General features: G+C 37.6%; 3 protein-coding genes across 4 annotated transcripts; 2 read left to right on the top strand and 1 right to left on the bottom strand.

The window, feature by feature from the left end:
• The first annotated feature begins 19,242 nt into the window (after positions 1-19,242).
• On the top strand, positions 19,243-31,419 carry LOC121313931 (N-acetyllactosaminide beta-1,6-N-acetylglucosaminyl-transferase-like). The gene is given in 4 exon segments (XM_041246707.1): positions 19,243-20,007; positions 22,524-22,610; positions 31,230-31,259; positions 31,262-31,419. Coding segments are annotated over 4 exon segments (1,023 nt in total). The 5' UTR covers positions 19,243-19,259.
• A 12,684-nt stretch (positions 31,420-44,103) lies between these two features.
• On the bottom strand, positions 44,104-61,591 carry LOC121314534 (tRNA selenocysteine 1-associated protein 1-like). Of its 2 annotated transcripts, XM_041247919.1 has the most exons (9): positions 61,458-61,591; positions 60,734-60,831; positions 60,464-60,563; positions 59,735-59,787; positions 59,092-59,223; positions 47,897-48,016; positions 47,313-47,520; positions 46,089-46,140; positions 44,104-44,886 (listed from the first exon to the last, which is right to left on the bottom strand). In XM_041247919.1, exons 1-9 carry the CDS (start codon positions 61,491-61,493, stop codon positions 44,744-44,746), a joined length of 942 nt encoding a protein of 313 aa, XP_041103853.1. In that variant the 5' UTR covers positions 61,494-61,591; the 3' UTR covers positions 44,104-44,743. The 2 variants fall into 2 exon arrangements, with proteins under 2 accessions (XP_041103853.1, XP_041103854.1); XM_041247920.1 differs by lacking the exon at positions 47,897-48,016.
• A 251-nt stretch (positions 61,592-61,842) lies between these two features.
• pak1ip1 (PAK1 interacting protein 1) lies at positions 61,843-71,872 on the top strand. Its single transcript, XM_041247918.1, has 10 exons — positions 61,843-61,971; positions 65,555-65,717; positions 65,904-66,024; positions 66,209-66,283; positions 66,364-66,416; positions 66,613-66,758; positions 68,278-68,375; positions 69,030-69,129; positions 69,301-69,427; positions 71,638-71,872. The coding sequence occupies exons 1-10, from the start codon at positions 61,894-61,896 to the stop codon at positions 71,757-71,759; spliced, it is 1,083 nt and encodes a 360-aa protein (XP_041103852.1). The 5' UTR covers positions 61,843-61,893; the 3' UTR covers positions 71,760-71,872.
• The last annotated feature ends 217 nt before the right edge of the window (positions 71,873-72,089 follow it).

Below are 72,089 nucleotides of genomic sequence, written 5' to 3'. Positions count from 1 at the left end.
CGTTTAAGTAGATTCCTGGACCGGGATGTCCTTTTTGGTGAGCGCGCGCCTTGTATGGTAAACTTTTATTTTTAGCTTTGTTTTGTTTACTTCTCTTTATTAAATCCTGTGCTAAGATTACCATTTTTGGTACCCTAGTGTTGGGGCCTGTGTTAACTAAATCTGAGTGCCTGTTTGTCGTGTCAACACCCAGTTCTCTGTGTCTCCCTCAGTATTATTATTCAGTGACGACCCATGCACCTAACACATTTGACTATGTCAAAGGGTTTTTGAAAATCAGGATAGATTATATCAGAAGCATTGCTATCATTTACATTTGCTGTAACAACTTTAAAAAAGTCAAGTAGATTAGTTAGGTATGACCTCCCTGTTCTGAACCCATGCTGGCTATCCCCTATAATATTGTTGCTGAATAAATAGTCTTCAAGCTCACCTCTTAATATTACTTCCATCATTTTATGGAAGTTAAATAGGTCTGTAATTACCTGGGTCAGTCTTATCCCCCTTTTTTAAATAGACCAGTGTTTGTGCAATCAGGCGGTACTGGTGGCATATTATTTGTATCCTCATACCTCATTGTCACATTCATCTCTTAATAACATAACCTCCTGTTTCACAGTTATTTTGCTTTTATAATATTGGAATAATTATGTTTTGCATCACTGATAATATTTATTGCTAGATCTCTTTTGGCCTTCCTAACATCCAAGTTTATCTGTTTAAGTAGACTCCTATCAGACTCGTATATTCCAATTTTTTTCCCCTCCATCTTATTTGAAAGTCATATACAGCCGACTCTTTTCTAAGTTTATTTTTTACTGATCTATATACCCCAGGCTGCACCCCATCAATCCGTTCTCAGCCACTCTTTAATAAATTGGTTAATTGCTTAATCACAGACTTGGTAAGGAGAAAACCCAGAGCAAATGTGTAGCTGCCCTTAGAAAGATGGCCAACGCAACCCGACTTTAGATCTATTGTCAGCTCCATCTTGATATGGGTACAGACATTGGTCTTGTTAGCCTGCCTATCTGTCGGCAGGCCACACTTCACCCCTTTTACACACCTTCAGCCTGTCACACTGGTCTTCCCAAGAGCTCTTTCCATGCTCCATGCCAGAATATCTGCTCCCCTATTATTAAGGTGTAAGCCATCTTTCTCGTAAAGCTTGCTTTTTCCCCAAAGGGGGTTCCAGTTTTCTAGGAACCCACAACCCTCCCTTCTGCATTTATTCTCTAACCATATATTTAAACCAATTATTCTGCTCAGCCTCTTCTTCCCTACTCTCAGAACTGGAAGCACCCCAAAGAAGATTACTCCTCTTCTCCTTAAGCCTGGCAGCAAGTTCAGTGAACTTTTCTTTCAGTACCTCTGACCTCCTCTCATGTGTGTTATGTTTCCCTACAGGGACAATCACTGTAAACCCCAATCACTGTAAACACCAATGGTGTGTATCTTCAAGTCATGGCAATGCCTTGAATATAGCCCAACTTGAACAACAAATTTCACTCTGATTGGCCGCATACCAAAATGAAAAGAAAAAACAAAAAAAAAAATTTGTAGGCACTATATGGATAAATAGGAGGAAAGTTTATTAAGTAAACTTGACAAATAGCTTTTAGAATACTGTAGTGGAGGGGCAGCCACAGTGCTGGTTATTGGCACCAAAATGGACTGTGTTATGGACTCAGAGTCCATGGTGGGAGTATTCACTGTAAATAGTTGTTTTACACTGTGCGTTATTGATTGAACTGCGGTCCTGTGTTGTGTCTCTGTGTATGCGTGTGGTATAAGTGAGCGTGCTCGCCCGCAACCTCATGTTTCCTCTCTCTATTTCCTTACTGTGTGGCGACCTTGCCTTCTTCTCACTCTTGCTCTCCCCCTCCCTCTCATAGCGTGTGCGGTAGGTCAGTGTGTGTGTGCGTGATTAGGCGCCCAGTCTGAAAATGTCTGGGTGTCCAGGGTGCCCAATGGGAGCCTGAGGTGGGAATATAAAAGCAAGATATGTGTTTCGCTTCGGGCTATCTGTCCAGTGGTGTCCTGTCTAAGCTGTCCGTTTTCACCTAAGCTAATCAACAGTGTTTTTAAATGTGTTTGGACTGCATGCTGCCTCCTGTGTCCATTTATTACGCGGAACCCACCGTTTGCCATCATAATACATAAGATATGTGGATGACATATTTGGAATATGAATATATGGAGAAGGATCTCTTTTCCAGTTTATCAAGTAAAGTTTTCCAGTTTTTCCTTTATAAAGTAGCAAATAGTATCCACCCTAACATTTCTGTGGATCTATTATGGACAAAATCTGAAATTGAACTAGATACCTTAATTAAAATTGATCAACGATCTATTAAAACAGATCTTTACATCAGTACCTACATTTGTCTTCTGAACATCCTATCCATACTAAAAGAGCCACCCCTAAAGGACTAGGTATAAGGAAAATGATTATAATAAAACAAAGAAAGGAAGTGAAAATAAAGAACAGATTATTGAGAGAATTAAAAGTTGACAAATTCAATAGAAATGGGCTACTTGATTATAGTAAAAGAGAAAAGAAGAAAGTATACTGTAATATTTTTTTTCAGGGTAAAAAAGTACTTTTGTTTTAAAAATAAGAAAACATTTAGGTTTTTGACTATAACCTTACCAAGTCAATACATTGATATTTTGTAGTATAATTGTACTACTGTCATATATATATAGTCCTTATTTATTTCTAAAACCATAACTGAATATTATATATCATATATATATTGAATATTATATAGACACAAGTATTAGTGAACCCTTTATGTAGTGTTGGACCATAGTAGACCTATTACAGATAGTGCTGCAAAGGTTGAAAATTAAAAAAAAGAAAACATGAAAATATGAAGGAAAACACCAAAACATAGATCACTTCATTTATAATGGAGTTCATTCTTGAACGTGTATCGATACACGCGCAGTCTGGAAAGTTGCATGTTTGATCCCTGTTTCAGACTTCACGTTTGCCAACCAAGCCAAGGAGTCACAAGGAGAAATTGAAATTGGCAAGCCAACCATCTCACTTTAAATGCCAACTGACTTGAAAGAGCATTTTGCATTGCCTTCGGAATAAGACCTGGAGGGAACTGATCTCTCACTGGTGCCTTATAACTAGTGCTTAATTGCCCTATGACCTCTTACTTTATGAAAGTTTTAAATCTCATACTGTGTTTTGCTCTCAAATGCATGCTGTCTGGGAATTTAACATGTTCAGTCAGGCATAATATACTTTTTCATAAAATTCTCAATGCAGTGTTATCCATTCTGCAAGTTCTTGCGTGCGTAAAGATAGAGACAGTCCACTGCCAGGGATATTCACATTAGTTTTTGGTACTATCTTTTCTGTTTATAAAACTGTTTTACAAGTCGATCTCTAAGCCAGGTCAAATTGCCAGTTGCACCCCAACCATCTTTATAAACTTCAAGCTCTTCAGAAGTTTGGGGGAAACATTTTTGGGAACATGCTATTGTGAGTGGTCGGGCGTAGAAGGTGGTCAGGTGCAGAAATACAATAAATGAAGTCCAAGGTGTTTGAGTGAAAAATATGCTGTGAGGCGAGAGTGTATTAAATGGAATGTCCAGACAGTAATTTATGTGTACAGAAATAAAATAATTTATTTTTATTTTCTATACACAACAAAAGGATTAAATAACAAACGAAAAAACAAAATGGTGTGAGGGAAGGAGTGCAGGGGTGGAATCCAAAACAAACTGTGATGACTCGTCTTCAATTTGTCTTCGTGGTGACCATACATAAACAAAAAAAAGACAAAAGAAATGTTAGTGTTTCAAAAAATCCCGCTGCACAAAACCAGACTCTCCCTCCACCCGTTACTCCTCCTACTTTACTTTCGGACCAACCCCGAACACAGTAGTACGTTCCCTTTAGTATGTAATGTCCCGCCTCTGTAGTCAGTGGAACACCAATCCCCAACCGACACGTGTCCTTATCCTTCACTTGACTCCAGTGGCTGGAAGTTACATACTCGTACTTCCGCCCCTCACCAAGGTGCCGCCCCTCAAAAGATGACTTTTGCCATGGTCACGAGATCTTGGTAAGGGAAGTCCCGAGTTGGTTTGATGCCATCTACTGTCGGGAGGCTGAATCACAGACCGAAAACCCTTTGACTCATCACATATGCAATCACATATTTATTAAAGTGCAGTATTTACAAGTCATGGTGACAAGGACTGGCTGGGGAGGCGCAACAAGAACAAACTAAACAAAATGAAAAAGTCTAGGTGATTGCAGAGGTACTCTGTTTCTCTCCCTGGTTTGAGACAACACACTCCCTGTAATCAGTCCAACCCCCATTCCATAGGAAAAAGGTGTTCTCAAAGACGGCTGACTAGATAGAATAACAGAGCTCTGAGCACCAAGATAGTTGCCTGAAAATCGACACATTTCTTATATTCTTCAGCAAGCAACCCAGGGTAAGCATGAACAACCTGCCAATGAAACACAGTAACAATCTTTAAAAAATGAATAATGGGATAATATGATAATCATATTTAAAGCTGGAGAGCTATGTTTTTTATGAATATGGTACTCCATTATATTTTCATGCAACTTATCCTAAATGTAGCAGAAAGCATAGCATTTTGCCATCTGTATTTAACTTGAGTCTTCTTCAGTGCATGGCTTTGTGGCATCAGTGGTACTAACACACTTTGTAACCTCTACAGACTCTTCTGAAATTGGACTTTGTGTGGAAGTGGTTTCCTGTATCGAGAGTTCATCACTACCCCTTCTTGTTTTTTTTTTTTTTCTCACTAATTTAAGTGGTTTTCAACAACTTGCACTCCACCACCAGCTGTTACTAGTTCCACTGCAATTAGTTACACTCATTTGAATCAATCATTGGAGTTCAGACTTCTGCTATCAATGTGTAAAATGGGAGCGACATTTACTTTTTCTGTTTGGAGTTCATTGTTTCCTGTTTGAAAATCCACATATTTTAACCCTTAGCGTTCAATATATTCAGCGCTTGTCAGGCACGTCAGGTCCAATTTATTTTATAGACTAGCTACTGTTTAGTTTACAAGTGCTGTAAAACAGGTTTCAAAGGCATTGAATCACAAAAGGACACTCAGTACTGTATCTCCAGCCAAGCACCACCCCTTGTTCGCTGTATTTTTCACATACCTCTTTATAGACGTGCATAGTGATAAATCCTCTCCTCGTCACTTGTTTTATCACCAAACTCCTCAATAATGTGATCCAAGTCATTATTTTATTACTGTAACATCTCAAAAAGCTCTGCAAATGTCTGTGATATTCTTTGAGGGCTGGATGCAGAAGCAGCTATCTTCTTTGTTTATGTCCGTGTTATCTCTGTAGTGGATGGGGCTATCAGATACGCCCTTTTTTTCCGGCTTCATTCGGCTCCTATCGGTCTCACTTGGCCATTGAAAGGTTTTCTCTGCTTTTTCTGGAGAAAAAACTAATAGACACCTGTGCTTTATGTCTTTTTGATGATGCAGGACAGGGTCCGACATATGACTGCAAAGCCTTAACTATCTTGGATGTATCAGAGATGCATCACAAATGGGAGCACTTTGTGTTTCCTACAATAGAATATATGGGCACAAGGTAGACCATAACTGACGGCAAAACTGCAAATGCAAGTGCAAGTTTTCATCTGTTTCTCAGCAGACTATTTAGTACATCTTCCCTTACAATTATAGTAAATACACAAGTCATCCCCATCTTCAACAAGTCTCAAATCAGAAGCTGTGGGCTTGTCATGTTTTAGCAGTAACAGCTGACATGCTCTGTCAGAGCGGTTTTGATAGTTCCACTTGAAACGGTCTCGAAATTAAAAAAAAAAAAAAGTTTTTCAAATCTGGGTAATTTAGTGGGGTTTCTTAGTTAGCAAAGACAGCATTTACTGTACGTAGAGCATTAAACAATGTATTTGGAGTGTGCAGACTGGCTGCTGCATTGGTGACCATGAAACAGGAATGGGTAGTTCTTAAGTAACTTGGTTTTAGCTTTTAAAAGTAAAGTCATTTTCTTTTATGCAGTTTTTTCAACAGTTTTGAAAGGAACGTTTTTTAAAGAACTTTAGATTGTGCAAGATGGCGAGTAAGACCGCGATCAATTCAAGCTCAACGTTTAAATTACCCAGCCACAATAGGCAGCTATAGTTTGTTATCCAATCACTTCAAACAATAACTGAGAGCCAATGGTTTTTCAATAAACACGTGAATGATAAGTTCAAGCCCAATCCTGGGGGTATTTGAAAAGTCAAGTAATACAAACTCACATTACAGCATCTGACTCATTGGTCAGTTTGCAACCAATGGGTTTTACCCTGTTTTAAGGACCCTGGTCACGCCCCCTCTCCTCTAAATTAATTTTCCATTAAACATTTTCAAATAAAATGTTTTGAATTATAACTTTTTTTTCTGAGTTATTTATAGCTTAGTGAAAATTATATTTTCATTCTTAGGATGAAATTCCACACATTCACCTACCAAATATGCAAACACTTTTCAAGTTTGTCATTTTAATTACTGTTTTAAGATTTAAATTTTTTTTATCAAAGTCAAATTCCTTTAATTCTTGATGAATGTGAGAGTAAACTTCTCATATTTTATGTTCGGAAAGATTTTAAACACAGATTTTTTATCAAATTATTCCACCAGTTCTTGTCAATAGGATTAAGTCTTTGACTTAATGACGTTAGTTCAAAATATTCCACAGGGTGTCACTGTGACTCCTTGTCAGAATAGCTTGCAATCCTCCAGGTCTGCACAATGTTGATTTCAACTAACTCTTTGAAGTCCCGCTGCAGCAGAGACAGAATATCTGCACTATAACAAGTTATTCATAATAATCAATAATTACGGCCTTTGCACAGCTTACTTACACCTGTTGCCCCGCCTGGGACATAGGCCACCAACGAACGCTCTCCAGACATCCCGGTCCTGAGCCAAAGGAGAGCGAAAAGGGCGGGCCAGACTCCAACCAAGAGAGCCTTCCCTATGGAGTCGAGGCTAGCCCTATCGGCATCCGGGGCCCTGAAAATACAGAGTCCTCTGACTTCTCAGAGAGTCATTATAGGCTCGACCTCACAACCTGGTCCTAGTTAGTGACTGGGTTCGACCCTCAGAGGATGGAGTGGCTCATAAGAAGCCTTGGTGTGAGGAAGAGAATCTGAAAGAACACAAATAATTGTTAGTAATGGGACTCAAGCACTAAGAGTATGAGGGCCACGTCTCAGGAGGATAAAGGAGGAAGTAAGACAGAACTTTCATTCTTGAGGTAAGATGTAGCGCATGTAGCACAAAGTCGGGGTCCGAAGGTGGGGATATAAGGAGAAAGTTGTCTTCCCCATAGATCCCGAACAGGTGGTGAAGTGAGGGATGAATGGGTATGACTTAAAAGCCTCTATAATATCCGTTTTTGTGTGCCAGGCCATGGCCTTCTGCTTTTATGGATTTAATAGTGTCGGAAGCTGTAATGTAACAAAGGGAGAATTGATAGAGCGGAATTAGGGTATTTAGATTGGAGTAGAACTGCCTCTCAGGGCAGAAAGATCGATGATTAGGAGCTTTTTTGCAGATATTCTATGGGTCGCTAATCCTGAACACGGGGAACAGAGCTGGGAAATGGCCGACCATGAATTCTTTGTCTATCCCGACTTGAATTAGTCTCGCTGATTCTGGGTTCCGAGGAAGCAGAACGAAGATTTTTCTATGTGAATGGGTCAGAGAGAGATTACGAAGGGGGCCAACCAAGGCTTTTAAAGTGAGGCAAGTCTATGACCGCGGGGTGGTACAGAGCGTATATGTATTTGTGATCGCGGGGCGGTGCAGAGCATATGTGTGTTTGTGACTGAGGGGTGGTGCAGAGCATATGTGTGTGTCTGTGACTGCAGGACGTTGCATAGCATATGTGTGTCTATGACCACAGAGCGTGTGTGGAACTTGGCTATCTTCTATTACTTGCCTTCAAATCAACTGGGAGAGGGCATGACGTCAGATGACGGCTGCTGATTGGGAGCCCAAAGCAGATGGTGTAACCAGGTTGTACTCTGGATTGCTGATAGATGGGGGTGAGGCCGGAACTGCCTGGGCTGGAGCGAGCAATGGATCCATTGAAACAAAAGATGTAATGAAGGAGGGGGTAGAGATTGGCACAAGATGCTGAAGGAGGAACTCCAATGGTGTTGGAGTGATTGTCTAAGCCACCTAAACAAGTGTTTATTGATGACAAGACATTGCTGGTGCTGCTGAGCGAGCAGGAGTGGGGCGGCGAGTGAAATTCGGTTTTGCCGGGGTAAAATCAAAATTTAGTTCAGTAGCAGTGAAAACTGGAAGTTTACAGGAAAGTCCAGTAAAATAACAGGGTGAAGCCTGTTTCCAAAGATTAAACTTGTCAGAAACAACAACTCAGCCATTTCTTAGCAAATATATTGGGTCATCTTTGGTCAAAGAAACCAATGCTTTTCTTTTGTGAAAACAAATCTTCAGTTCATATTATCAATAAAGACCATTCCAGTTCACCTCATATCATGCAATTACTGTGGCAGTTAACCCTTTGCCACCAGACCGTTTTAATTTCATGCATTTTGACAGATGACGCGCCCTGTGTTCTGTGATGTCTCACAGCAATGATAAGCCGTGTGGTAATCAAACCAGTCTTTCTGAAGCTTGCTATTGAGTAAACCTAGGCTCAATAAACAAAAAAAAACATGTTTGCTTTCGTGTATTTTTAACGATACACTTCAAGAAAGTCGTGTACAGGAGATGTGATTGGCAGCACCGACTTTGAAGCCGAGTTACATAGGAAGTTCGAGATATGCCATGTAAACATAACATGAAGATATCTCATCTCCGGCTGTTTTTGAAGGTAATTATCTCATGAACTTGTAATTCAATACATGTTTCGAGTCAATATGTAATATTGAATTCCTTTGTGATATACACATAATACTGTGCAAAAGTTTTAGGCAGGTGTGAAAAAATGCTGTAAAGTAAGAATGCTTTCAAAAATAGACATGTTAATAGTTTATATTTATCAATTAACAAAATGCAAAGTGAGTGAACAGAAGAAAAATCTACATCAAATCCACATTTGGTGTGACTACCCTTTGCCTTCACAGTTTTTGAAGGAACTCGGCAGGTAGGTTGGCCCACATCTTGGAGAACTAACCACAGTTCTTCTGTGGATTAGGGCAGCCTCAGTTGCTTTTCTCTCTTCATGTAATCCCAGACAGACTCAATGATGTTGAGATTAGGGCTCTGTGGGGGCCATACCATCACTTCCAGGACTTGTTGTTCTTCTTTATGCTGAAAATAGTTCATAATGACTTTCGCTGTATGTTTGGGGTTGTTGTCATGCTGCAGAATAAATTTGGGGCCAATCAGATGCCTCCCTGATGGTATTGCATGATGGATAAATATCTGCTTATACTTCTCAGCATTGAGAAGACCATTAATTCTGACCAAATCCCCAACTCCATTTGTAGAAATGCAGCCCCAAACTTGCAAGGAACCTCCACCATGCTTCACTGTTGCCTGCAGACAGTCATATGTGTACTTCTCTCCAGCCTTTTGGCGAACAAACTGCCTTCTGCTACAGCCAAATATTTCAAATTTTGACTCATCAGTCCAGAGCAGTTTGGCTGTTCCTCACCCAGTTTTACTCCTCCTACACAGCTGTTTCTGTTTCAGTTAATGATTATGTTTCAACCTACATATTGAATTGATGATCATTAGCACCTGTTTGGTATAATTGTTTAATCATACACCTGACTATATGCCTACAAAATCCCTGACTTGTGCAAGTGTACCTAGAATAATTGATGCTGTTTTGAAGGCAAAGGTTGGTCACACCAAATATGGATTTGATTTAGATTTTTCTTCTGTCACTTACTTTGCATTTTGTTAATTGATAAATATAAACTATTAACATGTCTATTTTTGAAAGCATTCTTACTTAACAGCATTTTTTCACACCTGCCTAAAACTTTTGCACAGTACTATATATATATATATATATATATGTTTTATAGACTCTTGAAAACGGACAAGCTGTCTCTGTTTGACGGTGACGGTACATTATTTGCTTGCATTGACTGCAATAACTTTATTGCATTTTACATGCAAAATTGGTTTGTATTTATTTTGTATTACCTTTATTGCTTTATCATCATAGAGCTTTTTTTTCTATTGACTGTGTTTTTTTTTTCTTCTTCTGAATATATACTTTTTCTTTATTTTTTACTTGCAGTGGTCGCAACATGTATTCTGCTTTACATAAAATAACTTGTTTTCATACTTGTTTTTACTATTTGTGGTTGATTTGAACTTTTTTCTATAATGTTTGCATATAATAATATAGTAACATGATTAGTATTTACTGCATGCCTATTTATTTTACAGTGTATGCTGAAAATAAAAAATAATGTGCTTTTCATGCACTTTAGTAAATGTACAATAAATACTTTTAGTAATAAAAATAAAACAATAAAAAAACTGCATTTTCACTTGGATATATTTGTATATTTGCAGTGTAAAAGGTTTTGCATAAGACTTGACAAAGTACTTGTGATATTCTGCTTAGACCGGCCATATTCAAAAATATTTGAAAACTGTGCTTTTATTTGAAATCCTCATAAAATCTTGCAACTGCACTATCCAAATATTTATTTTCTATCTAACTTAGAAAGTGGTTGATATTAGCAGTTATTAAAAAAAAAAAAATATATTAATAATTTTTTCGTTTTTTTTTTTTTTTTTTTGGGGTCATGGCTTACATTATTTTTTTTTTTTATATTTCACTAGTTAACAAATTATATCATTGGAAACAGCTACTTAGGACCTTTCTATTAATATATTGGGTTTTAAATACCGATTTAAGGTTACCAAACAACAAGCAATAAAACAGAACACATTCATGTGCATGTCCAAATATGGTAATTCTGATTAGGTGGCAAAGGGTTAATATGGATTTCAGTTTCAAATAACTTTGTAATCCAAGCCCACCATCTACTTTTATAATTTATAATAGTACAGCTGATGCTCTTTCTAGTTTCCAGATTTCAGTCTGGTCCCTACAGCTCTGCCAGCTCCAGCAGTGACACCCCAGTTCAACCAGCTAATTTTCAACTGAACCCAACTATCAGCAGACTACTCAATACAGCACAAGCATACATGGCTACAGCACTCCTGCTTCCATCACCCCTCTTATTTCACCAGCTGGACCATTGTGACAGAGACAGAATGATTCTTGGAGATAAATCTCCCTCCTGACCTGTGAGGATGCGGTATAAAGGTAACAGAGTGCCCTGGACTGGATGGTCTGACAATTAATTCTCAGGGTTAGGTGGAAGTCGGCCATCTAGAAAGGGGGCACAGCTGTGGTACATTAAGTCATCGCTCCAGAGGGAAAGCGATGTGGCAACCATGGATTGGAGGAGAAACGGCTGCAATCACTATCCAAGGGGTGTGACTGGTGGTACAAAAAGGGACGTGACTAGGTGATCTGTTCCTTTGTAATGGTTAAGAGAGAACCACTGAAGGACGAGTGTAAAATTACCTATTAGTGTTTGTTTGTTTTGTCATGTCTAAAATCTACTTGTTTGTTATTATTAGACAGCTAACACGATCCGGAGCTGCCGCTTAAGGCCAGCACTAAACCCGGACAACACTGCACCATTGTACACAGATAAATTGTATTACACAACAAGCGCTATAGCACTCACTCTGGACTGAACGTGTGTGTCTTTGTGTGTGTTCTACTATGTTTATTATTTACAACCTGTGTCATTATTTCAGGACTACAACCTGTTGTTGCGCAACGGTTGTGTGACCACTTGGAGCACTGGCTAAGCCCCACCCAGAAGACGGTCACGGAGCAGTTTTGCCATGTGGTCGGTGCCGAAACTCAGGCATGGATAAGGCACCACAACCCTGACAACCTGAAAGATGCTGTGAAACTGGCCGAGGATTTCGAAGACTCCCTGGTCTCTGCCAAGCACCACCTCCTCTCAAGACAAGAGAACGAATATTGGCTCGCTTCTATTGGGTAGGACTTCATACTGATGTGTTGAAATATGTGGCCACATGCTCTGCCCTGGGAACTGGAACACACCCCGCCCCTTTGGTCCCACTGCTGATTATTTCCACCCCCTTCAAACGCATTGCAATGGACATAGTGGGCCCTTTGCTACCTTCTGATTCCACGTATACATATATATTAGTGGTGGTAGATTATGCAATGTGATACCCGGAAGAGGTCCACTAGTGCAGCTGCAATAGCCAAGGAACTAGTGCAGATTATGTCAAGAGTAGGGATCCCCAAGGAGATTTTGAATGATCATGGAACTAACTTCCTGTATAATACATTACAGCAAGTATATAAATTATAAAAAATACATCCCATGAGGACATCTGTTTATCACCCAACGATGGATGGTTTGGCCAAACGATTTAATCAGACCTTAAAGCAGATGTTGAGACGATTTGTGAGCCATGAGCAAAAACATTACTCTCCCCTACCTCCTTTTTGCAGAGAGAGGTGTTGCAGAGTTCAATAGTGTTCTCTCCCTACGAGCTCTTGTATGACTGTGACGGAAAGATGAGTTCTGGTGATGAATCTTCCTCCCGACCTGTGAGGGCGCTAAAGAACGGGAGGAGAAGTATCTGGAAGGGCTGGCCTGACAGTTCGTTTCCGGGTCAGGGAAGTGGGTCAGCCTGGAGGGAAGCGCGACTCTGTTGTAAGACCGTATTGATTTGAAAGGTAAACGAGAGGCAGCTGCAAGTAATAAGGCAGCTGCAACCGTTTATCTCGATATCATGCGGGATTACATATAGGGGCCAGGGTAATGCTGATCTTCTCCTTCGTTTGGGTTAAACGATTGGAGAGAGAGAAGGATTGAGAGAGGAGCTCTCAGAGTGGATTGTGTTCGTGTTTTGTATTGTTGTGTCTGTCCGTGTAACTGTCTGTTTTTGTATTCAGCACTAGACAGTTAACGCACATCTCCGGAGCTGTCGAAAGGAGAGCACTATCCGGAGCACCACTGCACTGAGCACCTGCACGTTTTCGATCACCCAGGACTGGTGACCGTACCGTTGTTTTTGTTCAGGACTGTGCCCTTGTTTTCATTATCCCCGTGCTTTACACATTGTTGTGTATTGCCGGGGATTTATTATTTTTGACGGTCGCCAGACCTGGAAAAGAGCAATAAAGCACTTATTCACTAAATCACTGTTGTCTGTTCATCACTCCTGCACCGCATCACTGCGACATCTGTTCCTCTTACCAACCACTTTGCCACAATGACCGACAGCCTCGCGGCATCCTCTACCTGTCGAGAGAGGGGTGGGAGGAGCACAAAGGCTTTTTCAAAAATGTAGTGCAGCATGTACTCCTACTTAGAGATCGCCTGGATTTGGTCAGTTGTTTGGCCCAGGACAATCTAAATTGGCTCAGCACCGGCAACATCAGCATTACAATAAAAATGTAAGAATTCAGACCTTTCAACCAGGAGACAAAGTAATGCTGCTTCTTCCCTCCTCAGAATCGAAACTGTGTGCTAAATGGCAGGGACCATATGAGGTGATTTGGGCTATTTCGCCGTAATGAACACAAAATTTATCATGTCAATTTGTTAAAGCCCTGGCAGGCAAGGAAGGCCTTATGTATAGACCTAGTCAAAGAAGATGATGATTTAGGCTCATGTCTAGAGTCTCCTAGCACCAGAGACATTTGAATGGGGGAACAGTTACTTCCAGATCATCCAAGAGAGCTGGTAGAACTAACCTTGTTGAAAATGCTATTATCACTACCACAGGTGTCACAGTGCAAGAGAGATCTTACTGGATCCTAGAAAGTCGACGAGGTGGCATTAGCAAATAGAAAACCAATAGACATAAAGCGAAATTGGTGTTGTTTTACTTACAGATAGGATTTGATTGTAACTGGTGCCTGATGTAGAAAATCCTTTGCATGTACTATGAAAGCCATGATCTAGTCCTGGTTGAATAGAATCAGATTAATCCTGCTACCCGGTGCAGAACAGGCAACCCCACGTGGTGTGAGACAGGGCAGGAGCTGTCCCTTCGAAGGTGACTGCAGCAGCAGAACCTTTAAGGCGATGGCAGGTGCGGACCCTTGGGAGGTGATGGCAGAAGGGGAGCCCCCGGCCAATAAGACGGCAGCGGGAGCTCCACTTCTCCCCCTGGTGAGGCGGGGTTGGCCATCTTAGTGACCACGGCGGCTGGGCTGTTTTCCCCCATGCTCTACTCAGCAGCCTATGCAATGGCTGCTGAGGAATGCTAGCATCACATCCTGGTCCTTCCTCTTGTGGTAACAGTGGTAGCTTTTGGAAAAGTGGCTACTGAGTGAGAACAGGTGCAGAGGTGATGGATGCAGTGCAAGAACAAACACAGACAGAAAACTAATCCATTTGGAAAAGGGGCCTTTTTATTTGTAACTCTCCGTCTGGCGACCAAACAATAAGCTCCGGCAATACACACCAATGTGTAATGCACGGAGGTTGAAAAGGCAAGGGATTGCAGCCCAGATAATAAATACACGTTATCAGCCCCACAATAATACTAAACACAGTCACCAGTCTGGGTGCGTGCAGTAGTGCTCGTGGTGGGTGATAACAGTTTATTTTGTGACTGTGTTGAAGTGTTGTTCCAGCTTTGTACTGGCCCAAGGCGACAGCTCTGGATATGTATTAGCTGTCTGGTGGTTCACAAAGACAATTACTAACAACAAACAAACAAAACACTCACGAATACTCTTTTTCAGCTTTTATTGGGTCTCTCACAGTCCTTCCAGTCTCTTTAACAAAAAGCAAGAGAAGGAGTAGATTGCGATTCTCCGTTCCCTTTTATGCTGTCTCACATGACCCCGGTAAACGAGTGCAGCTGTCTGTACAAACTGTAGCTGCTATGTCGTTTCCCTTCCGGGTCATTACGTTCTTGCAATGGAGTGTCGCCTTCTTCCAGACTGACCGACTTCACAACCCTGGGAAAAAACTGTTAGGCCAGCCCGTCCAAAGGACTCTACTTTTGCTGCTTAGCGCCCTCACAGGTCGGGAGGGAGATTTTCAACTAAGATTTATTATATTCCTGTCACAGAGCTGAAGGCAGTTTCCTTCTTGTGGTGGTGGTGGGAGCTGCAGGTAGTCTCCCCTGGTGGTGGAGGTGGGAACTGCAGGTAGTCTCCCTTTAGTGGTGGAGGCGGGAGCAGCAGGTAGTCTCCTTCTAGTGGTGGAGGTGGGAGCTGCAGGTAGTCTCCCTCTGATGTTGAAGGTGGGAGCTGCAGGTAGTCTCCTTCTGGTGGTAGAGCCGGGAACAGCAGGTATTCTCCCTCTAGTGGTGGAGGCGGAAGTGGCTGTTTGTTTGACCAACGCGCCCTTTATTTTCAGTTGTGTGTTTGTTTAAATCTTTAGTTTATTATTATTTACAATAAAACTCTGGACGCCTTAGCATCACAGATTCACCGCAATACCTATGTTGTTCTTCGTCCTTCTTCTGGTCTGACATCACCCCTGCAAAGCCATCCTGTTCGCACAGCCCGAGAGATTTTCTTTCCGATTATTGCAAGTTGCATAAAAATAGGTTTATTAAAAAGCAAAAATAAACAGGACTATACATGCAGTCTATACATCCAGCATTTAAATGAAGAATGTGCACTTTTGCTGGCTTTTAAAAATTACAAAAAAAGGCCCCACATTCACACAACTTGAACATGTGACCTAATTTTAAGCTATGGCTTTTTTTTGGTTTGTTTGATTTTATGATAAATAATGTTTTGTTCACTAAATTGTTCTGTGGCACAAATCTGTGATAAGAAGAATGTCTTTACATACAGATAATAAAGTGAACATATGCATAAAGAGATTCACCAAACAATCCAAAATATTATCGAGGTCCTACTATTCTATACATTGTAAAACAAAGCCAGCAACACGTTTGTATTCTATGTGACACATCCAAATATTACTAAGCTCATAATTTTGAAGATTATGAGCCATATCTGTTCACCGGACTGCTTTAAAAAAAAAAAGGAAATAAAAATATGTTTAGCCATGGCACATGACCTTCTTCTGTGTGCAATTATTCATAAGTAAATTAAGACAGCTCAAGCACTCACCCAGGATCTAATGCGTCACAGTCTTCAATAGCGTTTACGATAAAGTAGAAAAACAGATCTGCAGATGGCATCGGTAGTCATACAAGGTAAGTGGTGACTTGCGCATTATAACACAGAAAATAATAATAATAATAATAATAATAATAATAATAATAATAATAATAATAATAATAATAATAATAACAATGCACTTTAAAATACTTAAAGAAGATAATAACAAGGATCAAGAAACACAATTGAGAATGCAGTAAGTTGTATATATAAATGTATAACAATAAAAAATGTGGATTGACATTTGGCGAAGTCGTTCAATCTCATCCAGTGTGGATGTACTGTAGCTTTAGTGTTAATTGTTGAGTAGACTAAACATGCAGGCAGGGTGCAATTAGACTATAGACTGTTTTCTAGCTGCCTTTAAAAGGGGAATCTGCCAATAAGACTCAACAGAACACACGTTTCAAAAGCTTCAGCACGTTGACATCGTTGTTATTGCTGTGCTCAAACTGCTTTTTTTTAGTTCATAAAAGTGCTTGAAGAAATAACAAACATTCCTGCTGAGAAAATAGACCAGCTTTGAATCTTTTAAAAACAGTAAAGTTATAAAAATTACGAGAAACAACCAGAAATCGATAGTAGATTTTTTAAGGATCTGTATGACAGAAAATAAGTAATTTGTATTGGTTACTGTCACAAGGAGGACCCTGTCGCTGTTTTTTGTGCAAATGTGTGCAGCTGGGAAGTGGAATAGGAGGCGCGTTGCTAGGCAACTAATTGAGCAGTTAGACTTGCCCAGCACTGAGCTGATTGGGAGGTCCAGAATGGCCTTAAAAGGCATTTGTGCCACAGCTGTAGTAGTCCGCATCGCCATGCTACATAGAGGGGTGCTTTATTTCGAGCCAGGAGGAGAGTGTCCGCTCTGCAGGATAACTACTATGGAACCCTTCAACTTCAACACGTAACACTTCCCCCTGTTACAGTTACACTATGTTTGAAATGTGTGTCTACACCTTTAAATTACAGATTTGAATTAATTTACAGTTTGTCAGGGAAGCTGGGACCGTTACAGTTTTCAAGTCAAGACTAAAAACGCACTTTTTACTTATCTTAGTGGGTTTTAATGTAACTATAAAATTGTTGCTTTTGTATTATTATGTGTGTACTGTTATTTAAATGGTCTGATTGTGGTAGTTGTATATGTGACATGCTATACAAATATATTGTACATATATATAAAATTAATAAATAAATAGCATTTGTTTGCTTGTTGGTGGTGACGGTTGGCAGGAATGGGATTAATCCCTATGTCAAAAACATGTGAGAATGTGGATGGAGCCTTAATTGAATAATTGATGAATAATTAGGATCCAGCCACATGGGATATAAGGGGAGAAAATGGACTGTTTGAGAGGTTTGGTAGGTGAATGTTGCTCTATGTGCAAATGCCCCGCCGGGCAGAAGTACAGTTTCGTGTTCATGACTTGTTTTTGTGTAACCTTTTTATTTAGCTTTGTGAGCAGTGTTTTTTTCTGGTTGATTATAAGCGCACATTGTTGTTGCCTTGTAGTTATTGAGAATATAATAATGAACTGAATTTGTATGGTGGTAGATGTTATTACAGGGATGATGCATATGTACTACAAAAAGCAGTAACAGTCCTAATAAATCAAGTTTCCTTGATTCCAAAATAAAAAAAAAAAAGCATTGCTAGAACAATAAATGTGAAACATGGATCTTTTCTTGCATTGTCCACAGGTGCAACGTATATATATATATATTATATATATATATAATATATATATATATACTATATATATATATATATATATCTATATATATATATTGCTATCTAGAACTAGATCTTAATGGTTTTTTACGTTTGCAAAACAGCCCTTGCAGTTTTCAGTGTTGTGAGTTTAGTTTATAGCGTTTGCACAATGTAAGCAAACAATGACAAAATGGGGGTGTGGGAGGGTGGGGGAATCTACTGGACACAAGACAGAAAGTTGAGTTGAAACACCTCGCAGGGGTGCACTTCATTAATTTTGCCACAAGATGGCACTGTGCTGCTGGTTAACTCCAATACCATAGGTGGTAAAGGAGGAGTAGAATACTAAATGCACACACACAGGGGTGTCAAGTAATAATACAAACAAAAGGTGAATGCAAAAATGAAAATAAAACACAATAGCAAAACTACAAATAAAAGTTGATCCTTTTGCTGAGTTCTCCGCCATCGCTATTTGTATGGCTTGGGTCTTCAGTCTGTGCTTTGCTATTCCTCTAATATACTCTGTGGGGTTGCCCAGGGTTTTCCCTGCTAATTACACACGTCCCCACTTGGGTACATAACCAAGACTCATTTTTTTTTGGTCCAGCTGTCTTCTTCAGCCTTGCTTCCCTGTCTTTCCTTTTCAATCCAGACACTGGCGATCTTCTGCATACCAATCCAAACCTCGCCAACAGAGCTCACACTGTTGTTCTTCCTAGATGGCTGGGGCTGAGGAATAGTCTCCTGACCACCCAGAGAGATGGAGAGACAGCACACCCTAACCCAACCTCTCTTTGTCACTGCCATGATCGACAGGCAGATCTTACAGGGCTCCTGAACCCTCCCCTACAGGATCATGCATGCATCAAATAGCCAGCACAGATCTTGTCCTGTTACAGGGGGGAAAAAAATATATGGACACAATTTTATCTAAAACTTTCAACAACCAATCGAGTGGCATTAACAAAAATTGCCACAATCATCAAACTGTCAGCCTTTCATATGCTAATAGGGCATACAGTTACCACAGCACTTCTGTAAAGAATGAGCTTAGTGGGCAGGGCCACAGACAGTTCAGTAGGAACATTATAGCACATTGCTCTGGTTGACTAGAGAAACACCATGGGATCTGTTGTGGATTTGTTTGACATAAACACAATGTCACAGAGAAACAATTGGATTATTCACATTTTTCTTTTGGCTATGTTTTTCAGCCTTGTTACTATACTTTCGTACAGTACTCAAATGAAAAGGGACAATACATTTTATCGATCGACAGACAGTGAGATTTTAAACAAAGCTTGCACTGCTTTACTTCAAGGGTCAGCAAAAATGGTCTGGAGATCTGATTTTACTTTATCAAGCATGAACACCACATGCCAAGAATACATTACCAAGAACCATTTTATACATGAACCTTTGTCATCGATGGAAACATATTTTCCCCTGGCTTATATCATCATTGGACACAAAGAATTTGAAATGTTTGCAAGACTTTTTAGGGCTGTCTATGCCCCACAGAATATGTACTGTATTCATATTGATGAAAAGGCTAAAAGGGAATTAAAGGTATCTGTTGAGAAACTGGTAAACTGTTTCCCCAATGCCTTCCTTTCCTCCAAAGCAGAACCAGTGATTTATGCTGGATCCAGGCTTCATGCAGAAATGCATTGTATGAGGGATTTGATTTCATCTAATATGAAGTGGAAATATGTCATCAATGTTTGTGGGCAGGATTTTCCCTTGAAGACCAACCGTGAGATTATACAACACCTGAAAAGATTTAAGGGGAAAAACATTACTCCAGGCATACTGCCTCCAGATCATGCTAAGAAAAGGACACAATTTGTCTATAAAGAACATATGGATAACAGACAATCCTATGTCTTTAACACTACCAAATTAAAATCACACCCTCCTCATAACATCACCATCTACTTTGGCTCTGCCTACTATGCACTAACCTACGAATTTGTTAGGTTTGTTTTAGAAGACAAACAGGCAAAAGACCTGCTGGAGTGGTCAAAAGATACCTTCAGTCCTGATGAGCATTATTGGGTGACCATAAATCGCATGCCTGGTGAGTAAAAAGAAGATAGATTGAATGATAACTTATCGTATAAATGTCATCCCATGCACAGACATATAGCATGATTCTCAAGTTAAAAAAAAAACTTCTTTCTGTTTAATTCAGTGGACTGGAGCAATATCTGTGAAAAGTCAGATAGGATTGTACTTGTGTGGTTTGTATGGATATAGCCATAGCTCTTGCTTGCTAGGGAGTTATACAGCAAGCCAACTGAAGATTGGAGAGGAACAAGGGGGGGGGGGGCATGTGCACTGCCAGCCATAGGCAAACACGCACTCTGTCTACTGTGAAAAATCATGGTCTGTTTACTTGTTGCTGCTTTCTGTCAGTACAGTGGTTGAATTCAAGAGCAGTATTCACATTGGATATGTAAAATATAAAGAGTCATATTAAGGGGATATCAGAAACCCAAATAAGATTTGTTTGCAGCATGCCTGGGAAGAGCAGATGCTCCTGCCCCTTGAACCTCACTGTAGTTACAACAGTAGCTGTTGAGTTAATATTTTGCAGGGATGGAAATAAGACCCATATTGCATAGCAGCTTCAGCCATTCCAGGTTTTAAGATGAACTTGATTAACAGTAACTTTTAGGTAACAAGCTCAGTTGTCTTATTAAACTCCTAGTAAAACCAGGAATAGATCCAACTGCTATGCACTGTTAGTTTTATTCCCACCCTGCATTGTGTTTAAGGTGTCTCTTATTATAACTCATTTCTCACAGTTTTATCAAACAGAGCCCAAGCTGCAGAAGATGACATATTTTATAACAAGAGACATCCCACATACAAGATAATATTAACATGTATAAAAATGTCTTAATTATAATAAAAATCAAGCTTGTAAGGTGATAAGCCTCTGTGTCTACAAATGCTACAAATGTAAGACCCTTCCGTTTATCTGTGTGACTAACACCACATAAAGTATTACAGAATTTTGAATATGTTTCTTCAGGAATGTGTCAATAATTTAATTTGTTGCATGTCTTAGAACTATGGAAATAGATGGGATTGTTGATATTTGACAGTAAATATGTGAGTTTCCTTATACGCTCTTACAATCTACATGGACTGTTTAAACATTTTTCAATATATGTGGAACCACATTGTCACAATATAATGTCTTTTATTTAACTAAATGATCACAGAAATGCTGTTAATTATAAACCATGTTTTGTTTAATTTCTTGACACGTTCGTTTCTTTAAAAGAGATGAATCATTGACGACCTATTTAAAGGACTTCCTGCTTCCTGATCCACAGTAACCCATTGGATTGTTTTAAAGATTTGCATGCAACTAGCTTAGAATGTGAGTCATCTTTTTAGGAGTGCAGCTTAATGTAATGTCCCAACTTTATTGATGAAAATTTGAAATGATAAGTTTGTCTTGCTTGGATGGCCACTGCACTACCACAGACTGACTTTATTGGGGGAGGTGTGGACACTCAAAGCAGACTTGGTCCATCAAGATGAAAAAACTAAAACATTTGTGTTTCTCATTGACTGTCAATACCTGACTAGAAAGCTAAAGTACAGTGCAGTTTAAAAGAAAAACAAATGGAATCTTATACCGTGTGAAGTACTTTGGTCTGGTTTTTAATAGAGCCTTAAATGTGTAATCTATTGTCCTTTACATAATTGTCCTTTACATTTTCTTAATGAAAGGTCTTTCTTTCCTTTTCTGCAGCCATTTTAGTGTGAGAATATATTGTAAGCGTGACCATGCCTGTTTACATCAGTTCACATATGCTCAGTTAACTATACAAAGTATTACCGCTATATAGTAAAACAGGAATATGCACTTACAACATTACACTTATACGGGGTAAATTTAACCCTTTGAGTAGTATGAACGTACCGGTACATCATTGAATTAATGGTTCCCAGGGAGTACGAACGTACCGGTACGTTCTGCAAATTTTGAGCTTTGAACTTGAACTTTGAACTTGAATTACTGAGTCTACAAAACTGCTGATAATCTGATGTGATAACACTAGGTGTCTGTAACACCTTGTAGTGGTCTGTTGCACCATCTGCCAGATATTTATGGAATTACACACAACAAACTCAGTCACAAAATGTCAACAATGTCTGGAAAACAGCGAGAAATGCTCTGTGGGAAAGAAGTATTAGAAATTACATTGAATTCCGATTCTGATTTAAATTCTTCTACTGAATCAGGTGTTAGTGAAAATGTCAGTGAAGAATATTTACCTTCAACATCCAGTGGCTCAAGCTCAGACAACATGACAAGGATCTCTGACCTACATTTCCTCAATGCCTTCACTCTCACCACGTGTTTACCCCAGTGGGCCCATCAAAGCATTTTGAAACTCACTACTCAAAGAGTTAATGGTGCAGCATTGGTAATGGTTTTTGATTTTTGAATTTAATACACTTAGGTTGGATATACAATAAAATAATATACTGTTAGTGGGGTAGACTGTACTGTATAACACATATGCTTACAATCTGTTTTCTTTAACAACAAGTCCATTGCCTTTATTTCAGAAGCACCAAATTCTATGCCAACAGCAAAGTGGGAAGGAGATATAAAAACCATTAAATGGAGAGATCAGAATCACTGAGGGTGCCATGGTAAGAAATACAAAGCTCAATAGTTTAATTAGTTCAAATGCTTATATGCTTAGTAATTGTAGCTAATAACACAATTCCATAAATCTTCCCAATTTTGCACTTACATTGGCTACATTGCCTAGTTTTGAAAGAAACACATGTTAAAGCAAATTGTGCCTATTCCCATGCTGCTGTGGTCTGGTCTGCCCATTTTTGTTTTTCTGAATGTATTCATTAAAAAAGCAAAATGTTTTTAACCAAAATAACTGTAAAACATCTAACCAGGATGCTAATCCTGAGGTATTAAATTAATCAAACATGTCTACAGCTGATTCTATTTGGGAGGTACGTAGACAGGAATTTCAACTTTGTATGCAAAGCTGCTAAGATGTTGCCTGTGACACACAACATAAAAGCTGTTTGCATGTGGTGTATACTCTATTTATAACAAAAAAAAGTAAATGTAAAAAAAAACAAGTTAGAAAAATGCAACAGACATTTAAAATGGTGATATCAAACACAAAAGCCCAAGTTAGGAGAAGGCATTGGGGCAACCTTGTCAAGCGTTAAGCAAATAAGCACAATTGGAAAGGTGCTGGGGCCCAACATTCACACAATTGTTGCTTCTAACTTGGCTTCTTTTTTTGATCACTTCACTTTACATTGAAATGCTCATTCCCTTATCAGCTGGGTTTAACCAGAATAAAAATGCTAAGACACATGTGCCAAGGAAAGTGCTCAACACAGACTGAAGTGCTCTTGGTTATCCTTACAAGCACTACTACAGAGAGAAAGACAGACAGGGAATAGGAGAGGTGTCATCTCAGGCACAGACAAGTATATTTTGGGAAGACACATGGACAACATGCAGGTAAGGCACAGGTAGATGAGGGCACACATGGACAGACATTTGGCCGATACATAAAAGAATATGTGAAAAGGCATGAAGCAATATATATCCAACAATGAAGATGATGAACAAGACCAATAATGGCAACGAGTGCAAGGGACAATGAGAATGCAAGGTGAGTGTATGGGAAGTGACAGTTGATGGGGTAGGCATTGCAGATCCAGGACTGGGAATGGTCACTATCCCCTTGAAGTTGTACAAAGAGCATTTCAATGTAAAGTGGAGTGATCAAAAAAGAAGTCACGTTAGAAGCAGTTTCAAACAAGTTTTTCTAACTGTACGAGGAACTACCGTTCCTCTCAATGAGCACATGATATACAATAGAGATCATAAAAATACCAGTAAATTACCCTTCAAAGCAACTATACAACTAGTTAGAATTGGTTTATTTAAAACATCTAAAGAGCATGTTTCACAACAGTTAACATTGGTACATAAGTAATGTATTCCTGCGATCATCACATGGTTCAACCACAACATTTGCTTCTTCACATGAATCAAGTCAACATCCTCACATTGTAGGAAAAAATGAACAGGCTTTGTGAGTTGCAGGATTGACTGCACATACCAGACTGACAAGGAAATTTCACTTAGTAATGAAATACAGATTTTTTTCTGCATCCCAGTTTAACTCAGCAATTTGATCTAAAGTACAGATACTCACACTATATTTTGCACAACAAAATCGCACATGTAAAAATAATTGAAGAGACACCCCAGAAACTTTATGGTTCAGTTAGCTAAAGCTCTGGACCTTACCAGGGTCTTGGGAAGTGGGCTTTGCAGAAAATTCACTATCCATGTACAGCTGAATGTTCTAGTCACCTAGAATTTTAGGATAAGACATAATAAAAATATATATAAATAAATAAAAATTATGGCTTTTCTTTCTTTTAGAAAGCATGTTATGTGGGTCGTGGTGGTGGCATTGCCATGATTTTTGGCAATGAATTTGATCTTAAAAATGAAAACACAGAAGGTTACTCTGCATTTTAAATTCTATCCTTTGTTGTTTGTGATCCAACCCCTATTCAAACTTATTTATCGTCCTCCTAGATCCAACTCTCTGTTTTTATCTGAGTTTGGTGAACTTTTATCAACACTTGCTGTCAAGTATGATAGGATTGTGATGTTATGTGATTTTAATATACAGTACATGTTGGTGTACCTAGATCCCCTTGGAAAAGGTTTTAATTCTTGATTCTGTTGCCTTTACCCAACATGTCTCTGGCCCGACCCATATCCATGGCCACACACTGGACTTAGTTATCACGCTTGTTGTTGACCTCTAGAACCTGCATATGTCTGATCTCGCCAGTTCAGATCACTTTGCTATTATTATTTAACTACTAACCACTTCAACACCATGCCGTATGTGCGTACGTCAAATTTCCCATTCTATTCTATGAGCGGTTTCTCAGTCTAGCATTTCAGGTTTCATTCTCTAAGACAGTGCTAGTACTGTGGAATTTGCAATGAAAGTCAGGGGAGGGTCAGGTGCCATTTGTAACCAATTGCGTGTTGTGTAGAGATTCCAATCTACCTGTGGGCATTTAGAAGCCTGAGATATAGTGCGAGAAGCCATTAAACTTTTACACACACACACACATATATATATATATATATATATATATATATATATATATATATATATATATATATATATATATATATATATATAGTAGGTTTAGTGTTTTTTTTGTTTTATTAGTAGTGAAATTGTTCAGTTGTAACATTCTATATAGTTCAAGAATACCGTTGTACCGTTGTGTATACATATCTCTGATGAGGAGTGATGAAGATTTCGAAGCTGGTTCGGAGGATTTTGATACCAGCGACAGTGATGCTGACTTATCACTCAGCAATGAGGATGAAGAGGATGTGGAGCCAAGAACAGCAGGGAACTGGGTGTTTATTATTCATCCCTACGATGATGCCAGTCCTCTATCATTTGATTTTGCACCTGTTTACACAGACATGCACCCTGCCATGGAACTTGAGAGTTTGCGTTCTCCGTTGGAGTGCTTTTTAGCTTTTGTTCCCGAAAAGTTAATCACTTACCTTTGTGACTGTACAAACAAAAGAGCATGCAGCTATTTTAGAGGTAAGCTAGCTAGAAACGGGTTGTTGTTTGGCTTGAAATGGCAGGACATGGAATCCAAGGTGATGTACATATTTTTGAGATTGTGTTTCTGATAGGCATGAACAAGCTTCCACAGATGTCTGCAGACTGGTCATAACACCTGTTGACCCCCTTGTCTTTTGCAAAGAGGTGATGTTCAGAAACCGCTTTCTCAGAATCATGAAATTTTTACGATTCTCTTATATAGACAATGTGTGCACAGACCGCCTTCTTACAAGACTGGAGCCATTTCCTTCCATGCTCAGAGATACATCAAAGGATTTAGTTGACCAGGGACAGAATATAGACATTGTTGAGGTACTTGTTTTGTGGAAAGGAAGACTTCACTTGTTAACAGTGATAAAAGACTGAGGGGTTACCCCTGGAATTTTCAAATTTACATAGGCAAGGATAAATATGATGTCTCACATTATCCAGATGCAAGTGAACTCAGTTTATCTGAAAGGATTGTGGTTTATTTGGCTGATCATGTACTGAACCAAAGGCGTCATATTATTGTTGATAATTGTCTACATGTCTACAAGACTAGCATCATTTTTGCTTACACAAAATATGCACATCACTGGGACTATTCGAACCAACAGAGAAGCACCAAAGAAAGTAACTGAAGAAAAACTGGACAATGGACAGGCATGTTTTGTTAAAAACTCTGATTTATTGTTGGTGAGGTGGCACGTCAAAAGAGACGTGAATGTACTGATTACAAAGTGCACAGCTGGCTTTGTAGAAAAGACCTGTGTTGTCACTGGAAGAGCAACAGCATTTTTCAAAAAGCCATTCCACATTGAAAAGTACAACAAACTGATGGGAGCCGTGGATGTCTGCGATCAGGACTTAGAGCCATATGATCCTAGCAGAAAAAGTCTTGCCTGGTTAAAAAAAAACTAAGCATCCATTTCATGTCTCGGATGATGCTGAACAGTAGAGTGGCTTTCAGCAGGGGATTACTGGATTACCATTTACAGTGCTGTGATGAAATTTTGATCATTTTGATGTTGTTTGATTTTTATTTGATAATTACTGTTTACTGATTATTAATGTTTGTTTTCATTGTTCAAACAAAAAATAAATTAAATTTGTTTTTATATGTATATTGAACATGGGAATGTAGTACACAGGAGCATAAAGGGTTAATGAAAAACACAGTTTAGGCCATTTATTTGTGTTTTATTCATCATATGTTAACATTTTATGGCAATTACAGGTTTGAAAACATTATTACAAACTCGATCTCTCAATTCCAAAACCACTGCTAAATTCTTAGAAGTATTGTAAACCTCAGCCTTTATTCAGTCAGCATCAGTGGATGTTCTGGATGATAACTATAACATCACACTAAGTAATATCTTGGATACTGTTGCACCTATTAAAATAAAAAAAAAAAAGTGGTTTCTAAAAGATTCTCACCATGGTTCAATGATACAACATGTATATTTAAGCAAACATGTTGTAAATATGAACAAAAATGGAAAGGCACTAAACTACAGGTTTTCTATCTTGCTTGGAAAGACAGTGTTGAGATATAAGGCTGCGCTGTCCTCAGATCAGCCTATTACTCAGCCCTTATAGAACCAAATAATGATAACCCTTGATTTCTTGTTGATACAATAGCTAAACTAACAAACAAGCATAAGGAGCCTTCATTAAGTACCTGATTACCAGCAAGCAGCAATGATTTTAACAGGAAAATGATAGTGATATAAGAAATCAGATTTCAGATAGTGCACCTAGCTTAGAGCATTCCTCCTCTAACATTCAAAATATTACTTTATCTGGTCCTGCTGCCCCAGGCCAGTCTTTTGTAGCATTTTCTCTAATTAACTGGTCAGATTTAATTGACTTGGTATTAAGACAAAATCTACTACCTTTGTTTCAGATCCTGTTCCCACAAGATTACTTAATGAATCATTCTCTAAGATTGCTACTACCATTTTAAACAATATTAACAATTCCCTCTCATCTGGTTTTGTTCCAAATTCATTTAAGGTTGCAGTGGTACAACCTCTGCTTAAAAAAACTACTTTATACCTAAACGTTCTTAACAACTATAGAGCTATTTCCAATCTCCCATTCTTATCTAAAGTCTTGGAGAGGGTAGTAGCGAATCAGCTTAACTCATTTCTTGCCATATATAATATTTATGATAAATTTCAGTCAGGTTTTCGCCCTGGTCATAGTACTGAAACTGCCCTTATAAGAGTGGTACATGATGTGCTACTATCTTCAGATACAGGCCCCCACTTAGTTCTTATTGTTTTAGATTTAAGTGCAGTGTTCACATTACTGATCATTTGATTCTGATTGAATGTCTTGAGAACCTCATTGGACTTTCTGGAAGTGTTCTGTCTTGGTTTAAATCCTATCTTTCATAGGTTACAATAAGGGACGACTCTTCTCTTATATCTGAAGCCACATGTGGTGTCTCACGGGGCTTCATTCTAGGACCAGTTTTGTTTAGATATGCTACCCTTGGGCAATATTGTTCGCAGACATGTTGTAAACTTTCACTTCTATGCCGATGACACTCAGCTATGCTAATCTCTGAAACCAGATGATACTGCAGACGTAAGTATTCTGATTACATGCCTCACTGACATTAATCTGTGGATGTAAAAAAAAAACTTCCATTGTTAAATTCAGAAAAAAAAGAGGTAATGTTGCTAGGTTTAAAAAAAAAACAATTAAGTAAGACCAACCTTTGTGCATTCTTTACTAAATATTACATAACACTACAGAATGAAGTAATATAAACAGAAATACTATACAAATACTATAGGATATTATAGGAATACTATAGGGCACTATAGAAATCTTATAGGATCTTATAGTAATATTATAGATTTGTTTCTAATGGATGAACTATATAAACACTAATCTAATTATTTTTCAGCAATCAATACATGATTCTGACTCGATATTTGTTTGAGGTAAATATAAATAATGTTCACAAACATTACAACCATTACAACACATGTCTCCCTCTCAACAACTCTCATCTCTTTCCTCTCTCAGCTTTCTATTGTGTTCTTGAAAGTGACAGCAGCAAACACCTTTTTGTAGCTGTGCTCTACATGCCAGTGGAGCAGATCTAACTTTTAGGTCTAACCTAAATGACTATTTAAATGGCATCTACATATTTGAAAGTCACAGGTAAATATGGTTATGAGCTAAAACCCGACTAGACCCGATAGATGGGGCAGGGCATCTAAGAACATGAACGTGGGAATTTAGACGCTTTAGAAAATCTCTTTTACATACACTAGACCCCCATCCAAAAGTCTAAAAAGCTGAGTTACACCCATCTAAAGTCCTTAGCCACCTTTGAAAATCTACCTCATTGTGTTCAACAGTATTTCACTATTTTTTCTTATAACAAGGTGCTACAGTTAGTAATACATCTTGATGTACAATTTGATTTTGTGTGGCAGCTGCAGAATCTCAGGCTGTTAGACCCCTGTCCTGCTCCGGCAACATCAAAGTAAAAGTCTCTTTTTAAGTTTCTCATTGACATACCAACATATGGTATCGTTGCAAAATTGCAGTGTATTGTTTGGCTTTTTGAGATCCGCTCATATCAGTCCTTTGAAGAACGTCTTTAATTTCCAGATTAAGTTAAAGCATGGCTGTTTTCCTGATGTTCCCCCTCTTTTTCAGTGAGTGGTGCCCTGAAGCGGTCCAGTTGTTGGGCTACCAGATACATTTTTTCCATCATCAGTTTGTCAATAGTCCTGTAATCAGAGGAATGGTGACGCCAAAAATAGATCCTTTAAAACCACCCAATATTTAAACTGTGAGTTTTTTTTTCTTTTATTGGACAGGTTCTTATTACTCAAATATCTTTTCACATCTTGTTTCCTTTTAAGGATAGCTACTTGCTGAGTCAACAATGGAATGTCCCCTTTAGTGCATTCAAAGTAATCTCTGAGATAGCCGCCACTAAATCATTTGTAGCTCCGCACAAAAGATCTTCCTTTTGCTCCAATAAAACTCTGACATGCACTTTCAAAAGAGCTAGGTTTCTCTGAAAACATTGAGACATGGTGCCCAGATGTTGTGTCAAATAACCAGAGGGGTGTCGCTATCATTTCATTTTTTCAAAATGTAAACAGCCAGCCAATCCAGGGGAAAGAGATCAGTCCTCCAGTGTAGATTGGTCTTGCTGGGATACATCTGCCTGGCCAGACCTGTCTTTTACCTTGGCAAGATACACCCATTAAATTATCCACAATAATCAGCTTTACTTTATCTGTATGAAAAAGGTTATCATTGTTAAAGTTTCTGGCAACCCCTCCATGAAATTAATCTGTGGAAATTTCAAAAGCAGTTAATTATACAACGGTATAATGTAAATCCCTGTAAATCCAAGTAATTGCTTCAGGCTTATGAGACAGCGTAAAATCAGCGTGCTCTATTAATTGTTTCACAAAGTCTAAAAGGCTCTGCGAAGATGCACGAAAAGGGATAATGAAGTCTAATATCCATGCTGTTAATAACCCTAACTTGGTGTTGGTTCCTGGTCACTGTACCGTGCTACTGTACAATGATCTCCTTATTCCTTTGTTCCATGTCCCAGTAGTTTGTAGAAAAATCCAAAATAAGCTATTTTATACTGTCAAAATTAATATTTTCACTGTATGCTACATTCAGAATAATGCCTTGGACTTTCTTACAAGTCTTTCCCCCTTACAGTTTATACCCATAAGATTTAGGGCCCAATGACACAAACTCTGTGATGTGTCCATTTGAAGGTATTTCTCTTGTCAGCTCTCCTAAATAATTCCCCCAAATGGGATTCTGCAGCCCCATCTTACTGACAAAGATCACAGAATATGTGTAGTGGTATAAATATCTGTCTCCTAACTTATCTAGCAAATGGTTTCACTCTAGCCTAGCATAAGTAAAGGCAAGATGGGAAGTTCTGGAAAGATGGAGAAAGTGTGTGTGTGTGACCTTAATCCAAACCTTGTCAGCAAGTAACTCACATAGTTAGAGAGGCATGCTTGCTACTTGGAGAGACCCAGCGAAAGACCGCAGACACTCAGAGATGAGCACAACTGTTGTTTGTTTGTTTATTAATTTTTTTTAACATATGTTTAAATGTTCAAAATATACATCATTCCACTATACCAGTAACTGGGACAAGCATGTACTATAGTACAGTTTAATTGGTGCAGTATTATAACAAAATATCAATATGAGCTACAATGCAAGGGTAGATCAAGTGAACTAAAACATACACATGCATTGATCCAATGTGAGATTATTGAAATATAATAAAGCAAAATCATAATGATTGGATGAAGAAACTGAGGTTGATGCTCGCCCTGGCAAGACGTAGCTTGAGGCATACAGCAAAACTTTAAACACCCTATTTTTTAGGTAGAAAGTTGGAAAAGTTGGATATTTCTTTTCTTTTCCTTTCCATCTTAAGTTACTAGAAATCCTAGTGTTCATTGATATTCAGAACAAGAGTTACCTATCTATCGATTACCAGTAGTTAATTAATTATTTGTCAATTTGTTGACACCAAAGGCTCCTATAATCCTATCATTTATAAATTAATAAATTACATATTTATATTTCACAGGGCACTACGTGAGAGACATCTGTATCTATGGTTCCGGGACTTGAAGTGGCTGATTGAAAGAAATAGCATGTTTGCCAACAAGTTTGAATATGAAAGCTATCCACCAACTGTAGAATGTCTGGAGCAAAGACTGAGAGAGAAAGCATTAAATCAAAGTGAAACCACTATAGAGCCAAGCTGGTACTTCTAACTCAATGTGTTATAAAATGGTAGATGCTTAGTAAACTGCTTTAAAGGTTTCTGAACACAATAAAGATAGGTATACCGATTATATTATAAAGTATTCACGCCCCTTGGACTTTTCCACATTTTATTGTGTTACAACATGGAATCAAAATGGATTTCATTAGGAGTTTTTGCCACTGATCAACACAAAAAAGTACATAATGTCAAAGTGAAAAATAAAATCTACAAATTGTTCTAAATTAATTACAAATACAAAACAGAAAATAATTGATTGCATAAGTATTCACCCCCTCGAGTCAATATTTGGTACAGGCACCTTTGGCAGCAATTACAGCCATGAATCTATTTGGAAATGAATCTCTACCAGCTTTGGACATCTGGACACTACAATTTTTGCCCATTCTTCTTTGCAAAATTGCTCAAGCTCCGTCAAGTTGGATGGGAACCTTCGGTGAACAGCAATTTTCAACTCTTTCCGCATATTCTCAATTGGATTGAGGTCTGGGCTTTGACTGGGCCACTCCAGAACATTGACCTTTTTGTTTTTAAGCCACTCCAATGTGTCTTTGGCTGTATGTTTGGGGTCATTGTCCTGCTCGAAGATGAATCTTCTCCCAAGTACCAGGTCTCTTGCAGACTTCAGCAGGTTTTCCTCCAGGATTTCTCTGTACTTTGCTGCATCCATTTTGCCTGCTATCTTCACGAGCTTTCCAGGCCCTGACTCAGAGAAGCATTCCCATAACATGATGCTGCCATCACCATGCTTCACGGTAGGGATGGTGTTCTAAGGATGATGTGTGGTGTTAGGCTTGCGCCAAACATAGCGCTTAGCATGGAGGCCAAAAAGCTCTATTTTGGTTTCATCAGATCATAGAATCTTCTTCCACTTGGTCTCAGAGTCTCCCACATGCCTTCTGGCAAACTCTAGCTGAGATTTGATGTGAGTTTTTTTCAACAATGGCTTTCTTTTTGCCACTCTCCCATAAAGGCCAGTTTTGTGAAGCACCCAGGCTATTGTTGCCATATGCACAGTGTCTCCCAGCTCAGCCGTGGAAGACTAACTCCTTTAGAGTTGCCATAGGCCTCTTGGTGGCCTCCGTGACTAGTGCCCTTCTTGCCCGGATACTCAGTTTTTGAGGACGGCCTGTTCTAGACAGATTCACAGTTGTGCCATATTCTCTCCATTTCTTAATAATGAACTTTACTGTGCTCCGGGGGATATTCAATGCCTCGGAAATGTTCTGATATCCTACCCCTGATTGGTGCTTTTGAAGAACCTTATTCCGGATTTGCTTTGAATGTTTGTTCGTCTTCATGATGTAGTTTTTGTTAGGAAATGTACTAACCAACTGTGGGACCTCCCAGAGACAGGTGTATTTAACCTGAAATCATGTGAAACACCTTAATTGCACACAGATGGACTCCATTCAACTAATTATGTGACTTCTAAAGACAATTGGTTTCACCAGAGCTTATTTAGGTGTATCATAGCAAAGGGGGTGAATACTTATGCAATCAATTATTTTTTGTTTTATATTTGTAATTAATTTAGAACAATTTATAGATTTTATTTTTCACTTTGACGTTATGGACTTTGTTGTGTTGATCAGCGGCAAAAAACTCCTAATTAAATCCATTTTGATTCCATGTTGTAACACAATAAAATGTGGAAAAGTCCAATGGGGGTGAATGCTTTTGAGAGCCACTGTATATGGTAAGCATGGGAAATAATTGTAAAGGCATGACTCTGTTAAACTTTGAAGATGAAATTGCACTTTAATGAAATTAAACATACTGTAAGAGCATTTCTACAACTTTGTTGCTAATGCAAGGAATACAATAAATACATATTGTGTTAATCCTTTGTGTACTGTGAGAATTCTAACCTTTTCAGGTCCTCAGGAGCTTCGATCAGAAATAATTTTACAAATACCATGCATGGTTTAGATTTTACCCAAAATCATTTGATGGGTGGGCAGGCTCATCTGTTGAATTCAGTGTGAAGAGGTTAGTCATCCAAGAGATCTACTTCTCCTTCTGCCATCCCATCAATATCATCTGTAAAAAAAAATCCCTTTCAGGTTGGTAAGCATTCTTGGTTATGTAAAGAGATTTATTATGCTTTCCAGTAATTTGGGGGCTTTGAAGCCAAAGTGTACAGTAATCAAAACCACAGCTACTGAAAGCTGCACCTCATAATCTCTATTGGCTTGTGGCTTTAGTGAAATGAGTTTTGATTGGGTAGTCATTCCTGAAGTTTCTTCAATGGATATTTCACTGCCCTCTAAAATTGAAATTCTCACACCCAAAGATTTTCATGCAGCTAGGTATATAAAGGATATAAATGACAAGTCTTGAGGTATTCCAATAAATTTGCACATTAATTATTCTCATGACTAAGTACTCCTCGACGCTTTCAAATTAGACTTTACATGTAGAATCTGCACAAACTACTCCACATTGATAAAGTTAAAACATGCATATAGTATATAAATAAGTAGGATTTACAGAGAAAAAACAGATTAATCTCAGTTGCATAAGTATTCAACCCCTTTGCTACTGCAGCCCTAAATCAGCTCAGGTCCAAATGATTTGTTTGAAAGGTCACAAAATTTGTGAAATGGTTTCAGCCTATGTATACTCAAAGTGGTTTAACATGTAGATAATTTCCTTCAGGTTTATAAAGACTTTCAAGCTGCAACTCACGTAGTGATCCAACAAAGTAAGCATGAAGACCAAGGAGCTTTCAAAACAATATCAGGGATAAAGTGGTACAGTGCAGGAGAAGGGTAAAAGAAAATTTCAAAAGGTGCTGATTATCCCTCTTAGCACAGTGAATTCCATCATTAAGAAGTGGAAGATGCATCATACCACCCAGATCAGGTCGCCCTCCCAAACTGAGTAGCCGGGCAAGCAGAAAACTGGTTCAGGATGTCACTCTGCAGCCAACAATAACTTTGAGAGATCTGCAAAGTTCTGTGTCTGAGATGGGAGTCAGTCTTCACATATCAACAATAAGCCTGTATCGACACAAGGCTGGCCTGTATGGATGGGTGGCAAGAAAGAACCCATTACTCAAAAAGGCTCATCTTAAGGCACGTACGTAGTTTGCAAAAAAAGCATGTGGATTATACTGCAGACATGATGAAAAAGGTTTTGTGGTCAGACGAGACAAATTTAACTTTTCAGTCTAAATTCCAAGTGTTACGTCTGGCCCAACACTGCACATCGCCCAGTCAACACCATCCCAACTGTCAAGCATGGTGGTGGCAGCATCATGTAATGGAGATGCTTCTCTTCAGCAGGGACTGGGAAGCTTGTCAGGATTGAGGGGAGAATAGATAGTGTAAAGTACAGGTGAATCCTTGAGGAAAACCTGTTTGAGTCAGCCAAGATTCTGAAACTGGGGAGGAAATTCACATTTCAGCAGGTCAATGATCCGAAGCACAAAGCCAAAGCCACACTGGAGTGGTTAAACAAGAAGTGAATTCATGTTCTTGAGTGGCCTAGTCAAAGTCCTCTGATCAAAAATTTATGGCGTGAAGATTGCAGTCCATCAACGACCAAGTACTGACTTAAGGGACTGAATACTTCTGCAACCAATCAATTTCATTTTGTACATTTTCTTTGCAAGTTTTGATGACATTTAACCTCTTCCTCATATAACAGTGTTCAGTTTAACCACTACAGCTATGAATAATTATTTTTTTTAAAGTTACACACACACACACACATACACACACACACACACACATATATATATATATATTAAAATACCCCTTCTTAATCACTGTAATTAATGACCTACAGGAAACATGTTGTCTGTATTAAAGACACAGGCTTGCACATGTATATTGTTACATTTAAACACATTTTGGGTCCATACTGCAAAACGTAAAGATTTATGAAATTAAAGTAATGTTACATTCCCACTTTTACAATTGATTGAACTGTATATATAGATATTATATATATATATCTCTATATATATATATATATATATATATATATATATATTATTTTGTATAAAAATATATTGTTTCCATGATATGAGGGAAAATAAGATAAGAACTAATTAACTTTTTATTTATATACTGGTTTCTATGTAACCCAACATATTACACTTAGCAATATACTGTTATAGAGTTTTATGCTGTTTTCATAGCCCAGCGGCTTTCACTCCTGGTCTCAAGTACCTCCAATGATCCAGGTGTTTATTTCAAATAGTTTCTAGTTTGCTTTTTTTTAAATTTTTGGTCTGAGGAACATACTGTAGGCTTTACAAATCCCAATAACTAGACACTGTTTAAATCTTGGGGACCAGGGCCATAAAATTTGTTATAAAACAACTATATGCCTTTAATACCAAAGTCTTAGTCATGTATTCAATTATGCACTATGAATGTCCTTTCAATTTCCATTGTATTCTACAACACAGTAATTTAGATTTCACACGACCACTTCATCTTTTAAATCTGCAATAGTTAGATGTAACTGCATTTCAGCACTTTCAGTCTTCTCCCAGTCTGAATGATTGTAACCATGGGAGGGATTCAGTCATAAACTTACTGCAGTGCCGATAGTTTACACCACTTCAAAGTAACTTTCACTTTTATACCTGTGCACAGCAAAACAAGCACCAAGCTTTGATCTTATCAAACTTGAACCTGGGATATTTTTCAATGTTTGATGTTATCTGTCCTTTTTTAAATATTGTTTGCATTTCCTCAATGGACTAATATGATACTCAGTGAACAAAGATATTGAATAGCTCCAGTGGTGTTTATTTCATCAGCCCCATCTCTTCATTACCAGATCTTTAAAAACCCAAAAAGAAAGAACATTTGTTTCAACACTGCAGACCTGTATACAGGTCTTGAAAAGATCCACTCAATGCTCACCTCTACGAGGTTAATTCTCAGCAAGCCAGGGGGAGGGGGGAGGGGCAACCATAAAACATTTTATACCCTCACAGACACTGCTCCTGTCCAGTGCATAAGACTTTAGCATAACTCATATCCTACAGCATTAACAATGAACAAATAAGTTCTAGTTTCTAATACAATTGTAAAGCATGCTGTATGTTACAAATATACATGTTGGCCCAATTTTGATAAATGCTAAAACAATATTAAACCAGACACTAATTGGGCTTATAATGAATCATTTTGGAAACAATTACTTCACGCAGGTTTGAAGAATGAGTTCTATATCATTTTAAAAAGTTTTTGTTTGACTGGAAGTTATTCTTTACGGTTATCACCTCCAGCCCTTGCATGTACAATACAAGGCAACTGGCCTGCAAATGCAGGAACGTGTCAAAAGCTTTACTGCAGACATAGCTTTGAACCAGATTATTTTATAGTTTTTTGTCTGGCTTGTTTTGTTGATGCAGTTATTACTTAAATGTCCATTATTAGACTGCCCCTTCACTAAGATGGTAGCCAGCCACCAAACTCTCACTCTGATACACACACACACACACACATGCCTGTGCACCCCATGTCACACCCTATGCTCTGTCACACTTACAAGCTGCATATTCATTGTGTGTTCAGTTGCTTCGCTGTGAAAAATTATTCTTTGAAAAGACCTCCTTTGAGGATGTTTGTTAGCATCACAAATGTTAAGATCGCAAATCTTTGTCACGTCTTCATTAATCATTTTGGTTAAAATGATAATGAAGCCACTCCCCAAAGTTTTGGCTGATACCTGGTGGTAATGCAAACTCATGACAAAACATGATATACCAAAATCACTTCATATGGCAAAGTTTGAATGCCCCTGTGGTATAAAGTTTGAATGCCTCTGTGGTATAAAGTTTGAATGCCCCTGTGGTATAAAGTTTGAATGCCTATGTGGTATAAAGTTTGAATGCCCCTGTGGTATAAAGTTTGAATGCCCCTGTGGTATAAAGTTTGAATGCCTCTGTGGTATAAAGTTTGAATGCCCCTGTGGTATAAAGTTTGAATGCCCCTGTGGTATAAAGTTTGAATGCCCCTGTGGTATAAAGTTTGAATGCCTCTGTGGTATAAAGTTTGAATGCCCCTGTGGTATAAAGTTTGATGCAATTGCCAATCATCCAGCAAGACTTTAGCCTTTTCAGAATTCTTATCAGTCCTATATAAGTTAATATCGCCCAGTACATTAAATTATTAATTTAAAAACAGACTCTCATTTTTAAAGGAAGATGGGTCAGTACAGGGAGGTCTGTAAAGACTAGGAGTGTGCCTGAGTACAAGTACAAATAAGTATTTGTAATGAGTATGGCCATTTTCTTCCAAGTATGAGTCAAGCACAAGTCTTTTCGCTATTACTTGTCATTCTCAGAAAAAGATATGTGTTACAAAATTAGGTGTTGCTGTTCTATTTTATATGGTGCTATCCTTTGTCTGTGTATTATCTTTAACTCAATTTAAAGGCAAGTTTGTAGAAAGTTATTTATAAGGACCTTCCTTATTTAGGCATGTAGTCTTCTCTACCAATTTCTGTGTCTTGCCATCTCTTGGAGCAATATATCTTATTAGTAGGTTGTGTGAGTATTTTTATTTTAGCCAATTAGGAATGATGAAGAGAGAAAAGGTACAGGAGGATACCAAGCTATACTGGAGAACAGCTAGAAAAAAAAAAGAATTGTTGAAGAATGATGTAACAACAAGTTAGGTGTAAAGGGGCTTATTTAGAGCTCTTTTGTTAGACCAGAGGAAGAAGAGAAGACACTCTGTGTCTCCACAATTGGTAATTATACCTTTTTCATATTACATGCTGTTCTCTAAGTCTAATAAAGTATTAGTATTAAACTGAGTGATTGTTGTATTGAGCTAATCATTATGGGTCAATTAACAAGAAAACACTCACACCAGTGAGCCAGTGTTTGTGCCATTCTGTGTTCTGTGAATAAAGAGGTCAGACAGACATTCGGCGCCGAATCAAACTCTTTTCAGAGATGTATTACTTTCACTTTGAAAAGGGGATTTACGAACAACTTTTCTAAAAGAACATGATTTATGAACCACCCAGCTGCCCATTTAATTTACATGTTAAAAATGCTCATTTCTTTTTTTTTTTTTTTTTTTTTTTTTTTTAGATTTTTCATTCTTAGCCCTCAAATAAGCAATTTGGACAGTTTTCAAAACAACTTTTGTGATATTTTTTTTAAAAATACACACTTTTTTATTGTGATAATAAACAGAAATACAGTATATCAATAAAACTTAAATAACAAAATAAAGTGTTTACAATTCTAGTATTATAATATAGATCACAATATAACATCAATTGACTGTCGTATTGACAGCATTATATAAGTATGTGTATATATATATATAGATATATATATATATATATATAATATATATAATATATATATATAATATATAGATATATATAATCGTAATATTATATAATATTATGAACACATACTTGTTAAAAATATATTTTTTAATATATGACAACTCTAGTTTTTATGTGTGTGATTTTGGGAGTAGCCGATTACACAATCAAACCGTTCGTCTCTTTGTGCACAGTGTGGCGAGTATATAGCATATTACATAAAGTTAGATTCGTCCGCACACATATCGCAAATGTATGTGTTTTTAACTTACCTGTGACAAATTTTCAATCCTGTGATATACAGTATCTTCCCCAGTTTCAGGCACGTGTGTATAGCGCTCTTATATTAATTATTATCCGTGAAGTGTAGGTACAACAAATAAATAGGTCATTTTGACCAGTACTAAACCTGACAAGGCTTAGTTACAACCTGTAACACAAACAAATAAATAAAGAAATCACCTTGTTTCATTCTCTGTAGATACACAGGCATCCATTTTTCACTCTCAGCTGTGTATGTACAGATGACTTGGTCTGTCAAGCACATTTCTTGGGGACTGCTGCCACCTGCCAGTAAAAAAACAAAACTGCACAAACTTTTACAATACAGTTTTCTTATTTTTTCACTGAAGCACATTAAAAAGATGTGTTAAATTTTGCAGATGCGCCTGCATGCTATTCTCACAGGAGTGACAAATTTAGATTTGCATACTCTCCATGCGGAAATCATAGGATAAGCAGTTAGCTGCTTAAGATATCATTTTTTTAAAGTATACTTTTTTGGTTGAGTTTAGAAAAAGGGGGCATTCAGAACAGAAAATAGGAGACACTTTTTTACACAGAGAATTGTGAGGGTCTGGAATCAACTCCCCAGTAATGTTGTTGAAGCTGACACCCTGGGATCCTTCAAGAAGCTGCTTGATGAGATTTTGGGATCAATAAGCTACTAACAACCAAACGAGCAAGATGGGCCGAATGGCCTCCTCTCGTTTGTAAACTTTCTTATGTTCTTATGTTCTTATGTTCTTATCCAGGCCAAAATCGGCCCCTTCGCAGCCACTCCCTTCACTACTTACTGCATTAATCCCACAGGCATAGCCACCCGCAAGTGTTCCGGCAAGAAGCACCCTATCATCGACCTCTCCGCTTCTCGGGACAGTAACACTAGCAGCATTAAATGCTTCATTTCAAGTGAGGAGTTCTCTCCACTATATAAAGGTGTCCAACACTATTAAGTCCATCAAAGTTGTAGGTTGTTGTGCCTGGCTTGCCAAAGCTGACATCTCTGATGGATTCAAGGTTATGCCCATGCACCTTTTTCTCCACCACCTTTTTGTAGTCTGCTGGGCAGTCAAGTTCAATTTCGCCACCCAGCTCACCTTCGGCTGTCGCAGTAGCCCAAAAATATTCAACTCTGTCAGAGGCCCTCTGCTGGATTCTGCTCAATACTTATCTCATTCCTTTCCTCCTCCATCTGATGGATGACTTCCTGCACATTTCCCCTCCTTCAGATCCCCCAGCCCAAGCAATTATGCAGCTCAAGACCCTCTTCTCCTCAGTGGGCATCCCTCTGTCAGAAGAGAAAACCATCAGCCCTGTCAACTCTCTGGAATTCCTAGGTATTATCATCGATATCGTGATATTCAAAGCCAGCCTGCCTCCTGCCAAACTCCAACGCATAATCCCTCATCCATCAAGAAACGTGACCTCCTGTCATTTTAATTTTGCCATACTCATCATTCCTCAAGGCAGAACATTAATTTCATGTCTCCTATCTCTCTCATCTAGTGCTAAGAACCTGAACTCTTACATTAAAATCTCACCTGATGCCAGAAAAGATATAAAGATGTGGGTCAATCTTTTTACTCACTGGAACGGTCTCTCTTTTTTCTATGATGACTTACTGTCAGCCACACACGATCTCACACTCTTCATTGATGCCTCATCCATCGGATTCCTAACATCAGAATGGATCTCCAGCACCTCGCCCCCCCCAAAATTAGGATTACCACTCTTCTGGAAATCTATCCAATTGTGGAGGTTGCTCTCCTCTGGGGTCTCCAGTGGTCAAGGAAATCAATCATTTTCTTCAGCGATAACAAACCCAGTGCATATCATTAACAAAGGATATTCCTCATCCCCTCTCATCATGCATCTGCTTTATCATCTCATATGGTCTTCTCTCTCTTTTAACTTCTTAATCCATGCCGCCACCTTCCTGGTATCTACAATAATGCTGATGATGCTCTTTCTCGCCAACAGGTATCCAAGTTCCAGCAGCTGGTCCCACCTGCTTCCCCAAACCACCTCCTAACTCCCCATTTCCACCAGATAACGCTTTACGCTTCCAGTGCTCGAGTCTCATACTAACCTGCATGCTTTGTCCTTACTTCAGGTCCTAGGAAGCATGAGGTCTCGGCTAGGCATGGGGTTTAACGAGCACCCCTTTACAGAACTCTCAGAGGCCGGGTACCCTACTCTCCTGAGGGGCGACTCCCTCGTATCGTTGTTTGTGTACTTTCCGTTCGACTTCCAGTCTCGGGGGCGGCTCTTTGATTCATAACCTTTGTATGTTTTTGGTCGCTGGCTTCAGCTGCTGGGATGTGTCAGCATCGCCGCCCTCAGTCAGCAACCACTTCCTATACTAGTTTTTAAGTCTGGGATTCAGCCCACTCCTCTATCCCAAGTCTGTTCCTTCTTAGCAGCACCCTGTCCTACTAACTGATCCTTTCTGCTTCCTCTGTCCTATCCTTACACCCTCAGCTCACGCCTGTTAATTACTATTATAGGAATAGCAAACCAAAGGGCTGGTTTCTCAATTGTCAATGTGGCAGTATTTGAATTACAAATACATTTTAACCTAAAAATTGAATATTATTAGGTATTTTATTCACTCATCAGTGTGCTTATATACATAATTGCAGTAGTTTATTATAATGGTGATGTTTATTATTATTTATTCTGTATTCATTTATTTATTTATTTATTTGCAGGCACAGGGTTACGCCCTTATCTTTATTAGTACAGTCCAACCTGCCCGAGTATGCTGGTGAACAGAAAGACAATTATGAAACGGTTAAGAAAACTTCAGTCATCCTGAGAATGTGACTGACGCTAAAGTCCTGATTGGAGGACCGTTAATTGGCTAATTGGCTAAACTCCTCTGCAATGACAAGGCAATAAAAGGAGCCGAAAGGACAGAGTTAATAGCTGTATAGTTAACAGCAAAATAGGACTTTAATTTAGATTTATATTTATATTGCCAAAGCTGGTGATCTGTGGAGGATTCAGCATGAACCAATCAATGTTGTTTAGTGTTTTAATTTAAAAGTGAATTAAAAAATAAGTTTGCTCACCAAAGCGCTTAACCGCATCCCTGCCTCTGACATATCCTAAAACATCAAGCTGGATGTTACCAAAAGAGCGGAAATACCACTATTTTACCAAAATAGCCAGAACTCAAGACAACTAAAAGAGAGTTCAATAATCCTGTATGTATTTTTGTTTTTTGAATGTTTGCTAAAAACAGAAACCAAATCCTGTAGAAAAAAATACAACGTATATAATGCCCTCAAATGCAGAATTTATTGCTTAAATACATGTGTACTTAAGTGTTGAGTGCCTTTAGATTAAGGAAAATATGGTGTTTAGTAACCCAGATTAAACGTTTTGAAAGAATGGTAAAAAAAATTTACTAAATACTTTAATGCTGCATCTTAGCAAATTGGTTACATTATTGACAAGGTACACTTCTGGTCATAAAGAGAAAATGTACAGGATTCGAAGTGGATATTGTAGATGAGATATACTTCCAGGTCTTTGGGAATGTATTTCAAATAATAGCTATTTATTTCATTTTCTCACTCCAGGGTCTGCACTGTTGACAAATATTGCACTTTACTAAATAATGCATTGCCTCAAGCCCGAGAGATGCACCTGACAACACTGAATACCCCGTTATGGCCTACTGTGTTCTACATCACTTTGACCACTAAAAATAAAGTAGCAACCAATGGGTGGTTGATATTTTGACACATTGATGGCAAGGTACCCATTTCTCTTCTAATGAATTACAGTATGAATTGCAATCTGGTATCAAAAAGATTGCAAGGCATGGATATTGCCATAAAATACCACACAATCCCAGTTAACATAGCTTCTTAAAACATATTTTAATATGTGTTTTGTTGTTAATTTGTTAAAACAACGTTCTTAAATTACTTCATGAAATATTCACATTTACTCTCCAGAAAACCATTTTTTAAATGGATATTTCCACACACTTTTTTTGTTTGTTGCAAAAACACATCTTATAGCGAATTTATATTTCTAATTTCAAACATATCTGGTCTGGTACAACAAGAGGCTAGTTTGTTTGCCTTATCTTTCAGGAAGCTGGTTGCTTTTACTGGTCACTTGCTAGTTAATATCACCAGCTCAAAGAGTGTTACAGGTGACAAAGCATGATGGTCAAAAGAGGAAACAGCTGGTTGGTTATTGACATGAAAAAAAGGTCCTGATAAGGACAGTCAATCTTTAGATTAAATTGCCAATAAGTTCAAGACTATTTGAAAGCAATGCCTGCAAACATACATTTTAAACTAGTGTAACATATATCATGTTTTAAAATTACAATAAAAATATATAACCAGTATTTCTTTCAAAATTACACATTTGTGACCCATATAGCAAATGGAAGTTATTTTGGTAGGTACAACCACTTTAAGAAAGGGGTTTAACAGAATCAGTGAGTAAACTTGCTACTAAAACAGAAATACATTTCAAGCATTAAATAAAAAATAAAAAAGATGGATATTTACACATGTAGAAACAGTCGAGAATCTTTAACAGCCAGTCAAGAATCTTTAAACAGTCAAAAGAATTTTTTGGAATACTAAACTATTTGTGAATAGGTTCCAATAAATGTTTCATATAAAGAGCAACTTGATATGGGAAGGAATTACCAGAGCAGTATTAACTAATGTATTCTTGTTGTTAACTAGTAAGTAGCGGGGTCCTGGAAAATATAGTGTTACACATCCCCATGTGTTGCTACAGCTGTTCAAATAACGTACCTGTAATTATTTTTTATTGTTAACATCCTGACAACTTTTTACACTTATAACTTTAAAGTCTGTTTCAAAGCTCTTTTCAAAATGTCTGCTCTAGTGCACTGATTACCCACATTGTCAAAGTGGTAGCACAGCAATAACAAATCATGGTGTGGTACTGAACAAAACCTCATGTTTTTTTTTTTTTTATGTATCCTTCCAGCAGTGATTTAGAGGACAGATCTCAAACCCCAGTGCACTACAGCAGACATTTTGAAAAGAGCTTTGAAACAGACTTTGAACTTACAAGTGTAAAAAGTTGTCAGGATGTTAACAATGAAAAGAAAAATTACAGGTACATTATTTAAACTAGCAATATGTGGGATTATAGCGCTCTGTTTTGTCAGAACCCTGCTACTAACTCTTTAAATTTCACTTTGTATCATTTTCTTTTTCATCCCATCATACTGACATTTTAAACAGTAAATTATAGAAAGTGAATCTAAACAAGAAGGAAAAATGTTATAATTTCACTAATATTCTACAAGTTGCTCTTTAATGGTTTCAGTTTGAGAGAGATAATGACAAAGACATCACCTCAGGTTATACTTTTTGGCTGATCTTTTTGTTTTTACAGATTGTACTTTGGTTCTAGTGAACCCTACTTTTCACACTAGAAGTACAGTCGAGTCCGTCCAGCCCCCCACCCCACCCTTAGGTGTTTTTTTATTTTGTTTTTTTATAACTACAACACAAAAAGTGACCTTACAGTACTTAAGGGAAAAAGCTGGCAAAGAAAAAAGCCTGGAAAACAAAAAGATCAACAATAAAAATTAACTTGTGAGAAGTCAATACAGGCATAATCTTTGACAGCTCATTTTTACTTTGTTGGGAAAAAGGTTTTTGTAAATCTGTCCCCTTTAGCTGATCATCTTATCTGTACCCTTAAAAGTTTGCCACAGTGGGAATTTCAGATGTAACACTGTCCAATGGCTGCCAATGACAGTTCATGAGGGAGTCATACAGCTCTTCGCTTTTTTCCATAAATTGTCTGTTCATTGTGTCAATATCAGGTTGAGGGTCTGGATCTATTAAAGAAAATAATAACAAAAAAGTATTAGACATATTTCCCTCCAGTGATAAATAGCCCATGCACAGAGACAAACTTGGATGAGCAACTCAGCCAATCAGGTGTCAACTTGTAAATGTACATGAATCAAAATTAATCAGCCACTGAAACTAGTTTGCAAATGTTTTGGAGGGAGAAGTGAATATTCATCTTTCTGTTCGTCAGGGAATCTGTGTGTTTAAACTGTTTCTTTTAAAATATTAGCAAGGATAAGGAAACACCTTACAACTAATCACAAGCAAATAGTCCTTTACCTGTTACCTTATCTAGCCCGTTATGACTGAAACTGACTTGCAACAGAGCTTTCACATCTTACAACATACATATTATACGCAACGCAGATAAGAGGCTCCCTGTTGGAGAAAAGATGGTTCAACATTTTCATTTGTTATGTGTTTATTCCTGCATGTGATAGAATGCTAGCAGTCTCAAAGCCATATACATGTTATGCCCCCTGCTATTGATACCTTTTATCTCCTGGACACATCAGTATTTTAATATTCTACAAGAGCAGGGCTCAAAATTAACGGCGGCCATGTGGCAATTGCCGTTGGTGCCCTTCTCAAATGCTGCAATACCCATCAAAACGTATGTCGATTCAAAATAATTACGGCTGCAGTGCCCTTGCCGCTACAGCAACTAGAGAGGCCTGTACACACCAAATTAGAAAGTGTTTGGATCCAAACAATAACATGATTACATGATGTGAAATTAAGTTACATCAAAAAAAAAAAACAGATTGAGCAGAGTTTAAAACTTTAAATAAAACCGCCGTCAAGAAAAGAATAATGAAAAGCTACCGTTCGACATTTCTCAGTCAATAACCTCAGTGTATGTCTTACTAACTTATACAAACACATTAAGTGGAGTTATTTACTAGAAGTAAATAATGTCTACTCTGTGTTATGTCTCCTCAATGTAATGTTTTAAAAAACTTTTTTTTTTTTAATTCACTGAAAGCATTCACATCCACTGTTTTCTCTAATACTGGTGTAGGTCTTTGTTTACCGTGATTATTCTGTCTCATTATTATAATACTGCTCTCAATGTGGGTCAAACACACATGACCGTCTACATATGAGAACTGCCCAATTAGTTTAACTAATGTACCACTTCATGTTTTCTGTTTTTTTTTCTTTTTGTTTCTTTTGTCACACTTGCCTTCAACTAGCTCTTCATCAGTATCTTCTGTAGCCCCCAATGACTGCTGGAACTGAAATATAAAAATATTAAAGTAGGTGACTGAACTGATTTACATAGACAGTATTTTCAATTTATTTTTGTAGCAAAATGCCCTTGCAAAGTTGGATCAATTTTAAACTTTGTATGGATATATTATATTACAAACATTTGTTACATGTTGCCAGCATCAGCAAGTTTTTTATTTATTTTTTTAACACCAAACTACTAAATGTTCACATGACTGTAGCATATATAAATGGCAGTGGAAAATCTATTGTTCTTTGCTGAGCATGGATGACTGATGGAACAAGAGCAAATCTGAGGATAACAGTTTTTGCCAAAAATTGTGGATGTACCAAAATAAACTCTACTACTATTATGTGACAAACCAAGTAGATCTGCAATAACAGTGGCTGCTGTGAATAGTGCAGCAGCCGACGAGGGAAAGACCGCCTGACAGCTGATAAGGAGAAAACAGACTCCATGGGGGCTGGTTATCCACCATAGCTAGCAGTATTCAGCTCTATGACAAGATGCTGGAGGCACCAGTGTAAATAATGTTTTTTTTTGTAAATTAATTTGAAAGTGTTTGCAAAATAAAGTGTGCTAGATATGGCAGGGCTGAGAGGTTAGAATTTCCTCCCTACCTAACTGAACTCCATGTGCAGCATGTGGCCAGGTGTTGATTGACATACTGATTATCAATTAACCCTGACCACATGCCTTTAAAAAGGAGTTGAAAAGTCAGCCCTTGGTTTTCCATTTTGTTGTTCTCTGTCAGCAAGCTGGAGTTGAATTGGCTGATAATCCTCACGACAGCGAGTACGAATCAGGGTGAGCAAATAAAGCAACCGCTCGTAATCACCATGTGTGTTAACCGGGATCTGAGTGCTCAGCATAGGGGTTAGTTTAGGGGATTTTAATCCCACCCCAGTTTATTTAGAGTGTGTTAGCAAGAACATTCCTGGAGCAGGCCCTCCCTTTTACTGGGAGCAACTGGACTCAAACTTCTATGCAATAGGAGTGTTATTTGCACCCCTACCTTAGGCAGCCCAAAATTAGTGCTAATTGGGGTCTATGCAACTAGCCGCTAGTGGAAGACATATTGAATTAACCACAGTTTACCTCTAATGAAGGCATTAGCCAAATATTTCTAAAAGTTTTTAAAAGCATAATTTATGTTTTAAGTTATGGATGAATTACCTGTGATGTAGCCTGGGACTCTGTTGAAGCTGAAGTGGTTGTAGTAGGAGGAGCCATCCCTGGAGCTGTCGTTGCAGCTCCATAGGGTCCATATCCATAGTTATAGCTGTTGTAAGGGTCATATCCCCACTGTGAATAGTAGTTCTGATACTGCTGGTAATACTCAGAGTAGTTGTGATTTTGATTTTGTTGATAATTGGTTTTATTACTGAAACAAAAACGTTTTTGGTTAACCAGTATGGAACAGAAAATGCAAAATGTTTAAGTCAAGCAGGTCTGTTCAATTTATCTATAGGTGTTTTTGATCTTAGTACCACCATTGGTTGGTTACTAATACAAGGTGCATTGGGTAGCAATGTTTTGTATATCTAACATCTAACTATGCAAGGAAGTCTAATGTTTTCCTGTCAGAAAGAAATATATATTTTGGAAGCAATAAGCCTAAATCTGAAAAATTCTCAAATGTCTGGCATAGAAATGTTATGTTGGTTCCACCTGCAATGAGCACACATCTGCTAAGAAATGAGTCATAAAACAGACAGTCACCTGGGCTTATAACAGTAAGCAAGTTGAGAAGATTTTACCTTTTAGCAATTGCTATACTAATTCTGATTGGTTTTCCACCAAGCCCATTTGCATTTTGACACTCTTCCATCGCTGCCTTCTGCTCATTCTCATCACTGAACTTGACAAATCCATAGCCCCTGTGGAATCCAGCATTCATACATATCAACAAGGTTATCCTTGGGTAACATAGCTCTAGACAAATGTTTTGCATTAGGAGCCATAGCTCCAGGCCAAAAAAAACTGGTCACCAAATCCAGTTGTTGATTGCTACCATATCCAATTGCTTCAAATACAACAACTTGCTAAGACACCTAAAGTGATACTAAAACAGTAAATCACTTGTTTGTTGCCTCATTCTGCTGAATGGTTAATCTAAGCAGCTAATGACTTCAACGAACACAGCATGTTTATATTTTAGATATAGATAGTTGTGTACAGTCGTAATATGGGAAATAGCATATAGCTAATAGCAAAAATCTTGCATACTCAGTGTTAGTTAGTTAAGTCCTGATCTGAGAGCATGTGACACAACCAGCTTTTTTTTCAGTAAAAACAAGTTTCAGTAAGTTCTGTTACTTACTATATTAAACGCAACAATGACTCAACAGTTATCCATCTTCCACAGGCCATAATAAAAAAAATGCATCAAATTAGCTCAGTTTTGAAAATCATTTGTGCTTCTCATCATGAAACAGTCTAATATTAATACTTACCGTTTTGTTACAAAACATTCTAGATATTGAGAAAAGATAAGGAAAAAAAACAAACATGCTTTTTGAAAGGCTCTATTCAATTGGTGTTAATTAACATTATAATTTCAGACAGTTAACGATAAAATAGTGAAATTAAAACCAGACGTTAAACACATCCGCTAACATGTTCTAGGACAGTGGCTCTCAAACCAAAAGATTTGGTGACAGCAGTTGCAGTTACCAAGGCAAGTGAAGGTTGATTGTAAGCTTACTAGACAGGGTCTATTGGGGATCACTTTGGTGGTTACACTTGGAGTCTGGATCATTAAGGAATACTTCTGGCACAACAAGGTGCACCCAGTTTTTTTTTTTTTTTTTTTTTTTTAAATCTAAACAAAAGCTAATTCATACAACAAAGCAAAATGCTCAATTGAAGAGCTACTGTGGGAACTGTAAAAACCTGCATCTCTGTTTACAGAGGGAAATCACACTGTACCAATAGGCTTTCTGAGCTACTGCTAAAATATGTTGTGGAACGCATTTGTCATTCATTACTGCAATACTTAATCATAAATGCTTAGATAACCCTATAAGAAGACAAACTGCTAACTGAAATACAAATTAATCAGAGATAAAAGTGAAGTAAAAAATAACAAAAACCGGAAAGTGGCAGGAATCTGGGATCCACTGCCGTGCTGGATTTTTTGCTCAGGAACAAAAATGAAGTCAAGATTCAGATTACACCTGAAATTAAAATGTATTGAAAATAAGTGAACTTTAACTGCTGGTTTCACAACCCAGTGATGCCAGTACGAGAGTGAACAAAACACACCTGTCAAGCAAGTATCCAGTCAAATAAAGTTGAGAGAAAATATATATTTAGTTTAATTTGAAATCTCTTTTCTTACCTGTGCACAGGAGCTGCAATAAATGTTGTACAACATTTTCTTTTCTTTTAATGTTCTTGTTCCTTTTGGATCTCAAACACAGCTTTTTTACATCAGAAAGTCACCCCCCTTTTAATTGTTAAAGGTAACAAAAGAACTATGTATACTTTCAATTGCTGCTGTTAATTTCTATTTTTGTGGCACCTTCCTTTCCCTCCTGTTTTTTGAGCTTTAATAATAACTAGAACTGCCAGGCAGTTTTACAGATCCCAAGCCCCAGTACAGTACCAAACACTTAGCAATTAATGGAAGAAGCGGGTTTAGTTCTTGGTATTTTACAAGTTTGAAATCAGTAACTTCACCAGTTCTCCACAAGAAGATTTTGAAAGTTTTTTCCAAAAAATGCATCGGGTGGCCATCTTGGTTCACGCACAAACACCATTTTTGAAAAAGTTAATTGTACTGACACAGGCATGATGGTTTTCAGATTTGGAATTAATCAACTAAACCGTTTTTAAATTGAAGCAGTTCTAAATTTAATTTGTTGGTTTGGTTAATTTAATGTAGGTCTGGCAGCCACCATGTTTAACAAAACAACACCATTTTGCTATATCTGAATTCTATTGTCACCGCGATGATGCCTGCCAAGTTGTACTGTAAGTTTGTTAAACGGTTTTTGAGCAGAAGCAGTTTGTTTGAGCGTTTTTGCGACTTTAGTGTCAGCCAGTTTGATAGTAAAATTTATCGCAGCAACTTCTGCTTTGAAAACTTGAAGCATGTTTGGTTGCTGAAGACAAATGCAAAGTTTGAGATCAATCGTTCACCGGTTCCCAAGATGATTTTGAAAGTTTTAAAAAAAAAAAAAATATGTCAGGCCGCCATCTTGGTTGATGCAGGAGTACAATTTTCTTTGCATTTGAACTGCAATCTGCACAGGGTTATACCTACCAAGTGTCATGTTGACTGGTTACACAACGTGCAAACAGGAGCAGTTTGAAGTTTACGGAATAATAATAAGAAAAATCCCAATAGGCTTCCCAGCCATTTTGGCTTGAAAGCCTTCCACTACTACGATTACTAATAATAATAATAATCCTAAACATTGATCCTACAAAAGAAGCCACATAAAATACTTTCAATGCAGGCACACACAAGGCAAGAGCTCTTGAACTTGATCCAAAGACATGCCCCCATACCTTCTGTATTGGTTATAGTGGGCTACACTTTGGAGTGCTTCTGCTTGTAGGGTATGGTTTGCTCACTAACTTCTTTAGTGGTTTTGCAAAGAGGAGACGATAACCTATCTATGGATACCTCGATATTTAGCGAGCAAAGCATCTAATGGGGTAAATGGGGCAAAACAGGCATGTAATATAGGGTACCGCTATGCTTCTGAAGAGTTAAAATGCTTGTATTTAAGTATACTGTATATTGTTAAATTCTGCTGCAAATCAGTAGCTTTCCAACAGACTTTGGGTTTAGAGACACCTGCTGGTGGAATATGTGTATTACATATGCGACTTGAATGTACCAACCTATCATCGAAGAAAAGGGTTTAGTTTATGAACAAAATACTTGATGTAAATAATATGTTAACTTATGTACTATTGTAAATAAGTGGGGTTTTGAAGCATGTAGTGGCATATTATTGTTTACTGATTTTATTTTAGTTCAGTCTCCCACCCCTGTAGTTGTGTGTGCCTTCATGTCCAGTCACTTTTATATGTTTCCACCGGTCAGGTAAGATGTGTTTAATTTTGCTCGGTTGTATTGTTATGGTGAAAAATGGGTTGATTTCTTTTAGTGATCAATCATTCTATCGTGCAAAAAAATGCTGTATTGGTTGAGAACATGTTGTAAAATAGAAATATCGATCTGATGCCTTATTTGAAGATACAAATAAAACGACTTTTTATGTTTCCACTGGTCAGAGCACAAACAAACCTGGCATCTGTGAATTACTGCCACCGGGCATTGCTGAGACTGTCTGCTGTGCGAAAGGAGACCAGTGAATGGGGACAGACAACCAGGTTGAAGACCGTGAGACGTTACACTGGTGCTTTCCTTGGATTCGCTGATCAGCATACACTGATCACTGAGGCTGCAAACGCAAGTACTACAATTGAAAGCCAAGCCGTACTATCAGTGCACGTGCACGGTATTGATAGTACAATATACTGTTTTGTAAAAGTTGACTTTCACAATATTGTTTATTGTTATTTACGTTTTGTAATGTTTTCGATCCGTATTTTTGTGATACACTGAAATGGCGGGTGCTAATGAGACAAACCATGTTTTCTCAGAAACAGTCAGACACACATGCTGACAGTGCGGAGGTTCGTTTCCAGTCATGCTAGTAAGCTTTGACTCTCCTGGTTACAGTAGACACAAGGTTGTTTTGGATAATAACTGTAATGCAAAGAGATAGCCCTGTCAATCAGTTAATATGGGAACATGGTTCTGACTCCTTTTCTCCCCCAGTGCCAAGTGCTCCAAGCACTTCAACTCTCAGTAGTACTTCTTCTCAATGGGAGGATATGTTTACAGAGCAGTTAACACAGCTAGTCTCTCGCATTGGGCAGAAAATTGGGAAATCAATTGTTGCAGCACTTGCTGATAAAATAACCATTTCTCAGGTTCCAAATGACGGCTCTAGCATGTGCAATCAGCCTAATAATTTGACTTCTGCCAGTTCACAAACCACTGATTGGTCCAAGATTAGCTTACTGGTTTGGCTTGACTTCAAAGAACCACCTTTATTTAGATGTGTGCAATCTGATGAACACAACATACACGACTGGTAGGAGTTGATGCATGTGTACCTCCAGAGAAGAAATTATTCAATATCTGAACAGTCTGAAGTGATCATGTCCAGAGTAATAGGCCGTGCTAAAGATGTTGTGAAAATAGGACTTAGAAACAATGGTATAGATGCACAGAAGAACCCTGATGCAATTTTTGATATTCTAAAGCATCATTTTGGGGAAGTGGCTTTGTCATCCACCCCCTTGGCAGATTTTTATTCGACTCTGCCTCTGGCAAATGATGATATTTTAGATTATTGGATTAGATTAAATAAAGCCACATAATTGGTAGTGGAACAGATACAAAAGCAGAGCAAGAAAGTAGAAACTTAGAATATGAGGTGGCAATGATGTTTGTGCACCACTGCCCTGACCTTGCATTAAAAGGCATTTTCAAATCTAAACCTGCTAGTAAATGGACCACAAGAGAGATCCAACAGCTGATTGATGATCAACAGAGGGAGCAAAGATCCCAAACTGCTCCCATTTCAAGACTTAATAGATCCCAGATATCCTCTGCAATTGAACCACAGTTAACACAGGACCGTTCTCATCTTGGGACAGTATCTGCAGTTACGCATGTGCAGAGTAATGCATCAAGTGCAGTTTCTCTCAGTGTTCCTCAGAGTGACATCACGGCAATGGATTCCATAACAAAACTACTGGAACGAGTAGTAGCCTCTACTAATAATCAAAATCAGAAATATAGTACAGTGCGTGTTAATAATACCACACAACCCACTTTTGCCCCCTTTTGCAATATCTGTAAAACCAATAACCACAGTACTAAGACACACTGTATAGAAAACAGGTTATGTTTTAAACGTTATTCAGCTGGTCGCTCAAGCAGATACTGTTCAAGCAGTCAACACAACAGAAATCCAGCATGCAAACCCTGCTTCAAACCAGGAACTAGACGGCCTGCACTCTGAGGGGGTTTGTGTGGGCAGAAGCAACGTTCCACCAGTTTCTGATGACAATTATATAAAATCCATGTATCTTGATTCTAGTTCTGGTGAGCCAAATACTGAATTTATATTTCAGAGAACACAACATGTTGTAAAGAGTGACAGTTTATTCTACACATCAGTCACAATACAAGGGACTTTGAGCTTAAAAGCCTTACTTGACAGCTGTTCAATGGCATGTACAATAAGTGAACAAGTCCAACAGGACCTGCTGTTGAGGGGAGCCTTACCTGATGTCTCCCTAAAAGATTCATATATATCTCTGGTAGGCTCTGGTGGTTTGCAAGTATACCCTACAGCAGTGTATGAGTTAGCACTAAATGTATATAAGTGTAATCTACTGGTACCCATGTTAGTTGTTCCGGGCCAACAAGAAGATTTAGTTATTGGTACCAGTGTTATCAAATATCTGCTAGGAATTGTGGGATTTGCTGAAAACAGGTCAAGCTGGGAATTCAAATGAAAATGACGCATTTCTAAACACGTTGGCCAGTTTGACAAGATGGAGAGGAGACCACACACCTGACAAAATGGGTACAGTAAAACTTCAACGAGACTTTGCACCTCGTTGTGAACATTTAGTGTGGGGAAAACTCTGCACTGTGTTAATAGAGACGACCAATTCTAAAGCTAAACCCCGTAACATTCTAGTTGGCAGGTCCGTGTTTCCACTGTATGGTGACAAGTAGATCCCTGTCAAGGTAACAAATCTTCTAGATAGTTCTATAATGCTAAAAAAAAAAATGCCAAATTAGCAGATGTCTATCCATGTATAGCATTAATGGACCTTGACATGATCATACAAGGAGAGGACAAAAATCAACCCAATGGGATCTGTGAGAGTACTAACACAAAGTAAATTGGATAATGGTACATTATTGGATAATTAGTCTATTAAGACTACATACCCATTAGAGCTTGTCTGTCTAGACTTCTGGTCAGCTAAGGGATCTGGTAATAACAGCATAGATGTTCTGGTCATAACTGACCATATTACAAAGCTTGCCCAAGCCATTCCCTGTTCTGGTCAGACTTCTCACCAAGAAGCTTTGGGACCACTTTTTCAGTGTCTATGGTTTTCCCAACGGGATTCACTCCGATCACGGAGCTTGTTTTGAAGCTAGACTGATAAAAGATCTTCTAGAGATAGCTGGAACAGAGAAGTCCCATACGACTCCCTACCATCCTGCTGGAAATGGCTGTGTTGAGAGATTCAATAGGACGTTGGGGAGTATGATACGAGAACTACCTCCACGTGCAAAATACAAATGGCCTCAGATGTTAAGCACCCTAACTTTCTCATAACTGCACGGCTCATGAAACAACAGGTTTTGCCCCATTCTATTTAATGTTTGGGAGGATACCCCGCCTCCCAGTTGACATGTTTGGTCCAGTTCTCCACAATGATAGTGCAGGGGATTAGGATAATTACGTCACCAGTCTCCACAAAGATTTGCAGGTAGCCATGCTAGAAGCTCAGAAACATACCATCTGTCGAACCGGGTACTGATCAGACCAGGTACTGTTCGCAAATAAGGGTGTGAGGGGAAAGCAAAAGTTGGCAGACAAGTGGCAATCAACGAAGTACATAGTGGTGGATAAAGACCCGAACATTCCTACTTACAAAATTAGGAGTAAGCTTACAGGACAGATAAAAACTGTCCACAGCAATCTGCTGATGTTAGCTAACTTCCTTTAGAAGAACAAAGTGATGCAGATTCTAAATATTCATCTGCCGAGGAGGGTGAAGAGGTAGTCTGTTCTGAAGAACCAGACACAGAAAAGGAAATGACAGGTATCGATGAAGATGTCATTGCAACAAAGTGTGAACAAGGTAGAGCAGATGCAGCTTCAGAATCTGATACCAACACTGAATCTAGCCTGGATGACATTTCAGGAGTGGAAGATACCACGAATGATGGTGAGAACCATGAAGAGCACACATCAGCTGTGTTAGAACCAGAAAATGGATAGTGTTGATGGTACTGTGGAGCACAGGAGCGATTTGCAAAACCAACCTACCAGTGATGCCAGCAAATGTGGAGAAATCAGAACACGTTCAAATCGTTTAGTCAAGTCAGTGGATAGATGGATCTACCACCTGAACACTTCAGTTCGGAAATTTTCCAAAGGGGTTAGCCAATCAATAACTATCTGATCTTCTAAGAAATAAGAATATATCTGTTAAAATCTTCATTTTCTGAAAAAAACAGGGTTCCAATGACAAGTCACTTCAGTCGAGGTTCTTATACTCACTTGAACATTTTTGCTGAATTTGGAGGAGGCGAGTGTAACGGAGGTAAAATGTTTGTATTTAAGTACACTGTATATTGTTAAATTCTGCTGCAAATCAGTAGCTTTCCAACAGACTTTGGGTTTAGAGACACCTGCTGCTGAAATGTGTACTACATATGCGACTGACAAATGTACCAACCTATCATCTACGAAAAGGGGTTAGTTTATGAACAAAATACTTGATGTAAATAATATGTTAACTGCTTTTAGAGTGTCTCACTAATGAAACAGCCCTTATAAAATGTACTATTGTAAATAAGTGGGGTTTTGAATCGTGTAGTGGCATACTGTTTATTGTTTTTATTTTAGTTCACTCTCCCACCCCTCTAGTTGTGTGTGCCTTCATCAGGGTTGCCAGTTCCGCTTTAAAACCGTGGAATTGGGCTTCTATTTCCACAGAGTCGATTACAATTTTACCTTGCTGCTTTCTACAATATTTTGGACTTCTTTTCATGCTTGGTCGCTTATGTTGAAAATGGTTAACACTGCAAAAGTCTGTTCAATTAAATATCATTCTTGTATACAAAAGCATTACACATGATCTACCAGGTTTTTGTTTTCTCTGTAAGACACAGGGGGTTGATTGCAGAGTACCAAAGTTAGTCCATTTGATGTGTCTAACTAGTGGATTAAGCAGGTTTAGTCCACTTGCTTGGACTAAAATTAGTACACTTGTTAATCCTGATTGCAGCGTACCAGACGATAATCACCAGAGATGGATCATCTGCTAAATAGGACCAAACAAGATTCCGATTGCAGCATACCAAATCGGACGTGAGATGATCCTGTTCAAGTAGACTAACACAGTATGTGAAGTATAAGACTAACTTAGTATGTTTGGCTGTCCTACGTTTATATAGCACATTTAAAAATAAAGACAGCGCCACTATTCTCTGAAATGACATCTGAAAATTATTTAAATTAAAAGTGAAGCCTTTTGAAGCATTTTGTTCAGTACGGTTCGCTCGCCGATGCAGAGTCGCATGAAGAGCTTCATGCTCAGTGCAAGGTACAGTAGACCCGCATAACCCAGTGTTTTTTTTAAAGCCATAAACAAGCTGAATAAAGTGATAGAGTTTTAGAATGACGTTTCAAGTCACGTGATCCTTATCGCGTGTCTTGAGCTGGTGGGCAGGCAAGCCGTACCTCTGATTCACTTAAATCGGTTTCAGACCTTAAAAATAGTTTAGTTTGCGTTTATGAAAAAAATGGTAAACACTTGTGTAGTCATTGGCTGTTGCAGTAGGCACGGACGAGACAACATTTCATTTTATAGGTTGCCGAGGGCCATACAATTGCAGGGAGAAAAAATAAAAGACATACCGCAACGAAGATTTGGCAAGTGATAAACTAATATATCAAGGGCAGACCTGAAGGAGTGCAGCTACTTGTCCTCAAGAGTATGTTCACAACATTTCATTTACTTTTCATACTTTTACCGCATTACTGAATAGTAGTTATTTGAAATGCCTTGTTCCAGAAATACAATATAAATAAGTTAGAGTAACATAAGAATATAAATTGACCAACATATATTTAATGATTAAATACCTCAATATAGTAGTTTTTTTTTTTTTTTTTTTACAAATACCTCAATATATTAATAATTGTTTGATTTTTGTAACATGCAGAATGCAGTGTTATCGCAATGATGATTAGAAAGGAGAATTCCTGTATGTATGTATGTATGTATGTATGCATGTGAAACATTTGTAAACGTGCTATTTGTTTTATTATAGTGTTTGGGTCTTTTTAATTTTTGTGTAAATGTAACATGGTATCACAAATAAGATAAAGTTTTAATGACACAAAGGTTGTTTATGATGCACGTCTTCACCTCTCTAACCCATCCACAGATAAACTGGTTGTATAATTCCAGTCCTTTGTAGCATCTCAAATCTTCAAGGGTGTCTGGGCTAGGTGTACTAATCATATAATTTATTATGGCTGGGAAAACAAACGCTTTGCAATAACTGCACGTCCTGGCTCCATCTTTACTCAGAAACAGCAATTATGTATCAATATGTACCAATTATATGTATGTTTTCACTGTTTCTTAGATCTAATTTCCTATAATGGTGATAAAATGCTGTTGTTTCTGACATTGTTCAATGATGTGTATCGGTGAAATTCACATATGAGCCCACCCGAACGGTTGCTAGGTGATTTATGATGTCATGTGACCGGAAATGACGCACAGTGATGGTTGGGCTTCTTTTGGGCTGCTTTTTCAGGTCCAGTTGGCTTTTTTTTCTCAGAGATCTGGCAACCCTGGCCTTAATGTCCAGTCACTTTTATATGTTTCCACCGGTCAGGTAAAACGTGTTTAATTTTGCTCTGTTGTATTGTTATTGTGAAAAATGGGTTGATTTATTTTAGTGATTGATCATTTGAAAGTGCAAAAGAATGCTGTATTTGGTTGAGAACATGTTGTAAAATAAAATATCGATCTGATGCCTTGTTTGAAGATATAAATAAAACTATTTTTATATGTTTCCACCGGTCAGAGCACAAACAAACCTGGTGTCTGTGATTTTTTGCAGCATGGGATTACTGAGACAGTCTGCTGTGCGAAAGGAGACCAGTGAATGGGGACAGACAACTGGGTTGAAGACCGCGAGACATTATACAGATTTGTTAATATTTTAATTTCTGTTTTAAAGGAGCGATTTTTTTTTTTTAAATACTACCAATATATTAATTGAGCAAGATGTGTAACTGAGTTAAAACACACAGGAAACGGACACGCTGCTTTGTAAACTACACCACGAATAAGGAACCGGGAATAAGTAACCAGCTTCTAGTTGGTCTCATGCAGACTAGTAAAAAATATGCAGACTTAGTTATTGTACAGGCACAAGCATACCGTCAGTATATTTAACAGGAAAGCATTTACAATAAAGGCAGAGACGGTGCTCATGCCTAATTTATGGATTATTCCAGGAGAGTATTACAGGCTTTGTCAATAATGTCCGCAATCATACCTTAAGCCACCTGCTTCACATAGAAATCTATGAGATGTCCTATTACCTGTAACACATGCAGTCAATGGGGAGAGGAAAGTAAGCACTACTGTGTCAAGATACAGGGGCCACACCTTCTGTGTCAAGATGACACAGGCCACATGGATTATATGTCATATATATATATATATATATATATATATATATATATATATATATATATATATATATATAAAAAAGTACTGATTCCCGTCTCCTTAAGAGTGAATCCTTACAACAATTTAATTGTTCGGGTTTATATGAAATTCTTTATTGGATAGTTACAAATCTAACCTATATATAAAATGAAGGAACATTTAACAGTAATTCCCAGTTCTTACATCAAATCTATTGCCTGTGCTATGTATGACTTCAACATAAATGTCTATGTAAACAGGCACTATAGTCTACAGTAGGTCATTTCGTTCACTGTGCTTAATTCATACTATGTGAATTAAAAAAAAAAAAAAAGTGTTTACTTTCTAAACAAACAAAATGCTTAAACACAGATAGGACTACTACAATTTGAAGTCTAGTATTGATTCCCATGCAAAGTCCTTCTACCTGGAATTTCCAAAAGGGTCTGTAACCACTTTGCCACCTTTGCAAGAAGCATATTTCTTCACAAAAAATTCATAGAGCTGGAAGTCATCAATTTCAGGGGTGAGGTCTCCAACAAAAACTGAATACTCAGGGCTGCAAAAAAACATTATCAAAAGACAAATATTAAAGATGTGTTTGCCACACAGTTTGTAACTGAAAGCTACAGAAAATATGAATAGTGTACATTTTCATCTTTGTGGGACTTGCAGTTCAAGTTTTGGATGAAACCGCAGTTGTATTCTATAAATCACATTTTAAAATATGACAATTACTGCATTAAATATATGTAAATATACATGTGTTAGAAAAATAAACAATCACATGCTATACAGCTTCAATATGATTTGAGTATGTATGGGTAGCAAGAATGACACTGACAATAGCAGTTATGCATCATCAGGGTACAATAAAAAAGTGCATCAAATTGCAGATGCACTTTTTAGATAAGAATAATAAAAAATGACTCACTCAAATTAGAGGGGTCAACTTTGCCCATCCATGTTTAATGTAATGGTACCAGTACAGTGAATGCCAATTCCTTCAATGTAAAATGTGATGTTTCTGCTTGTGACTCATTAAAATGAAAGAAATTCAAAATACTCACCCTGTATCTGGCCTTTTCCCATAGGTAGCATAATTTAACTTAAACTTTCTTGGCTGTTGTATAAAAAAAAAAGTAAATAAATAAACAGGCAGTTATTTGGTTTTCAAAGTATACATTTGCCCACCTCCCCACTCCAAAATTCCTTCTATATCCTTCTAGGAAGTATTTCAAGGATATATATATATATTATATATATATATACCTTCAATATATATATATATATATATATATATACACATTCAATAGTGTCTGATTCAAATGCTGTTTATACTTTTTAGATGTAAATGCAAATTAAAGGCTTTTAATGAAACAACATTCACTGACTGGTCAAAAAATTAAGAGAATGTAACTGAAATTGGAATATCACCTAGTTGTGTTGAAACTATTAAGAAACAGTCATAACAAAGCAGTGGCTGCAAAAACTAAGGTGTACATTAGGTCAGTGTCCCCCAACATCAGCAGAAAACCACCAACAAAAAGAACAGTTCCGCTTGCACGCTTGAGAAATTATGTTTCAAAAAAACATCGGAATACTTAAATAGGGGGTTTGGCCCGGCTCTACACTTACTCACTGTCGTGACCCTGAGCAAATCACAACCTCCTTGTGCTAGGTCCTTCAGATGAGAGGCAAAACTGAGGTAAGTGACTTCAGCAACAGTTGTATACTTCACCTCATCGTCTCTGTAAGTTGCTTTGGATACAATAACTAATTTAATAATGATTACTTACTGGGTTTGATCCTGGAACCAGCTTTCCGTTGAGCCTAAGTACGCATCGATTAACGCCAGCTTCGTCTGCTAATTCCACGAAGCAATACCCTGCAGATCCACTATTGAATGAAGAAAACCAGAAATGTGCATATTCCATTAACAATTAATAAAATACACAGTACATGTTAATAAAATGTGGGCTGTTCCTATTATTTAAACACATTTTACAACCCCTAATTTTTATACGTTTAAAATTATTATTGTGTTCATGTTAATGAAGTACACTTACCCCGTCACTCGGTGGCAAATAATTTTAACGCCATATGCTGTCTCTCCCATCGTACTAAAAGCTTGCTTTATAAAATCTTCATCCATGTATGGATCCAGCTAGATACAAATGTCAATAATGTAACATTTAGAGAGAATATACTGTTGTATTGTAAAACGCATTATTTCGGTTAGGGTTTATTCAGCATATTTTTGTTCCAATAACTGTTTTGTTATTGTGTGGATATTTGTTTTCATGAACCCTACTGAAACATAAACAAAATAAGATGTAGTGTTTTTGTTTTGTTTTTATTTATTTATTTATTTATTGGAGTGAAACAGAACATTGATACAAGATCAGGCGTTTACCACAAACGTATAGTTTATACACATGACATGTGTCACATCCAAATAAATAAGGTAGGGCTTGGCAAATCTAATTTAAGCGCAACAGCTGCGATAAACTATCAGCGATCTTTTAGTTATTTAGTATTTGTACCGATAATACAAATTATATACAAGATCTGCCCAGTATATCTGAAGCAGTTATATTTACAATAGTAGCCTATATGTATAAAATATGTTTCAAATAAATTAAACTCAAAAACATTTCAGCATGTTTACCAACAAATATACTAAACCAACGCTGTACCGGTGTACTGTTCGGCTGTTGCTACAGAAATGCACTAAGTATATAAACACAGTGACAACTGTAGCACAACAATAAACAAGTAAAAGATACTAACATCACCCATCCACAAACTTGCCATTCTATTAAACATTTTGTTTTCTTCCACAATATGAAATCAGACGGAATGTCTAATATACAATTAGCCTGGACGCTTACAGGACTGCTTCTCCAATTATTATTTTTGTTTAGTTTCTGTTGCAAACGCCTACATAGCGTCTTTGCTAATGCCTGTCTCAGTTTTCACGAAAAAAACGCATTGTTTTTAAAGTAACTGGCATAACATATTTAAATACATGTTTAAAATATATTCAAATAATATTATTCAAAGAAGTTTTATGTTTTGTTGCCAAGCAAGGGAAATCAAGTTGTTTTAATTTGAAGGCATCACTTTAGTTATCTTTTTAACGCCAAATATACTCATCGGTAGACAAAAGGACCTGGAGACACGTGGATTTGTGCACGCAAAGATATTTAAAGTCTACTAGTGCAGCATGGCGCAACAAGTGGAGTTGATTGCTGGTTGTTACGAACAGATTGTGTTTGGATATAGAGTACAGACAGGAGAAAACGTGAGTTAAAATTTTAGTAGGATCAATTTTAAGTGGTATACTTCATTTTCGTGTTAGTAGTTACGCGTACTCGTTAACAGGACAACACGAAAAACACGTTTACAGAGGCATAATTAAAAGGCTTCTGTTTGATCTAGAGTAAACGAAATAACTTACAGTATTGTAGAGCTCCTATATGCTATCAAAAGTCGTCAAGGAATTGTAAAAAATCCGCATTTTAAGTTACCCAAATTGAATGTCAGTACTACGCTCTGATACACTTCTGTATTGGCCCGTTTTAGCACATGTATTACTCTTCCATTTTTATTTTGTACAATTAACTATGAGTGTTTTATTAAATTCAATTTACTCGAGCAAAAAAAAAAAAACAGCGTACCTTTTAAATTGAAATTCAATTTACGCTAGGGTGCGCAAGATATTTATTTGAACGGTGTACTTTTGCTCCAAAGTTTATTTAAATACGTTTGAACTGTGCAAGCACAAAGTGTCCATCATTCCCCTCAGCCTCGCCCACGTCGATGGAGAAAATCGGGGCTTGTCTTGCTGTCTGTCGTTTTAAAGCTTGAGCATTTCTCTTCAACGTCAAGAAGATTGCAGAGTGGCACAAGTAGACATTAACAGCCTATGTCGTGAAATACACATACATACACACACACACACACACACACCCTTCTTTTCCTGCATGTTAGCGCACATTGCGAGGGCTGGATGTTAAGATTAAGCAATTGTCTTGCGAATTGTATGGTGCGTAGTGGCATGTGCAGTACTATTAAGTGCTATTTAGTATGAAAATTAGAATACTGAATTGTAGGAACAAAAAGGCCTTGGTTGATAGCAGATATTTAAATAGGCACATGTTTTGAACTGTGCAACAAATACAGTAAGTGAAATGTACTCATAAGAAGCATTTAAAGTTACAACGTTATTTAAATTACAAAAATATGTCGTGTTTTTCTTTGAATGAAATTTTACATGAGGCAGCAATACATGTTATCAAGCAGTAGCCTGGCAGGTGCAATGCGCCATGTTTCTGGAAATTAAACTTCTCTAATGTTACTTTACATTGTGTTTACGTGAGTACTCACACCCGTATGTAAGTTGCAATGTAACTTTTACAATTACTCTTTCTTCCTATCACAGAAAGTGGTTTCCATTGACTGTTGCTTCAAAAAGTGTGTACCTAAAATAAAACACATTGTGTGTGGAGTACATTAAAATATATATTTTGTTGTAGACTATAATCCACAATAATGGAGAGCAGAACAAAGGAAACAAACATTTGTAAAGATTAAAAAGAAAACTAGTGAAAACAAATCATAAATTAAAGTTAAATAACACAATCTGTTCATAAATCAATGTTTCAAGTCTTTTTAAAATAAACACAAACCGTCTAGTCAACAGTCCTATTATAGTATGATGCAGTGAGCTTCCAAAATGTTATTATTTTTGTATTTATTAAATATTTACTGCCCAAACAACCTCTGATATGAGCCTGAAAAGTCCACATTAGTGTATACTGACCTTAATGTAACGTGTGTATGTGTTACACTCAGTTAGGATTCGGTCAATCACGACAAAAATAACCATTAAGAAATTTGAGCATTTTCAAATTATTAAAGGATGAAATTAATGGTTATTTCAGTCTTTGAACAAATAATTGATGAAATGGAAAATATCAAACAAAGAATGAAACAGAAGAGAGGCAGCTTCTTTGATCTTTGAGTAAAGTGATATAATCAAATTGGGAAATGTGCTTTGAGCAAATGGAGTTTCTAAACAAATTTTGAAGACACTGGTAAATCTGTGATTTTTACATTTGTCTCTGTCTCTGCTGCCTCTTACTGTTTTGTTCTTTGCTTGTTTGATATTTTCCATTTCACAATTTGAGCAAAATAAATGCTCTAATTTTCATAAATAGCATTTAATAGTACACCATGCTCGGTTTGCAAGACAGTTGCTTAACCTTCAACATCACACCTAGCTTGAGGTGGCAAAGCCCTCACAATGTGCGCTAATATGCACGAAAAGGGTGTCAGGGTTCTTCCCCGGCCTTTGCAGCTGGGCATGCTGCCTGGCTGAAAAAACTCGATCCACCTGTCTTGCAGATGCTACTGCGCCTTTAACAATAACGATTGATTGTGCTTCTAGCAGACTATAAAAAAAAAACAAAACACGTAACCTTGGAACCAAATGACAGCTGTGTTATGTCTTGACATAACATTTAACCAATCAGAGCGCTGAAGGGGCGGGTTTTCTGTGTTAAGCACTTCGAGAGGCTAAAATGTTGAAAATGACTGCTAAAAAATAACTGATTATTTTCAAAGCAAAAAATAGTGACATTTAATGCAGGGGGTCAAAATAATCTAGCGATCGGTGCAATCCACCGCCTAATACTATATTTGCGCCGGCTACTTTATTAAATTATTTTCAGGTATTATCATTGTCCATTTTTTGTCGTATTATTGTACTGTAAAGTGATATATAGTACACAATAGCTATGCATATGCATCAATATATAGTTGTGATATAACAGCATGTACCCAGGTGCTAGTGAAAGATAGTCTTCATATATAGAGGCTGTGTGCTAAATAAGCTCAATAATTAAGCTAAAAAGGAATTGAAAAGGTTACCTTTTTTGTGAACTAAAATAAATCTTACGCTATCGTTCCCCAGTCAAATCGCAGAGTGCCTAAATAAGCATGGTAATTTACCACAATAAAAAAACAGTAATGAAAAAGAAAATGTAGAACATAAAGCGCAACCACACATAGTTAACAAAAAACACATTATTCAAATTCTTTGTGGTATTACATATTTAAGGTAAGGCAAGTTTATTTTTCTATTAAAAGTGCCCCCGGCTATAATGTTCTGATGCCCGGCTGTACAGAATTCCATGGGAGAACCCTACTTGTGCCACACTGCAATATACTTTATGTTGAAGAGAAAAGCTCAAGCTTTAAAATGATACCTGGCTTGAGGTAGTACATCCAGACTATCTATGTGATTTCCCCCTTAGAATGTGAGCTAATATTCAATAATTAACTAATTCGAGGGCTGCAGTTAGGAATAAGTAGCTAACTTCACCCCGGTGCTTCTGTAAAGCTCGGAGCCCCCATCCAGAACTCATCTGTTGAGTCAGTTTTGGGTTCCAACTAAAGTTAGCTGTGATTGGCTGAACGTGTCAGCAGACAGCAAGAGCAAGCCCAGATGGAAGTGGGCAAGGCTGAGGAAAATGAATGACGCTTTGTACTTGCACAGTTAAATTAAAATGTATTTAAATAAACTGGAGCAAAAGTACACAGCTCAAATAAAGATCTTGTGCAACCTAACATAAATTGTATTTCAATTTAAGGTATGCTGTTTTGTTAAGATGATTTTTTTTTTTTGTGTTAATAGATGAGTTTGCATATATATTACTTTTTTGTTACTTTCACCACTCATATGTATGAGTGCAACTGTATAAAGCAATATATATATAGGCTGGTATTATTAGTAACTGCAGTAGTGCAACACAAGTTTATTTGATGCATGTTACCCATTGCAAACTTATGATTTGAACTCTTGAACGTTCTCACCTTTGTAGAAATGGACATCAGAAGCCGACTTTACCCATCATGCACACACTGCCTCATTATCTGCAGTGGCTGTAAATGACAGGTATCTAGCTACAGGCAGCAAAGATGAAACTATTCAGCTGTATGATATAAAAAAGAGAGTGGAATACGGCTCCCTGTTGCATCATAATGGTAAGTTGTTTTTTTTTTTTTTTTTTTTTTTTTTTTTCAGTTTTATAGACAATAAAGCAGAATAGCACACAGATTTCAATACTTGTTTAAAGAACAGTTTAATAGTCAAGTGTGTAAGTACACAACCACATGTTAAAGGTTATCTACAGTTACTGTTTAATACATATGTCTTTCCCCTACTGAAAGGTACAATATCTTGTCTGGAGTTCTATGGAAGAACACATTTACTGAGTGGGGGAGAGGACGGTCTCATCTGTGTTTGGAACACAAAGAAGTGGGAGTGTCTAAAGTCTATTAGAGCACACAAGTAAGTTTAAAGATTCCTTTCTGGATATATTTTTTTGTTTTATGAAAGTCTATGCAGTCTGTGCTGTACTGTGTCTCTTATTTGTCAGATCCAAAAGTATTTTGCCAACAGCACATTCCTAAACATTGATGGTAAACTTAGAGGTGAAGAAAAGTTAATTGTATTCTGTTTCTTTATTTTTCAGAGGTCACGTGACATCACTTTCAGTGCATCCATCTGGTAAAATTGCTTTGTCAGTGGGGACAGATAAAACACTTAGGTAGGATTATATTCATTATGTTTTATTAATATCAGTATATTAACAGTTTGGAAGCAAATATTTCCTTTTTTGTTTTCTAGAACATGGAATCTAATAGATGGAAGGTCAGCGTTTATCAAAAACATAAAACAAAGTAAGTTCCGAGAGCAAAAAAAGTTATTTCTTGACGTGTAGGTATTATTTTATATGATAATTGTATTATTCAGTTATGCAACAGAAAGAGCTAAAATGAACTTTAGTGCAACTGCAGAATTCTTGCACATGCCTGCAAATCATGTTTGTGAGTGAACGACTTCAGTAATGCCATCTATTTATATTTTGTTTTAAAGATGCTCATATAGTGATGTGGTCCCCTGCTGGAGAGAGATATGTTGTGGTTGTGAATGAAAAAATGGATATCTACAACCTTGAGACCGCATCAGTCACTGGAACAATCCTAAACCAAAAGAGGATATCCTCCATTAGATTTATAACTGTAAGTACTATAATTGTAAGGCGTTCCAGTGGTCTGTCATTACTGATTGGGTTAATGGGAAGTGTCTTGATTGTTGGAGAGAGGTTTGAGCTTTATGACCTGGAAGCTGTTGTTGGCTGTAACCCCTTGTGGTCCTATGTTGGACCAGGTCCGACATTACAATTTTTCCTTTCCGGTCTGATGTCCGACCCTGTCCGACATCATCAAAAAGACGTCATACAGGGGCTCCCGGATGGTGCATCCAGTAAAGGTGCTCTGCGCGAGTACAGGATGCGCCCTATAGCCTGGACGTCGCCGGTTCGAGTCTGGGCTATTTCGCAGCCGACCGTGGATGGGAGTTCCCAGGAGGCGGCGCTCAATTGGCTGAGAGTCGCCGGGGGAGGGCTTAGATCGGCAAGGGTGTCCTCGGCTCACTACACACCAGCGACCCCTGTAGTCTGTCCGGGCGCCTGCGAGTTTGTCTGTTAGGTGCCCGGGAGCTGCGTTGTCCTCTGGCAGCAGAGAAAAGCTTTCAATGGCCGAGAGAAGCCAAAACCCCCTCAGAGGCGGATCTGAGCAATACATAGTCCCTTCACTACAGACATAACACGGACATAAACAAACAAGATAGCGGCTTCCGCATCCAGCACTCAAAATCGCCGACACTGGCTGAGCATTTTGAGGTGTTATGGTAATAAAATAATGACTTGGATAGCATTATTGAGTAGTTTGGTGATTTAAATAGAGTGATCAGGAGATCATTTATCAGCATCCTCTACTATGAAGAGAGATGTGGTAAATACAGCGAGCAAGGAGTGGGGCAGGGCTAAAGATTCAGCACTGAGTGACCTTTTCATATGCAGTGCCTTTTTAAACCTGTTTTACTGTGAATAATTACTTTTAAAACGGCACATGTGAAATAAACAGCTTGTGTGAAAAGAAATTGGACCTGACGCGCCTGACAGGTGCTGAATAAATGAACCGCAAAGGGTTAATTTGGGTGGGAAAAGTGTGGTTTTGGTGTAGTACTGGAACTGCACAGTAGGTGGAAGCGGTGTCGGTTTTATAGACCAGGTTTTCTGATTTTAATTGTTACTAAAATTTTATTTATTTTGGTAGCTGGTGACATGGGAAAAACCTTTTATAATACAGGATGTCTAAAACATACATTGCAGGAGCTCTGACTACTGTAGCAACAATATTCCTTGCTTTTTGGGCATCTTGAAGATGACTCTACTGTTACACACGTAGCCACACTGAACTGCAGTGTAAATTTATTTTGGTGCACTGATGAGTCTCCATACTTGATACATGAACCAAAGCATTACGTAGCTACTTGCAGTCCACCAAATGTTTAAATGTGACATAATTGGTGTGAAGACATGCTTCCCCTTAATTTTAATTTCTTCGTTTTAACCAAGTTATCCATCAATAGTGATCATGCTAATTAACCCTTCAAGACCATAACATGTATTGTGAGATATGTGTTGTTCATATCGTTACATTGTATTGTTACTAATACCGAAATACCATATTTCAGAATACTATTGTTGCGGTAGCAGGCGATGAAGAAACCGTGAGGCTATATGACACCGACTCACTGAAGTGCCTTTGTGAGTTTAAAGCACATGAGAACAGGTACAGTGTTCTTCGGCATTTAGACCAAAGTGTGTTTGCAGTCAGTCGTGGTCAGTTGCAACAAACTTGAATTGAGTGAGTAATAGTTTAAGTACTGCTAGTATAATACTACATGTGGATCATTAACGACACTGTACTAATTGCAATGAAAAAACCCAGGGAACAAAGTTTAGGATCTGCCTGGCCGCAATGCAAGTTGAATTTTGCATCTGCAATTATTTGCACTGTGCCTATACTAACATCTACCCCATTGTGTTTATTGCAATTGAGAACATTTTAAAGCCTAACCCACAGTCTATAGGGAAGCGTCCCGTTTGTACACAACTTTTTGTTCTTTGCAACTGACCCTATTTCTCAGATGAAATGTGTGGTGTGTGTTTTTTTGAGCACATTCAAATCTGCAGTATATGTTAGGTCTACAGTTATTTCATCAACCAACTATAAAAACCTGAAACATATACATTAATTATATAGTATATGCTGTTCTATATTTAGAACTATAAACCATTAAGTTCCTCCAACCAAAGAATAGCTTTCAGCACTCAAAGTTAAATGGAATATAATGTGTATGTAAACTAGATTAAACTATAGAGGGGAGGGGGGGCAATAAAACTATTGTTTTTTAAATGGATGTTTTTGTGTCTATGCCCACAGAGTAAAAGCAATATATAATGTCACAGTGGGAGACTCCCTTGTCCTTGTAACTGCATCGAGTGATGGACATATTAAAATGTGGAAGCTTGTTCTTGAAAAGGTATGAAGTAACAACCTTTATTTAATGAGTTGACAAGCTCAACTGTAAATGTTGTAAGCAGATGTTCTTATTTTAGGAAGTATTTCAGATTTTTGTATAGTGTGTGTGTGGTGTTTTTTTTTTTTTTTTTATATAGCAGCAGTATAGTAACTTGCAATTCTCTTTTTACAGATTCAGGACACTCCAGCTCTACTTGGTGAAGTGAATACTTCTGCCAGACTGACATGTTTGGGTGTGTGGCAGGCTAGCCCAGTGGAAAGTCTACAGCAAGTGGAAGCAGAAGCTGCTTGTTCCCAAGGTATTAATAAATGCAGTTAAGATGCAAAAGTGATTTTATACTTCAGTGGAAAGATTCCCAGCACTGTGATTTCAATGAGCTACAGGGATAGAATCCCTAGTATATGCCCTTAGAATGTAACCAAATGCCATTATAAAGTAAATTTTTAACCTTTTTAATAACATGTTAATTGAAAAATGGGTAAGTCAAAACTAACGAAATGTCTACCAACACTGAAAAAGTAGTACAGAGAGTACTGTCAGACAAACTGAAAAAACTACTACTAACTTAAATTTATCTGAAACAAAAAAAAGTTGTTTTAAACCATTTAAAACCTTTTAAATTTTAAAAATCAGCTCATTTAAAGTCAATCTTAGATTTACTGTACACTCTGAAGAAACTAAGTAACAGTTAAAAAAAAAAAAAAAAAAAAAAAATTAAAACAGTTCAAATAAGAAAGCCAACATGTGCTGCATTGTTTTGTTAAAATAGCAAATCGCTGACTTCTCATTTCTACCTCCTGTCGAAAGTGGAAGACACCGATTTGTACGAGTAATTTAAAAGGGGAATGTTTTATTTACAACATATCAAAATATAATCATTAAATGTATGAGGGCCCCAATGATCAAGTCACTGGAGAAATGTATAATGAAATGTCTGCCAGCTTTTCTGTCTTTAACCACAAACTGGGGCTTGGCTGTATTTACAGTACTGAGTGTCCTATTGCAATTCAATACCTTTTAAACCTGTTTTACTCTGCAAAAAAATATTTCAAACACACTTGGACCTGACGTGCCTGACAAGCGCTGAAGAAATGGACTGCAAAGGGTTAAACATTTTCTAGGAAAGCTCACAGGTCAACGTTGCTATAATGGAGGACTGTATTTTGTAAAACATTCATTTTGGAGTATGTGGAAGGAGATGTAAAGAGAAGAACATTTACAGTTAAAATAAATAATTATGCTCTAACATTGAAATATAAAAGCAGCAAGACCCTCCACATCGGGCATTGCCAGGTTTTGGTCCATAAGTGCCTGCTTAATTAACATATGAAACAAAGAATTTAGATTTGTTAATCAATTTACAAATAAAGGTGATTCACAGATTATTCTGTAGTGTTTGGAATTCTCTGGTCGATTTTGACTTCTCGTGTTCGTCTGAATACATGCCGTGAGGAAATTGCATCACTAAATGTCAATCAGTAATTCTGTAGGGGGAAGGGAACATGACATATAATGGGATATTTTGGCTGGTATTAAATTCTGTATATTTGCTACCTTGGGATTTTGACAGTTTTTGAACTACTGTTTTTCACTTGACACATTCGCAAAGTAAAATGCAACACAGTTTTGCATTTATATTTAATTCCAAAAACATTCAAATAAATGTTTACTTAATGAAATAGTTCGTACGAGGCTTGGAAAACCTTGAAAAGCCTTGATTTTCACGTGGTAATATTCATGGCCTTAAATTAGATTTTTGGGGTTTTTTTGTATTGGCGTCTTGCAATGAAATAATCTCGTTATCTAATCCAGATGGAGACGTGCATGCAGTGGTTGAGTTCTTATAGTGCAGATCTTTGAAAAGTTGCTCCGGGAGACTGGCTGCTGCTGTGAAACAAACAGACAACTGACCTGCTAATTGTAATGCAAATAGCCAATAACACTACTGCTGCCCCCTTGTAGCAGAGGCAACTGACATTTTATTATACAATGAAGCAGTGAACAGCCTTGTCAATGCTATATTAAATAAATAAATTCATTAGTTATTTAAACACACGTAATGTAGTAAAGCGGGGGGAAAAAACAAGCAAACAATTTGTTCAATGGGCAAAGGTATAACGGTAAAACATGTTGTCTCTCAGACAAATCTTGTTATCCTGGTCGTCGGGTGATATCTGTTCCACACAATTGTCCAATTCTGGACCATCCTCTGCCTTGTTGACAAAATATTCTTCAACAGATGTTGGAAACTAGTACCTCTTTCTGTTGACTTTATAATGTAGCTTAGTTACTGTGTAATGGTTTTCAATCCATTCATATATTTAAGCTGCAGTCAGTGTGGTTGGTTTATATATCATTATGGTTGACCCCTTCAGTTTTAGTACAGGTCACCAAATTAGTGTTTTTGAAATGTATTTTGACATCATATCTATTTTGTCTGTACTATGTTAAGAAATTGAGTCAATTCTGTCTTTAAGTTGAGACTTGCATGTTTGGTCATTTTTACAGCTGAGGAAGATGCTAATAAACTGGTCAGGACCAAAAAGATGGAATTTCTCGGAGGCATTACATCGACCAAGAAGAGAAAAGCAGAAGAAACAAAAAAGAAAAAGCAGCAGAAATCTGAATAAGACTTTCACATAAACTACACCCCCTTCCAAAATTTCCACTTTTTGTTGCCTTATAGCCTGGAATTAAAGTATGTGTTTTTCATTTATCTACACATCCTACCTCTCAACTTCCAAGTGAAAAAAATATTCTAGAAATTTGTAGAAAATTAATTGCAAATAAAAACTGAAATAGCTTGTTTGGATAAGTGTCCACCCACCTTGTAATAGCAATCCTAAATTAGCTCAGGTGTAACCAATCACCTTCAAAATCACACACCAAGTTAAGTGGCCTCCATCTGTGTTAAATTGTAGTGATTCACCTGATTTCAGGATAAATTCAACAGTCCCTGT

Source organism: Polyodon spathula, chromosome 4 (assembly GCF_017654505.1).
Source record: "Polyodon spathula isolate WHYD16114869_AA chromosome 4, ASM1765450v1, whole genome shotgun sequence".
NCBI classification, from domain to species: domain Eukaryota; kingdom Metazoa; phylum Chordata; class Actinopteri; order Acipenseriformes; family Polyodontidae; genus Polyodon; species Polyodon spathula.
Note: the sequence above shows the minus strand (reverse complement) of the source record. Positions and strands in the feature narration are given on the sequence as shown.

Excerpts from the sequence above, each read along its gene's own strand:
- LOC121314534 (XM_041247919.1), bottom strand. The coding sequence starts at position 61,493 with ATGTTTAATAGAATGGCAAGTTTGTGGATGGGTGAT. Across the intron at positions 60,832-61,457 it reads CAAGTTTGTGGATGGGTGAT|CTGGATCCATACATGGATGA; the intron begins GTTAGTATCTTT and ends ATTTGTATCTAG. Across the intron at positions 46,141-47,312 it reads AGTCCCAGGCTACATCACAG|TTCCAGCAGTCATTGGGGGC; the intron begins GTAATTCATCCA and ends TTTATATTTCAG.
- pak1ip1 (XM_041247918.1), top strand. The coding sequence starts at position 61,894 with ATGGCGCAACAAGTGGAGTTGATTGCTGGTTGTTACGAACAGATTGTG. Across the intron at positions 61,972-65,554 it reads GAGTACAGACAGGAGAAAAC|AAATGGACATCAGAAGCCGA; the intron begins GTGAGTTAAAAT and ends TCACCTTTGTAG. Across the intron at positions 66,284-66,363 it reads GGGACAGATAAAACACTTAG|AACATGGAATCTAATAGATG; the intron begins GTAGGATTATAT and ends TTTGTTTTCTAG.